Raw genomic sequence first — 72,089 nt, 5'->3', positions numbered from 1 at the left:
AGTCAGTTCATAATACATTTTGAATTATATGTCTATTTCTTTTAGATATGTTTTGATTTTGATTTTACCAAAATAATTAAGTCAATACAATTTTTTTCTGTTCTCTCTTTATTATTTTAAGAATGTATCCTCTTCAGTGTATAAAACCGAATAAGAACTTTGATAAATATTCTAGAACCAAAATAGATTTGGAAAGGACAAATTCAGATATGACTGGTACTGACACTGAGCTATGCTGATATTTTTAAATTTATTTGTACTAAAGTAATCAAGTCATTTTTATTTTATTCTGTTTTCTCTCTATCCCCATTTCAGGAATATGTATCTTCAGTGTATACAAAATATAAAGAAATTTGTAAAATACCGTAAATCTCTGTGTATAAGGGGGTGCACCTTATACACAGGATATTTTGACTCCTCAAAATGCTACTTTTTAGTGGTTTTCGATAAGCCTGAGTCATTACGTTTTTTGTGCTAAACGTTTAACCGTTAAATGTATACCGTAAATCTCCGTGTATAAGGCGCACTTTTTTGCCGCCGAAAAAATGTGAAAGTCGGGGGTGCGCCTTATACACAGGTACAGAAAAAAAAAGTTTTTTTTTTTTTTTTTTTTTTTTTTTTAGTTTCGATTTATGGCGCTATGCCTGGCAATGTCACCCAGCTCATTAATCAGTGTGTTGACTCACCACTCGGAAACTACAACAACACTCAAATTTGTCTGTCATCTTGGTTTGAAAGTAATCTTTCTAATAGATCTCAATATGTAGTTTATAATAATAATTCCTCAAATATTTTTTTCTATAACAAATGGTGTACCACAAGGTGCACCACTGGTACCATATGTACTCTTTTGTTTTTAATTTACATTAATGATATTACACATTCTTCTAAAAACGACATTGTTACTATTATTTGTGACAAGTTCACAAGCACAAATCAGCGCCTTCAACTGCACCTCGATGTAAAATGAAGGTCCTTCCCCGCGTGGGTTTTCGGCAACAAAACAACAACAACAACAAAAAACGATTTTTTTTTTTTTTTTTTTTTTTTTTTTTTTTTTTTTTTTTTTTTCCTTCCCCAAAATAGGGGTGCGCCTTATACACAGGTGCGCCTTATACACGGAGATTTACGGTAACCTTATAATTATTGTTTTTAGATCTCCGTAGGGGTAACAAAACCTTGCCGATTATTATTGTTTTAGATCTCCGTAGGGGCAACAAAACCTTGCCGATAATTATTGTTTTTAGGTCTCCGTAGGGGCAACAAAACCTTGCCGATTATTATTGTTTTTAGAGCTCTGTAGGGGCAACAAAACCTTGCCGATAATTATTGTTTTTAGATCTCTGTAGGGGCAACAAAACCTTGCCGATTATTATTGTTTTTAGAGCTCTGTAGGGGCAACAAAACCTTGCCGATAATTATTGTTTTTAGATCTCCGTAGGGGCAACAAAACCTTGCCGATAATTATTGTTTTTAGGTCTCCGTAGGGGCAACAAAACCTTGCCGATAATTATTGTTTTTAGATCTCTGTAGGGGCAACAAAACCTTGCCGATTATTATTGTTTTTAGAGCTCTGTAGGGGCAACAAAACCTTGCCGATTATTATTGTTTTTAGAGCTCTGTAGGGGCAACACAACCTTGCCGATTATTATTGTTTTTAGAGCTCTGTAGGGGCAACAAAACCTTGCCGATAATTATTGTTTTTAGAGCTCTGTAGGGGCAACAAAACCTTGCCGATTATCATTGTTTTTAGAGCTCTGTAGGGGCAACAAAACCTTGCTTGTTTGTTGTTCCAAAGTGATAAACGTCAATTTGATATTCCTGTTCTCTCTCTATTCCCATTTTATTCCCATTTCAGGAATATGTTATCTTCAGTGTATACCAAGGAAAGAGAAACTTTGGAACTACCCTAGAGCCAAATAAGGTTTGGAAAGGACATACTATAGTGATGTGTTTGGGACTGTCATGCTGCTATGAAAGAGATGTTTTACGAAGTAGCGATAGACAGAACATGAATTAGATTTCCCCTCATGGATACAGCACACAGAATATGTAGAAACCTGCTTTCATCAACTTGATCACCGCAAGAGGATACAGAGAGGAATTTCTGCGCGAAAAAAATAAATTTATACCAGTTAATACCAACTAGAGTAGGTATCGAGCCTTACAAGGTATGAAACCAATGAGAGGACAGATCAAAATGAATAGAGGTGTGAATAGTACCAGCTCAGAAATGAGACTTCACAAGGCGGCAGTTTGGCGACTTAGCATATTTTCTTATGTTTTGAATTTCCGGATGTTTTTCTTTTTCATAGAAAGGGAAAGGAAGAGTAACTGAGAGCCCTTTGACTTCTCGGGAGTACATTTTTGTTGTGTCCATCTCCAATTTAGTCCTGTAAATACGATGATGGATGATTTTGAGAAAGAGAAAACGTCTGCCCCCACATCTGCAATATGTTGTCCGAGGCGAATGCCTTGGACTTGTAGTATATATGTATTTGATTCTTGAATACTTCATTGTAAATGAATTGTAGTGAATGTTGTGTATGCTGCAGGCATGCCAGACCTCTGGAAAATGGAATGTTTTTTGGGGGTCTTTGCCAGAACCGTCCATGTAGTTCAAGCCAAGCCAGGGAAATCACAAGGTTAACTACCCCCCCCCCCCCCCCCCTCCCTCTCATGTTTTTTTTTTAAATATCTGTTATTATTGAGAGACATTTTAATGCATACAAAAAGTGCACTCTTTCTATCTCTGACTAACGATTAATCCTAAATAAAGTTTTTCTTGTAGATTCGTTACGGCCATTATAGCTTTATTAGAACCCTGAAAACTCTACTAACAGCTCTTCTGACAGCATGTTGAAGGTACTATTCAATATTTGTTGATTTACTGATTTGTTTGTACATTGATGTAATTTGAAATGCAGAAAATGTTTCAAGTAAAATGGTGGCCAATTAATGCGTTCAGAGAAAAAGAAATTTGTCTTTTTTTTTTTTTTTTTCTGTTTGCCCAAACAGCATAGAAAACAGGGCATGCAGAAAATTTGCCCTTTGAACGAAACAAAAATCTCATTTCTTGTTAAAAGTGATTTTCACTATACTCTTGTGTTGTGTTTAGTTTACAATCCTTCAAACTTTAGGCTTATTTTGTGTCATGATATTTCTTAATATTGAATAATACCTTTAAATATTGCAAGGAAAAGCAAATGTAAGCATTGAATGGTGGAGGTATATTGTTGTGTCATGAATCGTTCAAGGTTTGGCAGTTACTTACTTAAAGTAAGTAGCCATTCCCCCATCCCAATCTCTCACTCTTTAATAGCTCTCAAGTCTCAAGTGATCCTGTAATTGATGTGTATTTAGAATTTGTGTTTCTTTCACGTTCAGAGGTCAGCGGTCATCAGAGACTCGTGTATAATAAGACATACTCAGCCGAATTGTTTCACATGAAATGTAAAGACTTGTACAAAGTAAATCCTTTTCTATCAAACACTTCCATTTGAGGTACATGTGTCTGTATTACACTTTTAAGCTGTAGAGTGGTCCCGTGTATACTGTTTTGGTGATATTTGATCTATAAAGCCTTTATCACAACTTATGATGCTACTCCAACCCATGTTTGGAATAAATAGCATTTAGGGATTTATATGACATTTAAAGATATTTCAATACCTAATTTTCAATTTCTACTTTCTCCAAATTTCATAGTATCGGTAGTCAGATTTGTATCATGTGCTAGGGTTGTAGTGTTGTCGTGTAATTCCTATCGCGTGCATTACATCGTCACAATATGTAGCCTCATTTTCATCTCATTTCTATTAGCGTTGCTGTCTCAGGGACAGAGAAGAAATTGAAAACATTGCACATGCTTTTTACACAGATATCCATGCAGAGTTACTTGGTAATCAAAGTCCAGATAGACGAGTTCATTTCATTTCTTTTTCATCAGGCACTTCTAAACAATATTTAACAAAAGAGGTATTAAAAGTAAAATTAATTTGTGTACACACGTGTAAACATGTGTATTCTTAGGTAGAATCTTGTGTAGCAGGTCGTCCTATTTGCGAGTGCAAATACTGTACAAGTACACTGCATGCTTTTTGAAGCCCATGTACAGTAATGGCAATCTTTAATAACTGGATAATTCTCCAGATTTGTTCCACGTATATTTTTGAATATAGCTAGATAGCAAGTAACCTACCGGTATATTGGTTTCAAAGTAATTTATTTTTATTCTTTTGTTAAATAGAATAAATATCATTGTTGAAAATAATGATTCATGTTAGCCTATAAAACATACTTTTTTCATATAATTCAGTGACTAATGTCAAATCCTTTTAATTGCCAATTTCTTGGAAATCAAGTTTGATGATTGTTTTTTTGAGCCCCCAATCACTCACTCTCGGAATCACTCTATACCCCCCCCCCCCATTGTTCACACGTGCTGTAAATCGCCTCCGAGAAAGAAAAAAACGCTGGGTCAAAAATCAAAACTGGAATTGCATTTGTCTCGTTAAACTTCACATTTCTGTATCGTATTACACAGAGGGAAGTGAGTGCGTGCGACCAGGCCTTCGTTGCTTGCAGCTACCCTTTTCCAACCCCTCTCGCGACTTTATTTTCATGTAAAATGATATCCATTTTCCTTGCCATTGCTGTACATGACCTTTTATTAGGGTTTGCGAAACTCTGCGACTATACTTCTATGTCTTCCACCGACTAGGAATGAATGCAGTCCTCCAACTTCATGACTCGACTTCAGGAAAGCCAACTGTCTCTCCGAACGTACTACCGTAGATAAGATAGTGATTGTTGCGTGTGAATTGGCGGTGTGAACTCTGTCTTTTAAACCCTGATCGATGTCTTGAGGCCGATGTTGAATTGCGTAGCAGTGTCGAAATGGAGCTAAACCAATGCATTAAAGGCCCACTGTACTACTTGTAGCTACGTGCTCCCTCTATATACAATGTAGAAAGCAATGCCTAATCGGTGACCATTGGTCCCCCATGATCCTCTTTTTCTTATGCTAATTGAGAGCTGAGTTGATGAGATAGCCACCTGTCAGTGACCTCCCTTCTAGCCAAACTAGTACAGATGGGCTTTTAAAGCTTGTTTACATGTGCCCCGCTAAGCAGTTCACCGCAGGTTTTTATAAACCTTCTTAAGCTCGTCTCATTTCTGTATCTCTTAACACACAGATAATCCTCACTTGCTATTCATTTAGTACACAAATAAATGTCCCGTGGCATAGGAGGTTTCTTATGCTTGTTTGAGGTATTTCAACATATGTAGCATTTTCCATTTATTTTATAGCATACACGTGCCAAAGATCAAAAGAGGGTGTTGGTACTCTAAACCTGTACACACTGCATTTAAATGATTACATGGAAAGAAATGCTTTTTCTGTTTACATACAGTGAAATGCAGTAGGATTGTTCTTTGTGAAACACGGATTTCTGACAGCCTCAGATTTGTTGTCAGACTTCGTTGTTGAATAATAATCAACTAACAGAAGGGAGAAAAGTAGATACAATGAATCCATAATTTCCAATAATTGAGCACGGTATGTAGCTCTGTTTATATCGTAGATGTGCCAATGTAAGAGAGGTATTATTCTTCTGATCTAGACCCAATTGCTATAAAATGTCCAAACTATTTGCCATTGAGATAATTATTTGTTGTAGATAAGATAATTAGTGGTTAGAGGGTACATGTAGTTGTCAACATTTTTGTATTGTTTCGGCATGAATGCAAATTCACGCCTGCCACGGTTAAGGATAACCACTACATGAAAGATACCCAAAATGTGATCATCTTTGATATTTAGTGCGAAGTTGGTAGCCTACATGCAGTGATCATAAAGAAGTGATTATCACACAAAGAAATTTCAAATAAACAAAGATTCCTCTATATTTATGTAGAAGTAATATAAGAAAGTAATTTATTCCTATTTTTGAAGTATTTATGAGATATTTCAGGTTTATAATGTAGACCTTTTCCATTTGTTATGCATGGTATCAAGATAATTTGGCATTTAATAAGGGTAGGAAGAGGAACTGTGTCCAAGAATTCATCATTTCTATTCTTTACTATATATGCCATTGAATTTTCTCTCATTCTTTATTTTGTTTTGCATAAACTTAGTGTTGAAATGAAAGTTTTGAGACCTTGCACATTTCTTGTTCGTGTAGTGTGATGTTATCTACCAGTAAATGGCAATTTTTGTAATGTAATCAAATTTAATGTATACATCTCTGACGTATCAAGTTTGATTACATTGTGCAAATTTCCTGTTGCCATGCAAGGCCCTTAACTGTTTTAGTAAAAGAAAGATGCTGCTCTTTCAGACCTGTATGAGAAACGCAAGTGTGCATTTAAATACTTTAATTGCTTTTCTCTGTTCTAACGCACAGATCAGCGAACATGCATAGCGGACGTTGTTGTCGGCAGCTATTTTTGTCCACCTGAACAGTTGCCGCTTCTCTAATTTGCGATTGTCATGTCATTGTTTTTTTCCGTGGTGTACTACTTCTTGTCTGAATGGAAATTGAATATCGCGGAGACTATTGATATATCTGAGCAGTTATTAGCTAGTTTACTTGTAGTTTGTTATGAACTGTACGCTCTTTTATTGCACAACTGTTTGGGCTAGTCCAAATTACAAACATGTACCGTACCTACATGCATGTGGTCGTTTGCTGTCCCATATTTAACCAAGAATAATAGAAACTTAACAACTTTGAGTGTCATTTTGCTTTTGAATTTGGTCTGATCCAACCTTTCTTTTGTTCAAAATTCAATGTTTGGGTTTAAAAAACAAAAACATTTGGGGCTACATGTATGAAACGCTTGTGTGTGATACCATTAAGGAGTTTTGTCATGTGCAAGCAAGCAAATGCATTTTCCCAAATTGAACCAATTTTTGTCAACTTTCTTTATTTGTGGGATGACCAGAAAAGTGAATAAGCTTTCTGTTTTTTCTTTTAAAAAGCTTTCACAAAAAATGAAAGGAAAAATCATTCATTTGACAGTTGAAGAATTTTGCTTATGAATATGTGTGAATTGTTCTTTTCCGATTTATGTCGCTTATCAATGTTCATGTTAATGGTCCTCATTTCAGTGTAGCAATTTTTGAAGTGTTTTTCCTGATTTTCATAGATATTCTTGATATTATTCTTTTCTTCGCGTACAGTTTGATCGACTTGCTTCTGTTTTATTAGCATTAAGTTGAATCTAACTCTCAGATTGCCTGCAAAATATCCTGTGTCTGCATTTGATGCTTTTTTTTTTCATTTTCATTTTTTTGGTCTCTTTGTTACCCAAAATTGATTGATAAACATTCTTTTCCATTGAATTGTTGAATATTTTTTATTTAGATCACAATGCATGTCAGGACATTTTGTAATTTTGTAGTCATGTATAGATGTTAGTCTGTTGTACATGTATGTTGGATTTCATTTCTCAGAGATACGACGACATGGAATGATATTGTGATGCCATGTTTGTAGGTCGAACAGAGAGAAAGGCAATTACTATGAAAAACAAAAATACTGACTCTGATACGATTGTACATTTGTAATAAACCATATTGACTGTCAGAAGTTCAAATACAATGCCAACGTGCTGTGCCTTCTGTGTTTGTTTTACATGTACTGTACAATGTAGTCTCATACTGGGTTCATACCATGTTCACATTGCCAAATAAGCCAGTTCATAGATGCAGTCTGAGCATGAGCAGATAAAGGTCATTTCAGACCAAATTGTGAAATACACAGAGACAAAGTACTGGATATGTGCTCATGAAAGTAATGTAATCATTCATTTATGCACTACACAGGCAGTGCACTCCATTATACGGTACATACCGTTAGGTGGAAGTATTCTTTAAAAAGGGGAAACAAAGGCTATTTATGTAGCACCTCCATCGCTGTACTAGTGTAGGAGTGATTATTGAAAGATGTACAAAGTGGGACCTCTCCATGTTTTGAAGATCTGTGGATATGCAGGGTCATTTGGGACATGTGCTAATCGTGAACTGGTCTTTTGACTCCACAAATCAAATCCAAACCGACAGATCCTTGATCGTTTGGGGTAATGTAATTGATTGTTTGGTCTCGTTTCGATATGGTGTCTTGACTAATTGTTGTGACTGGGGTATCAGCATGAAAAAGAGTGGATTGTCGTACAACAAAATAAATAAATAAATAAATAAATAAATAAAATAAATGTCCTAAAATGCTCTGGTGACAATTTTTCCCTTTTCAATCATTAAATCAAATTCATGAATTCATTAGAATTCCCTTTTTAATAATTAAATCAAATTCATAAATTCATTAAAATTCCCTTTTCAATAATTAATCAAATTCATAACTTTATGAGAGGGAGGGGGCCGAAAATGACTAAGATTTTAATTCAATTTTGTTTTGTATTCCTTTATATATGTATTCTGCGTTCATTCAGCTTTCCATTGATATGAAGTTGTATTTTCATTGGACAGGGTCTTTGTACAGATTTCTCTGAAGTGTCCTACTAGCCATACATGTACTGTGTTTCAATCAAGATCGAATCAAGGCATTACCGGTAAAAAAAAAAGCACACACCTACAAACATCCCTATACAAAAACACAAACACCTTGTACAATTAAATACATGTACCCAACTTCCAAAAATCAGACAAACGACATCAGATTATTCATAGCAAAAGATGTTTATACTTTCATTTCTTACATCGCCGGCTCATGCCATATATCACAATTACATGTCAAAGATCATACTTTACAACTGAGTTACTTTCCAATAACAAGTTTTGTTAATATCCATACTCCATGAATAACCTCATATAATATAATGGGTAATTCCTTTTCACAGATTACAAAAAATTATTAACTTTCAAATACATGCATAACAGTTGAGAACAATTAAAAAGATCATGTTAAGTTAACCTCTCCCTATGGTGCGTGTATCACATGATAAGATATTTATAAGGCTATGGGCTGTATTGCAGGGTTTCAATTCATCACTGTTATGTAATCTAATAAAAACAGAGCATCAAGGATTCTATGTTAGATAAATTAACGATGCACTGTAGTTATATTTTCATGAAATCATCGATCCTTGCAATTTCGCGCTAGTCGGAACTCGACTGAATTGTCAAACAAGGGCAGACGGGTCATATACATGGCCACATGATAAGAATGCTCAGTCTCAATCAAATTATTAAACCTATCAGCTGACAAATTACATACCGGGTAACCAACAAATAGATCACAAGTAAATCGATAGCATCATCACACCTTGAAATAAACTAAAAAGAAATTGGAAATATAGATTGTATTCAAACAAATGCCATCGTGCAGCATTTCAATGACCGGTATATCAAAGTTTCATGCATCATGATTCTCGCCACATTAGCCGAGCACATACATGCAACAGGTCAAAAATAAATACATACTAGCATGCAAAGCACATAAAGGATAAGACGGAATTCATGATAAGTAGGAAGGCAAGAACCTGTCCACTGACATTGTATTTTTAAAGAAACGAGAGTTGAGCACAGGGAGGCGCGATGGCTAAGTGGTATGTAGTGGTCTTGTAACCGGGAGGTCCCAGGTTCGAGACCAAGTTGATGCGCTAGTGCCCTTTGATATTAAAGGCATTAATCTTCATTACTAAGTCCCTTGGAGAGGACTAAAAGCCATTGGTCCCCTGGTTGCTTAATTACAAGCCTACACATGCTTTCTTTGATAGCATTCAGGTACAACAGAACAAAACAAAACAAACAGACATTAAAAGCCCCATTCCCATATAGCTTGGTGAATTCACCATGGCAAACTTAAAACGATTTACACTGTATTAAAGCATAGGACGCCTCGCATTAGTGAATCTTCAAACACAGAGATAAAGCAAAATAAAATTAATGCCTTGTTTCTCATCCCCTCCTCATTCCCCTTTTCTGCTCGTCTCAAGTTATTTATTCTATATTTTAGTTCCTGAAAGGAAAATAAGAAAACTATGAATTTGATGACATCCTGCTCTTTTTTTCCAAAAATCTGGATGAGAAATTAGGAATAAATTTCACTTGGGGAGTGAGTGCGCAATGTGATTTTTAATAGACAGGTAATTTTTTCTCACCCTTAATTTCAAATCATTAACTCGTAAAACTGTTTACATTTTGTTGTGGTGGTTTGCCCCATCAAATGGGAACGGACCTCAATAGTGAAAATTCATAGAAAGGCTGCAATCCATTCTCATATGAAATGAATGACTGAACACTCAATATTTAGGATGGATTAGGGATCCATACAAAGATTAAGGAAACAATTTTAGACTAAAGACCATTGCATATATGCTATTTGAATATTGTTACTATACATCACTATCATCTATAAGAATATACTTTTTTCTACAGATTCACGCATCTACAGGGAACACATACGGTAGTCTACAAATAAAATTGCACACAGAAAAGAAACAAGGACATACATTGCACTATTACAAAGGAAATTCAAAACAGATTAAAGAAAAGGTACTGGAAAAGGTAGAGTTCTTGTAAAGAGGAAAAACAATATCTAACTTTTTCTCATTCTCTTCATCAATACAATGGTATGTGGAAGGATATCATGAAAGCAATATCACAAGAAAACGATTGGTCTTGACACGCCATCACATTCTGATAATAGCATAAAGGTTTGGACCAAATTTCAACAGGAACCGAAGACCTTCTCCCTTTAAAATCAACATACCGGTACATGTACAATGCAAGCTTACAGTCCATGTAGCATCAGAAAGTACCCTTAAAGTGGATGTAGTGATCGAGTAACACGACACTATCAAGCCACTTCCCTTCCTAACATCTATTGTATATCATCAATCATTTCTTCTGTTAATACAAGTAGTGGGGAATATGTAAAGTACATATTATTCATGGAATATGACATACATGTATATTCAACTGTTCCATGCATAGGAACGAATTCAGTTTATTATACTCCCTAATTTCACTATTTAATGATCTGAAGTTTTTTTGTCTTTTTGTTGACCATTAAATATTGTTAGAATACCTTTCATGTAGAAGCCAAACTAGACAAAGGTATCAACATTTCAGAATACAAAATTAAGTACATCTTGCCCTGGAAATTAAAATTATTTGGCATGTCTTCATACAAATGTGTTACTGGCTAAATAATGAGATACACTGTATTCAGATTCTTTCTAAACAGGAGAATTATTATGTAGGAAATTTAAAAATGTAATAGCGTAGTTTGCTACATGTGTAATGTATTTCCCCCTATCTCTCTACAAAACAAACCTATTCTTAATTATTGACATGTTCAAATTCATTAAGTAATGCTCTCCTATCTATCAATACAATATGTGCTCAATAAAGCACTGAGCAGGCATTATTGATGCATTTTCCTTTGCTTAAAATATGTAATATATTAATAGTTATTGCACTGAAGAGAATAAATAACATAATTTAACACATCAACATATAATGGTACCATTGGAGTACAATATTACCAACATCGATTCTCCTATTTAAAGCTCTTAGAACTATCATTGAACGTGAGGGGGTGGGGGCAAATTCGTACCCCAAGCTAATCGGTGCCAACTGACCTGATAATATGCACTCAGCCTCCATGAGCCAGCTCATTGCATATTAAGTACAAAATATATTGTTTTAAAAATTTAAAATTAAATTTTAAAATATTTAACCATTTTGGTCTCCCATCTCAAAATCTCACAAGCTAATCGGGTGTTCATACGAACTTGCAAAAATAATGCTTGTAACCTGGATTCTAACTCAAGAACTATACAAATAATGATACCACTTTTGCAGTTCCAGATGAGCAACACTCTTTGCAATACATGTATGTCATCATCTAGGGGCAAGTTGCATGAAACCTACCATCGATGGTAACTTTGCCATAAATGGTAACTACCATGGCAACATCACTCAACAGCCAATCAAATCAAGGTTTCCATGGAAGTTACTATTGATGGCAAAGTTACCATCAATGACAAGTTTTATGCAATGGGCCCCTGGTGACTGGATTCATTTGCGAATCTGTACTTAATGTGCACCCTCTCCACTCCATATGGCAAGCATTCCACCCCATCCCTATTATTTCACAGGCATTCACTTTGCTAATATCCATTTAAAATGGCATTCGCATGCAACCGGGCATCAATTTATACACCTGGATGGAGGGAAGCGATGTATATTAAATGCCTTGCTTAAGGACAGGTTTCATGCGGGGGCTTGAACCGCTGACCTTGGCATCCTCGGATGATACCTTCATGATAATGCAAAGCTGGTGAAAGCAACAAGCTTTTTGCTACTAATACATGTACAGGGAGAACAAATCATCTAATGCATTACTAACATGGACTAGTATCAGCTTATGCTCACTTTACATTGCACAGTATTTGCAAATGTCATTTGATTATTAATACAGCAATAATTCTAAAGCGTTTGTCACCGCAGATCATAACAAAAACTTACAAGTGTTCATGAAGGATAATCATGATTTAAAATGACTGAGTAAAAGGTAATTAGAAAAATTAAGTACATGTAGACATATTTAAAATCATAATGCTCAGGTTGACCGCAACCCATTTGAAACTGCAAATCTAAGATTCTCTGAATTTTCATCGCAATAATTTCATGCAACATAAACCCCTGAGAATGGACAATTGTGTGACCTTTCAGAAAAAGGACGTTAATGAAACAGCAACTGAAGACAAAATGAATGAAGAAATTGATATTAAAATCATCATCGAATGTGCATTTGAAACTCACGACTATACAATCTTGCAATTTGACTTGCACACATTATTTTAACACAAAAAATAAGGTTCAAAACATCTAAAAAATGTTTACCAGTAATTATTAAGTACATGTTGAATTTGATGCTTGTTTCCCTTGAGGATGACGGTCTTTACATTAATGGATAGTGTCACACTTTAAAAAAAAAATCTCAACCTCCATCAAAGCAAAATTAGACAAGTAAAGAGTCATGCAGATAAACAGACCTATTAAACCTTGTTCTTTTTTTAAGTGAGCATAATTTAAAGGAGGGGGGGGGGGGATTATTAAAATACAAAAAAACATCCTGCTCAGAGAAAAAGGCATTGGATCATGGAAAATGCTTGGGTGCACTGCTAAGAGAAGCCTTGACACACACAAAAAAAATCCATTTCAATCATTTTAAAGCACAAGTAAGGGCATGATATTAATGGTTTTCTTTAAATCATGTCACAACTAACATTACAAAGTACAAACCTTAATTTAAAAACAGCACCATGTTGTTGACCTCAATCATTAGATTAAAATTACATCATTCACTCACATAAAAATTGGTGGTCTAATCTCTTTGACAAACTTTGGACAACAATATACTCTTCATGGTCATAATTGGTATCAGACATACATGTGTACTTGCAATGTTCATAGACATTACAAATCTAGAATGAATATACTACAATAAACTTGGAGTTGAACAACCCATATTCATACAAAATTGCACATATTTTGTTTTATCTGTACATGAGAATCGACCCTTGTCAACAATTTTGTTGGTTTCATCAACTCTCCTGATCTTCACCAGAGTTTTGCTTCCTTTTCCTACATTCATCACATGCAGTCTTTTCTCAGCTTTAAGACTTCCATCTAAATATCCATGTTTTTCCCCTCCCGTGATAACAACCAAAAATGAATCGTCGCCTGGCTGGCAGAAGGGCGTTAGCTCGAATTTCAGGTAAAAAATGAAGCGCTAAGCAGAAGGGCATTAGCACTAAATCACCTCAAACTTTTTATAAAACTGACTTATTACCTTTTAAAAATTGTGGCCTTGTACTAATATAACATTTCTATTAGTCTTTTATAATTTAAACCAATTTTCGGGACAGAAAGCAGTTTAAATATAAAACAAATCTTTAAATGTGAATAATTCGAAAAGTAGTTTTCGAGTCGCTTGCGCTAACCGTTACGCCCTTCTGCCAGCCGGCCGACGAAATGAACAAACAAACAGCAACAAAAAATCTGAAAATAACCAGGAGCAATATTAAACTGAGCGAACATTTAAATAATCTCTTAATATCAAAGTAACTCTAAAACGAAAACCCTGCATCAATCCACTTTGTGCCTCACAGCAAATGCAGTGTATATTTTTCCTGAAAACTGAAAACTCAATATGTTCATCACACCTCAATATAAAAATAGAATATGAACCTTATTGGTTCTCTTTCATGAAGAAAGCTGTCTGGAATCGCTTATGGTCTGCAATTTCAAAGTAAATCTTTTTGAAAAGTTGTAAACCAATAAAATAAAATCAAAACAAGTGTAAGTACCGTAGACAAAACTATAAAAGCGATTCGCTTGAAATTGGAAAACACTTGTAATTGATGTAAATGTTCATCGTGAATGGCAATCATGGCAATGACCAGAACTTTTTTTTGGAGTTCGCCAATCACAGAAGTTGAGTTTGCAAAATAACAATTAAAATTTCCTAAAACTAGCAAAGCTAGAGCAATGTTAAAGAGTCGTGATCACGATAATCACTTCCATGACATGTGGACATTTGATATTTGGACATATGTAATATATATTGAGATTGGGAGTGTAGTTATAGCAGTGCTCAATATTGACGGAGGTCCAGTGCTCTTGGCTCCAACTTTTAACTCCAGGGTCCTGTTTCATGAAACTTGTTATCAATAACAAGGTACAATAATTGTTATAAGCTACTGAAATCCTTACGCTTGATTGGCTATGAGCCATTTTGTCAGAGATCTGTGACACTTGTTATTGATAACATGTTTCGTGAAACAGGGTCTAGATTCTGAACATTTTGAAGAAGAAAAAAAGGTTTAATAGATACAGACCTAACATATTTCAATCTAGACCCAGGGAAAAAAATTATATTTATTTTCCGGGGGCTACTTTTCAAGCTTGCCTGCATGAAAATAACATTCTAAAATTTGTTTTGCATTGAACTCTATGCAAATTTACAGGGGCTCTTTTCTGATTTTCGGGGGCTATTTTGGGCATTTCGGGGGCCAATTCGCCCCGAGCCCCCATGTATTTTTTTCGCTGTCTAGACCCCTTAAGTGAAGTTTGTAGCATAGAGTTCTTTTCATTGAGAGAAAAGGAAGGAAATGATTACAAAGGATGAGGATATTAAACAAAGAGAGAGGAAGAAGATGAAAAAGACAGAGAAAATTCAAGAAATGGTCTTTATACTGAAGGTATGAAGGTAAAATGTAAGAGGGTATCCTACAAAAATATAACAGACTCCATGTATGTCTCAGATGGCAATGGATAGAAGAGCGGAAGGAGGAATAGGAAAGTCTGCTCAGTTCTGCACCTCTTTGGGTCATCATTAATATCATAATGAACATGAAACATACAACATACATCTTACTTAAAACAAAGTTTCTTGCACATTCCCTCTTCTCAGTACACATTTATCAGCTCACTTTGCAAAAGTGGAGTTTAAAAACAAAAACAAAAATTCACCTCAAAATGTCACACAAGTGAGACGGATCCTTGGCTTGAAAATAAATAAATAGAATGAACGAGATACAAACATGATTCATTGCAAAAGACATCACGTTTCACATTCATTTTCAAATAATATGAATACAAATGATTAAATGCTAACACATCCTCCGAAAGTCTTTTTATCCCTGCAATGGCCGTTTCAAGCCTACATGTACGCTTCCCAACAGGTCCTGCAAATAATAAAAGCTTGTAATCCTTGCATCCATTTTCGGATAAAATGTAAATACCAATGACGAAAATGCAACATGTTTTCCCAAAGTCTTTTTTATCTCTGTGATGGGAATATTTCATGCCGTAATTTCTCAAGCCCTGCAATTCATAAATGCTCCGATCCGTTCCAAATGCAGCACGATCGACGATTCAAAATTCTTCCTGAACGATGGTTGGTGCGTTTCCACTATGCCGTTTCTTACATGCGTTTCACACCAAGGTCCTGTCTAGGGCAACCACATGCGGACTTCACCCCAGACTAAAATTGGACATGAAGGATGACCTGGCTGGAGTACTCCAGTACGCAGGGTAGTAGTGAGCCAGGGTTCAAATCTACCCAAGACAGGCTAAGGGTAGGGCAAGTAACGCCCAAGTTGCCAGCCACCATGTTGCACACTTTTTCCTCCGTCGATTCAAGAGAGGGATGCTGTCCCTCGAAGATCTCAGTCTTATTCGTCCCTTGTAAGCCAGGGTAGGCCTACATGTAGGTAAGATCTACACGTACCCTTAACCATCCACTGTACGCTAGAATGATGCCTTAGATGCTATCCTCCATCTCACCTTTTCTCAGCTCATCCTATGTATGCCTGGGTAAAATTGACCAAAGACCGTTGAGGAACGCTAGGGTAACGCCTTGAACACCAACCTCCATCTCATACTTGCTCCTTCCATCAATTCACGAGAAGAATGCCATCTTTCGCTCAGATCAGTCCCATCCATCCGTTATCATGCGGAGTCTATAATCTCACCAAACCAAACCAACAACCTTCACATCTTAGTTGCAGGTTAACCTTGTATGCCAGCACACACATTGATAATGTTTATATATAATATAAGGCAAGATTGGTGTCAGAGCGTCTCTGAAAACGTCCTCTCTAATCTGTCCGCGATCGCAGGCCGCTTTAGAACCGTCCGAACGTGAGAGACCAACGCTTTCTCCTTCACACCCATGGATAGAAGCTATAAAAGAAACAAAGACAAGTAAGATTAGCCGTCATTTCCATGTGTTTATATCTGTAATCCAATCCAGAGTTTTAATTCCTCAGCATTACATCATGATTTAAGTATGTTGCAGATTATATCTGTGAAGTAGAAACATAAAAAAAATAATTTGGAAGTACAAAATAATGTACAAATTGTTTCTTTTGCGGTTTTTGAACACCCACGTTAGTCTGGGCCCATCTCATAAAACTTGTTATCAATAACAAATTCAAAAATTCTATGAGAAATTTGCTCTCGGCCAATCAAATGCCACGATTTCAGTAGCTTATAACAGTTATTGAAACTTGTCATTGATAACAAGTTTTATGGAACAGGGCCCTGATCTTGAATTTGTTGTACAGTACATGTATAAGAATTTGTTTCTTTATGACCCTAGCTTCTATAAGATAACCCTAACCCTAAAAGTAACCCTCTACCTAACCCTACTACCAGTACATACAAACCAACCTACCCTGCCACAGCGACTGACTCCCAAGATTCTCCTCCTATCTGTGTCTGGCATACAGGTGAAGACAGTAAGATTTGATGCTCTACAGCTAACCCTAAACCTAACTTTGACCTTACCCCTCCCGCTAACCCTAACCCTACTACCAGTACATACAAACCAACTTACCCTGCCACAGCGACTCATTCCCCAAGATTCTCCTCCCATTGGTGACTAGCATACAGGTGAAGACAGTGAGATTTGATGCTCTACAGATAACCCTACCCTAAACCTAACCCACCCTTACCCTAATCCTAACCCTAACCCTACTACCAGCTCATTATAAACCAACCTACCCTGCCACAGCGACTCACTCCCAGGATTCTCCTCCCATCGGTGTCTGGCATACAGGTGAAGACGGTGAGATGAGATGCTATGCAGCTACTGAGGAATGTCCCCGTTTCTAGGTCACACAGCTTGACTCTGCCCATCTTTGTCAGGATGTACACCAAACCGTGTGACGAGCTCACCTAGAATAAAAAATAAAATAAAATAAATAAAACAAATTGGGATAAAGCTTTTACACTTTAAAGGCATCATTTAACAAAGGTAAATCTGAGATGCATGGCCCCACATGCTATCAGTGTCTGTGATATGGTGTAATATTGAAGCCCTAACAAAATTGCGCTTCAAAATGATCATGAAGCGCCTCAAAAAAGTAAAAAATCTTTGAGTGACCGTTTTTACCATACTCTAACTCATTTCTCCCAATAGACTGTAGTGTTATGAAAACCATTAGGAAAACATAGAATTTGATTTCGATCTCCAATAATAATAATAATATTTAATTTTTATAAAGCGCTTAATACAAATGTCTCTAAGCGCTTTACAAATATCTTGATAATCAGCCTGGCGATCGGCTTTTAAAAGTCATGGGGTTCCTGACTGACCTAGAGGTTTAGAATTATCATTGTAGCATGAGCTAAATCCAGGATTTTGTTTCAGAATCTGAGGCAAAGTTACCCAATCCCTTTAATACAACATGCATACTTTCAATGGAATATAGAGCCATGAAAAGGGCTGGTGAGCACCACAATGAACTCTAAGGGTGGTATTCTCGAAAGCGGCCTAAGTTAAACCTGGCCTAAGTTAAACCGTGGTTTAGTTAGGCCAGGCTTAACTTAGGCCGCTGACCTAAGTCATTTTCGTTTCTCGAAAGGTGGCCTAACTGATCCATGGTTTAAACCTGGCCTAACTTAGTCCATGGATTATTCACCATGGTTACAGTTTCTGCACATGCTCAGTATAAGCTGCGACGTCACAATGCACTAAGACAATGGGCTAAGACAATGGATGCGCGCAGTGTGGAGAGGATGCATCACCTCGACAACTTGAGCAATATGACGTCCAGGGGCGGCGGAGCGACTTCAAAAGCAGGGGGCAGCATCAACAAAAAGGGCACTTGCTGGAATTGTATCATTGTTAAAAGGGAAATTATCAGAGGTTAAAAGGGTCACATATCGCACCTGAAAAGGGGCATTGAACATATTTTAAAAGGGGCACTTATGAGAATGAAAAAGAGGCACTTAAAAAAAAGGAAATGTGCATTTGTTGAAAGAAAAGGGGCACCGATAATTTTGTTAATAGGGGCACCTCTCAAATTTAAATAGGGCAATTATCAGAGGTGAAGGGGCACTTCTCGTACCTGAAAAGGAGCACTTACTAGAGATTTAAAAGGGCACTGAAAACAATGGAAAATTGACACTTATTGCCAAGGAAAATGGAAACTTGTCAAAGGAAAAGGGGCGCATTTCAAAATTAAAGGGGCACTTATCAGAGGTGAAAAGGGGGAGGGGCACTTCTTACAAAGTTAAAAGGGCACTTACCTATATAAAAAGGGGCATTTGAAAAAGGGGGCACTGTACCCCCCCCCCAACTCTTTCTCCCTATCTCCATCTCTCTCTCTCTCTCTCTCTCTCACACACACACACTATCTCACATCATTGTTTATTTCTCATTTTCATGACATCTCTCACCATTAAATTGTTCTTTCTCATTTGGTTCCCTTTCTCTTTTACTCTATCTCTCTCTCTCGCTGGCTCTCTGTTCTCTCACTGTTCTATTTCCAGACTTTTTCCATGTATAATTCAATGAACCCAACAGTATGCACACTTAAAATCAAAAGATATGAAAGGAATATTGTATATAACATATCAACAATTATGTTCAATTTATTTATTTTTCTTAAAACAGAAAAGATTGTAATTCACGATGAATACGATTATAAAATTGAAGGTCAAATATTAAGCTCCAATAGCCTCATAATCTGCTACTTGAAATTATTAGAATTCAAAGTTATGTATTTGTTACATTACTTTTTCCCATTTTTTAAAAACAAAGCATAGTCTACTTTTGAGCCGTCTTTCTTTTGCAGGGAATCTGTTATATCATGACTTGCACTATATTATAAAACACATTATAAAACATGATTTCTTAAATGACTCAAAAATCACAATTTTTCCAGTGAAACAATAATAATAATAATAATTACAGTGCTTATATAGCTCCTAACACTTACTTTGTCAGAAGTCTCTAAGCGCTCTACAATAATGCAGCATAATTACCCTGGCTTTAGCAGTGCAGCTGTTACAATGAACATCTGATGTACATAAAAACATCCTTATGAGTGATGGTTGCTTTGGGGTTCACACACACAACAAGGACATATCAGGCTTTTTATCAATGGTTGCTTGTTTGTTACCATAGCTTCATGTTATGAGGATCATAATACAAAGGTTTTGATCCCCATGCAGTCACAGTTACAGCAGATAGAGTCTGGTTCATTGAAGAGGCTAAGTAGAACTTCATAGTCCTTGCAAGTATGGCTGTTGAATAAAAAGAGGAAAAAAATGAAAGGAAGCACATTGAAACCTATTTCTGTTAAACATTAAAAAGGTCTTGCATGTACATTGTGACCAAAGTAGACTTACATGCACATTGTGGTAAAAGTGGAGTGCATAATCAATTACTTGAAAGTATTGATGGGAAAATGTGAATGAACAAATGCCCTCCTTGAAGTACCTGGGCATACAAACAACAACTTATTCGTACAGCCTACCTGTCTGAAACTCAGCAGCTCAGTAGTTCTCCTTCCTCTCTCTGAATTTGTCTCAATTATCAGGGAATTTGCCTTCATTTATTTTACTGAAGAAGAACATCATCCTGAAACAAAAATAAAAATGTTTAGACCTCATTAAAATATCAAAGATCTACTCCATTGATAATTGGTCTTAGTTATAGTGTCAATCATATTCTAACTTTAAAAAAAAAATTAAGGCGCCTTTCATGTAGGCAGTGACTAGGCACCCCCTCCCCACTCAGTTACTAATAATCATTGATTTACAGAATGACTACCGGTATCTCTTTTAAAGTCAAGAACAAACATACACATTCTTGCAGTACTATCTCATAAATGTGCTTGCACCAAGTTGTACTTGCCATGTCATGGCCTAAGAAAGCCCTAAGTAGTTAAAGTCTATAGCCAAGTTAGTCCCTTTCCTAAAATCAAGTCTAGAGGATTTTCTTTCGAAAACTTTTCATTAAAAGAATGGTGTTTTTTAGTGACATCCTCACAGAACGGGGCAATTTAAAGCAACAAGGTGACATGAAAAGGTTATTTGAACTAGATGCAAATGATTACTTTAGGATACAGGGAGTGTACTCTTCGTTATCAAAGATAAATATTCCTAAAATAGTTTATACAAATCCATTCAAAAATGATATTACTTCCAATATTATTTTACCCCCCGAGTTGATATGCTTGAACAGAATAAAAAGCAAACAATTTTATGATCTGTTGATCGCAGAGAAATATGAATGCCCAGTCAGTACGTTTAGACTAAAGAATAGATATGATGTTTCAGATACAGAATTGTTATTGGCTCGTTCAGGTATCATTTCAACTACAATTGATGTAATTTACAGAGAATTTCAGTTTAAGGTATTAAATAATATTCTGAATTTGAATTATAAACTGTATAAAATGAAAGTCATTAGTTCCCCATTATGTTCTTTTTGTGACATGGAAAATGAAACGATTGAACATTTTTTTGGAAATGTACAATAGTACAAGATTTTTGGAATCAGCTCGGAAAAGAGCTGACTATGTTTGATTTCTCGATTTTAACCGAAAAAACGGTAATTCTTGGTATATTGTCGAAGAATTATATTCTTTTTAATCATATATTAATAATTGCAAAGAAAACAATTTACCTAAATAGATGTAAATTAGTTAAACCAAATATTTCTAACTTCATGTCCTTATTGATTAAATCATATAAAATGGAGAAATACATTGCTATACGCAATGACAAAGAAGCTGCCCATGACAGCAGGTGGCAGGGCATGGCCCAATGGATATCTACTGTCAGATAAGAAAGATTTTTTGTTGTTGTTGATAGGTTAATAAGCTGTAACGTTCAATGTATTATGTAATCAAATGTTCATTTTCACTGGTGTGTGAATAATTTGTCAAATCAATGTGCTGTGAAGTGACCACAAAATAAAAAAGACAATTTCAATACAAAAAAAAAAAAAAGTCTAGAGGTCTACATCTTACTTAGATAACCAACCGACAGTTGGCCTAACCTAGATGTAAACGCAGCCTGGGTTGTAGATTTTACAAGGCCCTAATCGTTAGAGCCCAACTTTTCCATTTTAGTTCAATCTAACATTAGACCAAAGATTGTCTTATTGTTTATGTTATCTCCCAAAATGAGCTTCGTGAAAGGGAAAAAAGTAAAATGAAAATTTACTGCACTGTACTTTACTGCAGTCTGTAGGTCGTTAAGTCTTATATGGTCTAGAATTGTTAGCGGTAGGTTTGAATTTTCTTCTGACCCAAATTTTAAAGTAGTTAATCAACTGTTGATTATTTGTGTCGTATTTTCAGAGATAGTTCCTCCCAAAAGTCTAGACCAAGCTGTCACTGTCAGGAGTGACTGGTAGCCATGGCAATCGAGCTGAAAATATTAGCTCGTGCCTATGTAAAATGAATAAAAGTTTGAGTGTAGTTTGCACCTACATTCATCAGACAAAACAATTTTAAATCACTTCATAATGTACCTGTAGACACATCTGCAGATTCATGAAATCAGCAGATCTTTTTTAATAAAAATTGTATAAACATGATTTAGTTTACAAAATTTAGGAGTAATTACAGCTTTACTCACCAGCAGACTTTCCAAGAAAAATGGAGTATCTATTTTTCCTGTTCAGGAAATAACTGGTGTTGGGCCAACTGGCTTAAAGACGCCTATGTGGGTGCAATCAATAGCACCGACCATATTAATGCCAGGGAAATGGCAGTAATTATAAAAATTCATGTTGGGTCTGCACTCTGCAGGACTGCCTCTCTTGTTGAAGGAATTGAGATGTATTGGTCCGATCTCCTGGCAATGGCTATTGAGATGGACTTCACAAGGCGGGACACCGTAGCTTGGGAGAGGCCTTCTTTTTTCATCCCCATGCATCAATTGAAAAGAACCTGAAATAGCAGAAAATCAAGATGAAAAATATGTTGATATTTGATAAGAAATTACAATTTCTCTTTCTCTGTAGTTTACTAACTAATAGGGCAATTCCACGGTAACGGAAGGACACTCAGACAAGATTTTTGAACTTCAGGTTCATACTAAAAGAACTGTTTTATTAGTATAAGATGTGAAACAGTATAGATATAATACCTATATAAGTGCCTTTAATTTTCACACAAAAAATTGTCATTATAGCTAAGTAGTTTAAGAATGTGCATATTAATTATCTCGGTAACGGAAGGACATAAAAATGGACATGGTTTTTCCAGTTAATTAGTGTTTATCCAAACTTTGTGAAGTTGATGAAGCTTCCCACTTGACTGAAACACATTTTGTTCCCCATAGTTTAATACATACTAATAAAACATTTCTTTTAGTATGAACCTGAAGTTCAAAAATCTTGTCTGAGTGTCCTTCCGTTACCGTGGAATTGCCCAATAGTATTATTAGACTAAACTACTGTAACATTATCAGCAAATGTATATCCAAAAAAAGGAAGCTTCTGTCCATTTCCTTTCAATTTCTATTAGACCTGTCTAGACTAGACTCTTATTGATGAAATTTACATCTAGGTCTATTAATATTGTTTTAAAAAAAATGTTTTCTTGGGGGGGGGGGTGGTTATGAAAATCATCATCATCCTGTATAAAATTATCGCACCAACAGCCACAACTAGCACTGCAGCTCAGGCAGAGGTGATACCAGACCGAAATTTCTGTCTCTTTCGTTTGTTAGCCTCTGATTTGGGTAGGGTCGGCTCCTGAAAGAGAGGAGCCGATGTTATGTTTAGAAACAGGTTCATTGAAACTAACATGCAATTGAAATTAACATGCCACTTAGAAATGCACTGCAGCTGTTAAGGCACAGTTCATTGTTATTCATATTAGATGCATACACACAATGCAAGTGTATGCAAGGGTCTTCTGTTCACTACATTATACATGTAAAAGCACATGGATATTGAGTCTGGATTAAACTACCAAAGCAACCACACGTGTTTCTGCAGGCTCCATTTTGTTTGTCTCTATACTTACATTTATTTAGCTTAATAGACCTAGTTATTACTTTCCAACCCACATTACAACAGCCGACACTACACAAATCAGAGGCTAACGAACGAAAGAGTCTGCTAGTCCACTTTTAGGCAACAGCGTCTCGAAAATCCACTATAAAAGTAGATCTACGTCTAGCAATGATAGTTTTAAGGTGGTATATGCGTACGAAAGGACAATAGTGCCAAGAAAAAGAATTACCCGGTAAGAAATTGCTCAATCTCAGGAAACGAAAATGTTAACCGACAATTATTTGCACGTATGGGACTGGTCTGCGAACAATGTGAACATTTACCAAGTTTCCTCCAAATTTATTCAGTTAAAAGCATTTTAGATTATCACCAGTACAGCAACATGAAAGTTACAAAAATACTTTAATAGCTGGTGTAACTTTCATGAGCGCTTATCCATACAAAAGAGTGCAAATTGTTATCAAATATAGAAATTCAAATGCAAAACTTACCGTTCACTCTCCGCGGACACTCGATTTAACTAAAACGTGACGTCACGCGAAGTTAGGCCGAACTATGACGTATTTAAACCTGCCCTCTGAGCGGCCTAAAGTTAGGCCGAACTATGACGTATTTAAGCCTGGCTTATCTTTAGGCGGCCTTCGAGAATAGCAAAAAAGATAGTCCATGGTTTAAACCAGGTTTAGGCCACTGATTTAACTTAGGCCGCTTTCGAGAATACCACCCAAAGAGCTTTTTAAGTTCTCAATGTTTTGATCATTATGCTCTGTTAATCTTTTCTCAATGAAAATAACTGAAACATTACCCAATGGAGTCTACTTTATTGCCAATGAAAGGATATAATGTGCCGACCACCCATTTCTGTCTGGTACCCAATAGAAATGCCTGAAATGTTTAACAACAGTTATTGCATGCAAGGTGTTCACAAGGAATTAATGCTTTTAAAAAGTGAGGGGGGATACATCTGGAATGTTATTTTAATTTGTCCTTAAAGCTGTCTACCATCTCTGAAGTTTTTGCCGACTTAGTCAGACCAGCAATACATGCAATTACTGCATGCTTTATTGCCAGGAGCGCTTTTGCTTTAGAGATTAGAGGAGTACACCTAAATCTTTATTTTTTAGTATGGGTCATAATTATTTTTGCTCTCTGTTTTGCTTGGTCTCTTTAGCTCTGGTCTGTTTCCTAATATGCAATTAGGACACATCTTTCACCTTAAGTATCGTACATAATTCTTTTCATATATTCCGCCTGACCCCTCTCCTTAATAATAGTTCAAATCATATTAATGCGGGACTGCACTTCTTGTAGCCACTAGCGCTCTCTTTACAGCCAACAATGCCTAAGCAGTACCTGTTGATCCCCCATGATCCCCTTTTTCTTATTTTAATCGAGAGCTGATTTGATGAGATAACCGCCCGTCAGTGACCATGCAGGGAGGTCTAATCCCTCCTGGCCAAACTTGTACAGTTAGGCTTTAAAACATTGATCTTCCTAGTTCTCATGACCTGGCTCTGTGTTGCACAAATTGTAATAGAAAACAGATGCAAAAGTTCTCTAAAAAAAATTGCTCACAATTATATACCGTATTTAAGGCCGCACCCCCGATTTTGACATTTAAAAAAAAAATTTAAAAAAAAGTTGTTGGTGGTTGTATTTGAACCCTCCCCTACAATTGTTGATGTGACCAAAATCACCGCCTTAGACCGCTCGGCCATCCCGCACTGATGCTATAAGTTGCAGTTTTCTCTCATGTATATATTGCGCCTCTCTCTTGTGTATTGCGCCATAGTGTTGCTCATGTGATCGAGAGGCTTTAGCTACGGCAAAACTTAAATCTAGATCTACCAGTAGAGTTTGGTTGGTAAATAATGAATTTTATTTACGAGATTAGCAAAACTTTGCCCTTCATTTAAAAAATATAACACATAATTGTCGGCAAGACATGTGTTATTCTGGACAGTTATTCTAGAAATGTCCATCACCTTTCATTGTTGTCCCATATGTACAAATTTGTGATGTGTTTCATGGTTTTGACTTGCAAGTTTTTTTTTTTTTTACTCTTTCGCCGCATAGGCCGCACCCCGACTTTTTGATATTTTCTCTTCCAAAAATACTGTGGCCTCTATGTCGGCAAATATGGTACTTGTTATGACACGGGGCCCTATTATTTATACGATGCATTACCTGGACCGAGACTGGAAAGTCGTATCTCTCATCATCATCAAAGTTGACTTGTTCTGAATGGTTGGTCAAGCAACAGTTACCATCTAAGTAAGGACCCAGCTCAATGATGTGTAGCTAAGAAGTAAAACAATAAGATAGAGTGAGGACCACGTTCAATGAAGTGTATACAAAGTGAGGACCCAGTTCAATGATGTGTACTTATGAGTCAAAAGGATAATACAAAGTGAGGACCACGTTCAATGAAGTGTATACCAAGTGAGGACCCAATTCAATGATGTGTATCTATGGGTCAAAAGAATCATACAAAGTGAGGACCCAATTGAATGATGTGTATCTATGGGTCAAAAGAATCATACAAAGTGAGGACCCAATTGAATGATGTGTATCTATGGGTCAAACGAATCATACAAGGTGAGGACCCAATTGAATGATGTGTATCTATGGGTCAAACGAATCATACAAAGTGAGGACCCAATTCAATGATGTGTATCTAGGGGTCAAACGAATCATACAAAGTGAGGACTCAGTTCAATGATGTGTATCTTTGGGTCAAGAGAGTCAAACAAAGTGAGGACCCAATTCAATGATGTGTATCTATGGGTCAAGAGAGTCATACGAAGTGAGGACACAAATCAATGATGTGTATATATGGGTCAAAAGAATCATACAAAGTGAGAACCCAATTCAATGATGTGTATCTATGGGTCAAGAGAGTCATACAAAGTGAGGACCCAATTCAATGATGTGTATCTATGGGTGGAACCTCATTATAAAGAGCGCTGAAATAACGAGGTATCTGTTATAACAAGGTGATCAATGCAGATCCAACCTCTCTATATTCTTTAATTCGGTTTATTTTACTCTGATCTAACAAGGACATCGCTATACGGAGGCTCCACTGTAGAATACAGATTTTAGAGTGCGAACGTCTGATTTTTACTGACACAGGGAATTTACCTATAACTAGAAGAAGAAAAAAAAGAGAAGAAATCATGGTATATATAAGAGAGTAATTTTCTCTAAATATAATTTACCTTTCCCTGCAGGCTTGCTTGCCTGTTGACAATGATAAGGACGGAATTGCTATTTTTGTTGTCGCTGCGACGGTAGGTGGCAAAGCTCATGGCTTGAGCATCGATGCACTGGCTTCTATCCGCTGTGGCCGAGTAGATCTGGACTACACCTGAGACAGAGTTTGAGTCACCATCCTGAATGATGAAGAAGAAAAACAAAAACAGATGGATGGTGTTAAGTTTGGTGTTAGATCTGGACTACACCTGAGACAGAGTTTGAGTCACCATCCTGTAGGATGGAGGAAGGAAACAAAACAGATGGATGGTGTTAAGTTTGGTGTTAGATCTAGACTACACCTGAGACAGAGTTTGAGTCACCATCCTGTAGGGTGGAAAAAAACACAGATGGATGGTGTTACGTTTGGTGTTAGATCAGGACTACATTTAATGAAGCACTGCTTGACACAACATTCGGAAGAAACAATTTAACATGAATGGATGTTGTTGAAATTACAATGTAGTGTTAGATCTAGACTTAATCTGATACAGAGTTTGAGTCACCATCCTGTAGGATGGAGAAGAAAAAAAACATATGGATGGTGTTAAGTTTGGTGTTAGATCAGGACTACACTTGATGAATAAACAGCTTGACACAACATTGTAAAGGCATCGTAAAGGAACAATTGAACATGAATGGATGTTGTTGAAGTTACAGTGTAGTGTTAGATCTAGACTACATCTGATACAGAGACTGAGTCACTATTGAGTAGATTACTAAAACACAAGTACCGGTAGGAGGTTGCATGTATGCTTGTTGTCAGTTTCTTATGTTGGATCTGGCTATACAAAATAGATGGGTGCTTTTATATTTTGGTGTTAGATTGGCCTACACCTGACAGAGAGTTTGACCCACTATCTATGTGGTGTTATGTGTGGTGTCAATTACTGGTGGAGGATCTGCACCAAGTGTTTGAGACATCATCCAAACCCACAAATGTAGATGAGTGGTTTTATGTATGGTGTTTAAGTTTATGGCATTAAATCTGAGGGTATGAAACATAGGGATGGTGTAATATATGGTGTATAAGTAATGTATAATTTTCTGGTGTTCTACACCTGATACAGAGTTAGAGCAACCATCATGTGGGGGATAATAAAACACTGATGGGTGAAGTTAAGTGTAGTGTAAGTTTCTGGTGTTAAATCTTGACTAACCTTGATTTAAGTCTGGGTCACCGTCTAATAGGGACAATTAAAACAGATGGGTGGTGTTACATGTTAAGTGTTAGTCTTTTATGTTAAATATGGATTCCATCTGATATATACTTTTTGCAACATCCATCAATGAGTGGGGGAGGGACAAAAAATGCCCCCACCCCCTTAAAACAAAAACTGGTAACCCAAAAGTATACAAAAGAAAAGAGCCTCCCTTTTTTTTTCTTGTGGTGCTTCATAGTTTCAAACCCAAACAGGCACCTGAAAAAGATCATTTTTTTCTTGTCAAAAATGTTTGGCATGGTAGTGCCCCCCTCCCCCCCCCCTCTCCCCCTCCCCCTAAAAGAATTGGATCCAGGATATCTGCCTCTGATACTGACCTCATAATCTCTGTAGAGACCCAGCACAGCAAACCATCTAAAGGAAGGGTCTGCCTTGTATCCTACGATCTGACAGAAATTCAGCCTTCCATGGCGTGGGAAGGCCTTCATTGGACACGAAAAACCTGCAAAGAGAATGAAATAGTTAAAATGTTAGAAAATGTCAAGCTAAAAAAACTGCATGAGGAAATGAGAGTATTGGTTCCCATATTCATGTAATCTAGCTATCCATAACCTTTCAGATTATTCAATTTCAACATAAATTATAGAAACTCAAAAAGAACTAAACTTAATGTTTGTTTCCCTTTTGGAACTACTACCATTATTGGTAGTATAAACTGACACACACATTACACTATTAGGCTGTGCTTATACTGTGATGTCTTTCAAAGAAAATGGATGTGGGATTATTGTCATTTTGGTCAGGTTTGTGGATTATTTCTCGACTTTATATTAATGTTGTTGACCTATTTTATACAACAAATAATACACATTTTGAGCTCATGCATTTATGCACAATGAGCCAGATAATGAACTTGACGGGTCTCGTTCATTATCTAATTGTGGCTTAACCAGCGTGAAGTGCATATTTACTAATGCACTGGCAAACATGAATCAATTGTATAATAATAACATGTAAATGTACAAGTTTATATATATATATATATATATATATATATATATATATATATATATATATATATACTTGTAGGCCTACATGTTCATATACATGTACCTACATGTACATGTATCCTTATTCCATATCAGATTTCAAAGGCATGTCATGACGTTGCAGGGTGATTAGTTTCATATTATCAGTAATTGATATTAGTCAGCCAGTATCACTTTCATTTGATCTTCAATCAGTATACATTCATAGTTCCAAGTATTTCATGATAAGCAAATTCTCTTATTTTTCCCTGACTTTTGTCTCAGTCTCAAATTACCAGGATCATTATCTCCACCTACAGTGTACATACATACAGGGTGTACATGTACAGGGTGTATGTATTTCCAGATATCTTTAGATATGTCTCCAATGACATTATTGCCAGATATCTTTAGATTTAAATGTCTCCAATGACATGTACATGTACGGTTCAGGGGATATCCTGTTTGGACACCAAAGAAACTGAGATCTTTCATTCTGGGTTGATGAAATTCTGATTTTCCCTATTTTCTTTTTAAATTTGTTTTTCATTTAAAATAATTGCTGTCCCCCCCCCCCCTCCCCCCAGATTTTTCTCTAATTTGAGTCGTTTATATCAAATTCTCTTGTTCTTTCCCCGCCTTGCAGGAAAGAAAACTTATCCGCTAGGTTTTCCCCATTTGCTAAGGAGGTTGGGAGCCCTGCGATAACACTAAAATATGACTACAATATGTACATGCATGTACAGTCAAACCTGCTTTAGCGACCACCTGCATAAGAAAGGCCACCTGTCTAGAAAGACCACATTTCTTGTTTCCCTTGAATATGGTTTCTCATTGAAACATGTACTATTCGAAAGGAACCTGTACATAAAGACAACCTGCCTATGAAGACCACTTTCTTGTCTCCCTAGGGTGGTCTATATAGACAGGTTACACTGTAGTGCCATCTAAAGGAAGGGGGGAGGGGGCAAGTATGACATTTCCATGTTTATAATTTTTTTTCTATGTGCAAGAAATACTCATGTGTAATGTTTTTGTACATTTGGGTAGCAGTCAATAATTTCAGCCTTTCCAGTATGAATATCCGTCTTTTCACTATCTATGAAGTGGATACTGGTACGGTATACCTTGCGGTTTATTTATTCCTTCCTCATAATTTATTTTATGAATAGCACTTTCAATTGGCTATAACTGATCCATACTACAATTAGCTAAATGAACATTATGAAAGATGACAATTTCATTCATGAAATTGCTAAATGACAGAAACTACTAGAGTACTTGTACAAGTACATGAACATTAAAGCTCAATCAGCTTTTGTGCAAATCTTGAAAGGATGCATGCACATTCATAGCAAAACATTGATACTTTGAATGAACTGTCATCAATGATGTCAATGTTATAAATTCTTCAGATTCCTTGATGCAGATATCCTTGTTTGTCACTACATGTAAAACATTCCTGTGTTTAACCATGACCTTAAAATCAAGGTATTCTGTGGCTTATAAACACAGGCTAATTAACCCCGCCCCCACACACACAAAATATATATATATATTTTTTTAAAATGTGTTCAGGCTTAAATATGATACACTCAATTGGTCATGAATACATTCAACACAGCCCTGCTACATCCATGTAAAGTGTAAGATACGTAAGTACCGGTATGCACTTTTGTTTGAAACATCAAATGGATTGTACAAGGCAGGCAATGGTGACAACTGCTCCCAGTCAATTGCTAAATTTTAATTACAAACTAAGTAATCATATCCTTAATTTCAACCTTGGACCTAACACCCTAGTAGTGGTTAACCATAAACGTAACCATAAACCTTTCACCTACACCCTACGCACTGCCAAAGCCCTAACCCTCTTTTCGAAGAAAAACAAAAACTTAATCAAATTATTACTGTCATCCCTTCGAAGCCACCTACACGTACACCCTGTACATCTAAATTCCCATATGCACGTGCACGTAAGCAGATCGTGGTTATGATTTTTTCCTGTTTATGGAAATGAAACAGCAATTTCAATGTTGACATGACTAACACTCATGAGCCTTAAGAATCACGGCCAATAGTATTTTTGGCTCACATTCAAAATCTATTTTCAAGACCGATTTAGAAAGTTGATGTCATATATTTCACATTTCTCAAGTGCTTTTGCCAAACTGTGATTGAATTATAATAACCTAATATACTGGTACTTGATTAGTAAACGTATTTTCTTATATTATAATGCAGGAATAGAGTAATTTGCAATCATGTCTTTGAAGTTGCCTTGGAACTTATAATCCAAATTCAAATAAAAAGGCAGAGTTATTTAATTTTTCTCTTCAGGAGTCTCGCTCTAAAAGCCATGTGACAGATTTCCTAAATTTCCTAAATTTCCTAAATTTCTCAAGGAATTTTCTGAACGTATTTTATTTATCAAACATTTTGCATACCCTTGGAGAGTACTAAAGAGATAGCAAAAGATGTATTGTAAGCTTGACATATATATACTATACAAGTAAATTTGCTCCTGTTGAAATTAGTTTCACATTTAAATGGTTTCGCATCAATTGTTTACTTCCTGTCAAGTGAAAAGATAGTGTAAACAGTCAAACTTTGTAGGTTAAATTAGGTTTCATTGTAATAGCATTTGTTAAGAATTGTTGATGGCATACCGGTATCTCTTTCAGTACACAAAAAGAAGCCATACAACATAATGTCATATCTTAGATATCCTGTAGAAAACATAAGAACACAATGCTTTTCTTTCTTTCTTCAAATCTTAACAAAAACTATCCTAATTATGATGGACTGCCTTTTTGACAGGAACTGAGGAAATAGATTCAAGAAATGTTTACTTGTTTATTATCATACAGAAGGTCGCTTGTTAATAAATTAAAGAACAAAAGACCAAACTTGCTGGAATCGATCATTTTCACTGAAATCCTGTGTTCTGTTGGCAAAACATGTGATTGGGAGGACAATGGAACTTGAAATTTTTCACTCCCTCTCCTTATTAATCAGCTACTGGACATTTCTACATTTGTATGTTTTCTTGATTTTCATAATCAACATCATATATTTCTAGCATTCAACATTTACTGTCAGTTTGGTTGTAATCTGTGAAATACAATTTTTGTCACTTGTTACAAGAATTCTATATATTTTTTTCCCCAACAAAGTCCTTAAAAAAAAAAAATTAGTTTTAAAACTGCAATAAAGGACCACAGATATGACTTAGCCCATGTTCAAGCTGTATGGACACAAATAACATAAAGTACTGGTATGCTGTAAAATATGTTGGATACAAAAGAGTCAAACATTGGGATAGTTATCCCTTCAACTTAAGGGCAATCATGTGCCTTTTTTTGGGGGGGGGGGGGGGGGAGGGGTTAACTTTTTATTGGATACAAATCAAAGAAAATGGCAACAAAAACAACAACAATTTGAAAATATTGCCAAGAGCATTTTAGACACAACTGCTCTCCTCATGGACAATTTCTTTAAGCCCTATATTTTAAGAGTGCAATGTTCCGACCTACCTAAGGGAGAGAGGTCCCAGTGATAGATGAACTTTGACCCCACGATGCCGATGACGTCGTCGTTGAGCCAGCTCCAATATTGCACTTCGTCTTTCATGGTACAGCGATACAGCTGCTTCTCCGCTACGATGTTGAAGATTTGAAAATGTTTACCAGCTGTTGAGGGATAGACAAACAGCAAAGGAGGGCCATTAGTGAATATTTGCTTGATAAATAAACCCTAGACTATGCATACTATTCAAAGGATTCAGAAAATTTACAAATAAACAGCTCGTAAAGTGAAGTTCTTGGGGCTTGGGCTTGGGCTTGGGCTTGGGCTTGGGCTTGGGCTTGGGCTTGGGCTTGTGGAGGGGGGTTAAGCTACTGTGCTTTACACTTTTGTATGAATGAGTATGCATTGTAAGTGTTGTAGTCCAGTGGTTTATTAAGCACTCAACTTGAAATTCAAAGGTCTTGGTTCGATCCCCGATACGGCACTAATGACCTTTGGCAAGGCATTAATCTTCATTTGCCACACTCGACCCAGGTGAGGTAAATGGGTACCTGGCATTAATTCCTTGGATTGCTAGAGCACTGTAATGGTAGCTAGGCTGAAATTACTGTGCCTCGGAATAGAATTTCTAGATAGATGCATGGCGCTATAGAAAAATTATTATTATTATTATAATTGCTATGCACACCTACTTTTAGTTTTTAGTATCCCCACTTGCTATTTGATACACATACACACAAAATAACATAGTAAAACACTTTTAGATTTTCTAATGCTTTCATGTCAAGCTTTTGTACATTTTCTTGTTTAATATTTCTTTCAAGAGCTCATAAATTCTTTCTAGTATAATAATGATAATAACAATAATAATAATTATAACGATAATAATAATGATTAATAATAATAATTACAGTGCTTATATAGCGCCTAACACTTACTTTGTCAGAAGTCTCTAAGCGCTCTACAATAGTGCAGCATAATTACCCTGGCTTTAGCAGTGCAGCTGTTACGCGCGCTGCGTTTCAAAGAATAAATTCCTTCCAGGTACCCATTTACTTCACCTGGGTGGAGTGTGGCAAATGTAGATTACAACGATAATAATGATAACAATCATGATGATAATAATAGTTTTCAATATCATTATTCTGGATTCTGTTTGTATCCATCATGTCTCTATGAGCATGTACGTAGTCATAATTGTGTTAAGGGATGAGACATACATGTACCTGTAAAGAGGAAGAGAGAAAGAAAGTGTGGGGGGGGGGGGAGTGGCTGTAAGCATGAGAGTGAGAGTGAATAGAGAGAGCAAGGTCAGAGTCAAGTTCTTGCTGAGAATGTCTTTAAACTCGGATTCTCACAGGATAACTCTATTCATTCTTATCAGGCCTGTAGATGTGTCTTACAAACACTTTTTACAACTAAACCTTCATTATTTCTCTCTTCAAATGCTGAGAATGCTCAGTCTTTAAATGGGCATGTTTACAATGATCTCATACATGAAGTACTTGGATTGTATCAATTCATCTATGACTCTGTATAAAAACATTAATTGTAATTAAAATAACCTATGGATACACTGTACACATCTTTTTCCACATATGTATAAAACAACTAAATTATTCATACCCGTACCAAGTTTTGTAATTTGTTAAATATGTGAAAAATTGATTCGAAACAAATTTTCTTGAGAATGTGACATGTTTTCAAGCTTACATCTGAAAGTAAATAACAACTGCCCTTATTCAGCCAGTCCACCTTTCATTCTCGAGTTACAAAAAATACAAAAATCATCAAATTTACAAGGAGTATGAATAATTAAGTTGTTAATTGTATACAGATATGGTTGTCAAAGGTGTTATATTTGTATCTCATGTATTCATTCATAATTTGAATCCCATTCATGTGTGCATGGACCTTGATAATTCTACTGAAGTATCTTCGGTCAAAATACACCAAAATGATTGCCAACAACATCATAAAGAGTCTGTGAAGGTAGACCAAAGAGAAAGTGCTGTTGGCTAGCAACAACAATGAAATTAATCAGTTTGCTCTGACTTTCACAAAAGAAAAAGAGGGGAATATACTCCTGGGAAAGTACCATAAACCTTTCAGTGTTATAGTGGAACAAGGAAATTCCAGAACCATAGAATACATTGAAAAATGGCAATACTTTTTTACAATGTAAAAAAAAATTGTACAAAAAAGAGAAGAATTCATACTCTTAGGAAAGTACCATAAACCTTCTGCTCCTTCCAGAGTTATGTGGAACAAGAAAATCAAAAACCATACAATACACTGAAAAATGGCAATACTTTTTAGAATGCACTATTATTCATCAGCTTCGTACCGGTAATTGGAATTGAATTAGAAAATGCATAACAAAACGTGGCCATGACATTTCTTTATTCTGATAGTAAACAAGTGCTGGTCTTCTCTAGTACCAGTATGTAAGATTTTGCAGAAATAATTCATCATGATTTGACAAGTGAATATAGGGCTATTTTTGTTTACATCTTCATGCATGTGAAGTAAATTATAAATTAATCTCAAGCAGATTCTTTCTAGATTTAATAGTAATATAAAACATTGTAGCCTGATCCAAAACCAGCATTGTCATTTTGCTTTAATACTTTTTGTCTGTTGAGACTTGAGAGTCAAAATGACATTAACTGCATCAAAGTATACAAGTTATTAAATGCCTTTCATGCTTTCAACAGATGATCTATAAAATAGACATCTTATAAGCAATCCTCTCTCTCTTTAACCAATGGCTCAAATCGATTCCGTTTGCCAAGATTGTTTCAAATTTTTTTTCGACCATGGAGGGACCTTTCCACAACAGACAGACGCATGGAATTTTTTGATTTAGCACAAACCACTTACACTCTCTCTCTCTCTCTCTAATGGGGCACTTACATAGAATTGCCCTGAGAGACTCTTTGGCATGTAAACAGCCACCCACTTCAATTTATCTTATTATGTTTACGCTCCCTGTGTATAATGCCTGCCTGTGACGACGGTGAGCTTGCCGTTTGGTAGGTCAGGGTAGAAGAAAAAATCAGTGCTATGCTAGTAGTAGTAGTAGGCTGCAGCACTCATGGTCGTGAACATTCCAGAAGATAACTGGTAATCGCATGAATGCAAAACGAAGGCCAATTTACGATCTTCACATCTCATCTTCGTCCCTCTCTTTCTCTCTCCTCCCTTCTCCAACTCTCACCCTCTTTTTCCTCTCTTTCTCCTCCTCTCTCTCCCTCTCTGCCTTCCTCTATCCCACTCCACTCCCCTCCCCTCCTACTTACTCTCTATCCCTCTCTCTCCCTCGTTCTCATTCAATATTCATCTGTTAAGTCTGTTGTTATCTGCTTCTGAGCTCCTTGTACATTTGTATAATGTGCCTTTCTCCATCTCATTTTATTTTTGCGTCTCTTTTAACATCTCTTCTACTCTCCATCCTTACTCTGTATGTCTCTATCTCTCTTCATGTTTACTCACTCCCCCTTTCTCTTCTATTTCCATCTTTTTTCTCTCCTCTCTCTTTCCCGTCCTTAAGATTTCCATCCTCGTTCTTTTCCTCTTTTTCACCTTCTTGGCCCACCCTTTGTCTTCTCCCTCTCCCTCTCCCTCTCCCCCTCTCTCTCGCTCTTTCTCTCTCTCTCTCTCTCTCTTTCTCTCTCTCTCTGTCTCTCTCTCTCTCTCTCTATCTCATCTTTTTTTTCCCCCTCTCTCACTCCAACTTTATTTTTCTAATTTAGTTTTGTATCATTTGCCCCACCATATTCTTTCTCTCCTGTTCTACATTGAATATAGCTCTCTACAGAATGAGAGATATCCACATCTTGTAAGTTAATAACATTGTGGTTTTCCCCAACCTTGCACATCTTCTTTCCACCGGCTTCTTCATAAATGTCAATAATGTACGTTTATGTATGCAGACAATGTTTTCAATCTTGTCTCCTCTCTCCTCACCGACCTTCAGAGTTCCCTTGCCTTTCAACAGCCTACAATGTGAATGCGATGAACGACAAATGCACAAATACCACAACTGCAATTTCATTATTTCAATACCCTCTTGTACATGTATCTCTTATAGAAATCATGTTTACATTACATAAGAGATCATTCTAAATTTCTAATGTTCTAAAGGCACCTATAATTACATTACATGTTTTTTTTAGAGTAGGTAGGTTAATTATTTTTTCTACAAAATGTCTTTTTGATCAAGTTACATGTACATCATCATGTAAATGCTACATGTAATACCACAGTGAAATTCTAACACCAATCAAATTCCTAAATTCCAACTTCAACCCTTGATCCAGCATCTAGCCCTTGACCTAAGTTACTAAACCAAACCCTACATGTACATGTAATTGGAAGTAAACCAAGCACTGAGCCTACCAGTAATTCTTTTACAACAAAAAGTCCAGAGTTAATGTGCAAGCAAACGTTGAATCCTTGTATTTTTACTTGTGTGATGCTTCTTATATTATTTGTAACCCTGAATATTTTTGTTTACCATTGTTGTTGATGGTAAAAACAGACATTATAAAAAGGAGAATATCTTAACTAGATCATTGTGCCGGTAAAAGTTTATTCATCCATAGCTTTTGTTACAGGCATTCAGGAGTCAGGACTTGCCTAATGATTCTTGTGTTCGACATCTACATATTTTATACAGTACATGCAGCTTCTATCCTTCTCTCGTTTTCCAATTTCTCTGCATTTTTACAATTTCACTCGTTCCCTACATCTCCTTTGTCTTGTTCCCACAATGTTTTTCTCCTTACCAACCATATCTGATATACAGTACATGGAGCTTCTATCCTTCTCTCTTGTTTTCCAATTTCTCTGCATTTTTACAATTTCACTCGTTCCCTACATCTCCTTTGTCTTATTCCCCGGATGTTTTTCTCCTTACCAACCATATCCGATATACATGTACAGTACATGGAGCTTCTATCCTTCTATCTTGTTTTCCAATTTCTCTGCATTTTTACAATTTCACTCGTTCCCTACATCTCCTTTGTCTTGTTCACGGGATGTTTTTCTCCTTACCAACCGTATCCGATTTCCCCCAGGGTCCTCACCACAGCACGCACAAATCTCACATACATGTTCATGTATGCCGATAATAATGAGCCATGCTCCAACAAAACAGATGTATTCACTGTCTATGTACATCTACTGTCTTCCTCTGTTTTGAGGCTCAGTTTTTTCTTCCTTATTTTTTCAAAAACCTAGGAGCAAGAGCATAGTCTCAGCTCACACACCTATAATATTGAGAAATGCTATAAAAAAAACCAACATGTATCCATCTTCAATCTATCCTTTTCAGTTTTGTTTAGTCTGCTCTATTTTCATTTCTCTCCAATAAGGCCTAAAAAAAAAAATTGATGACTTGGCGTAACCCGCCCGACCCTATTTTTATCGCCGACCCTATGCTTTTTTTATTTTATTTTTTATTTTTAAAATTTTTTTTTTTAATTTTTATTTATTTATTTATTTATTTATTTTGTTTTTTTGATAAAGGATTCTGAAATACTGGAGACATTTTTTAACTGTTTGTTATTACAGAGCCATTCACAATTGTAAATATTTTCACAAGTTGTAATTGGCTACTCTTTTCAACCCTCATTCTTCAAGATTTTGGATACATGTTAACATGTTAACATGTTAACCTCTAGACAAGTTATAAAAATGCTAGTCAATACATTGTGAAAATACTAATATTTGTGAACAGCCCCTTCTAAACCTACATATTCACCTGTTTATCCTGTTGAAGACAGTGTCTGAGATATCTCAGGCTGGGGTCTGTTGGAAACCTATTAATGCGTTCGTATGTTTGCATTTTATGTGCATGAGGGTGTATGTACATGTACGTGTATGTATGCAGGGGGGGGGGGGGGCAGGTGTATGTATGCATCCCCCAGATTTCAACAATTTCTTGCTCACTTTGCTCACACAGTGTGTGTGTCCATATATGTGTGTGTGTGTGTGCGTGGAGTTATTTGAACATATTGTGGTCTACCCCTCTCATCAGATCATCCCCAAGGTCTGAGGACCTATCTACGCCACTGTATGTATGTATGTGTATGAATGGCTAATTTCATGTATGCAAATATAAGCAACAACAACAACAACAAAAAAACAAAAAAAAAAAATCGCCCTACCTACCCTAATTTTCAGTGACCCGTTACGCCAAGTCATCAATTTTTTTTTTTAGGCCTAATGTACCGAAAGCAAGAACATGCACATAATTCATCCTTGTTTTCACGAAGTGACGGTAGTGAGGAAAATCGTAACGCAAAGTGAATGCAATTTTTTTTCACTACCGTCACTTCGTGAAAACAGCGATGAATTATATCTCACAAATGCCTAAAATAAAAGGGTATGCCACTAAACAAAACAACAACACAAATCTTTCTTTAATGTCTACAACGCTCTACAGTATACTTTCTCTCTCAGTTTTTGCTTTTCTTTTCCCCATAATGAAATTGTACTGTATACAAACAGTAAGGGAATACAGATTTCAACTTGATGGTTATAATGCATGTTCTCATCTTCATAAGATATTAAAACACTTTTTTTTGTATACATGTACATGTACATACATGTAAGTACATCTTCTGAAAGTAGTACTCCAATTATTTGTGTTACTTGACATGTACTGTAAGTCAATGATAATCACACAGATCTTTATTTATAAAAATGTAAATGTACTGTACACTTTAATGTACATGAACATGTACTGTACATACATGTACATGTTTATGTTTGTATTTCCGAGTTGGAGGTCAAGGCTTTATTGAACAAATACATAATACATGTACAGTACATCTCCAATGAAATCCTTCATATTCTGTCATTTATAAATTTCTTTGGTAAAACTATTTCTAAGATAATGCAAATTATTTGTTCTTCTTCTGGGGTTCAACTAAAACTCATAGCTCTTTTACATGCTCAACTTTTAGACATCTTTGCATGAAAAATAAAAAATCTAGTTTTGCATACGGTTCTACAGCAGTACAAGTGCATAATTCAATGTGGGCCTCAATCGACCAGATGCCAGAACATGTACTATGGGACCGAATGATGGATTATAAATCGCTTTGTATGGTGCACACTGCTGCTGCTACCGCTACCGAGCCTCAGGCAGTCGAGCACTGTCTTGCACTTTCGTAAGATAAGATCGTGTGTAAGAGATTATATTTCACTATCTTAACAAGATCACATCAATGGCATTGCTCAAGGCTCCTTTAAAGGCATCGTTAAACAATGTTTCCAGTTTTACAAATCTGAGATGCATGGCCTACGTGTTATCAGTGTCTGTGATATGGTGAAGTGTAATATTGAAACCCTAAAATTGCGCTTCAAAGTTACATGACACTGTATTATTTGATTTCGAATTCCAATCATAAATATCTTGATTTATAATCAGACAGGCGATCGACTTGTACATGCACTGTACGTACTGTACATAACTACAAATCGATCCTGTTTTCACGAAGTGACGGTAGTGAGGAAAATCCGCACGCAAATTGTATGGGATTATCATTCATTACCGTCACTTCGTGAAAATAGGGACAAAATGTATGTAACTTGAATTAAATAAAGGCACATTTTAAAACCTATAGTTTCACAGAAGGAATTTTTTAATCTTTCATAAAAACGAGGGTATCTTTCGTTTTGTTGTGTTCTCTCAGTTTCTTGTTTTGTTTTGTACTACAGTAACAGCTCTCCTAATAAGTCAAGTCGTCATGTTTATATATAAATATGATCACACCCTACACCCTATTGAGATCAGATTGAGAATATCCTGTACCCTTGCCTTGTAGAAGGAAAACCTAAAGAGAGGGGGATAAATATAGAACAGGATATGACAGATAGTGAGGAGATTTAAATTAGTCTGTCATCTCCTCCACACATCAGCCGAACCTCTCAACAGGCCAACAAACCCTTCCCCCGCCCTTGAATGCCAAGATGAGAAACTTTGTGATAACTTGACTTGTTTGTGCGGTGGTTGTAACGTGACACTGTATAGTACATTTACACAAAATAGAGCTCACCATTTAGAGACATAAAACCAGGGTTTTCTTATTCATCAAATTTAATTTATCAAATATAATTAGTGAGGAAAACCCATAATTATTTAGACTCTACAGTGTGTAAGAGCCACCAAAATTCAAAAAAAGAAAAAAACCTTTTTGTAATTTATGTTTAAACTTGCACATGAACCCGTAGACACTGCCCAGTATGATGTACAGTACATGCAAGAGTAAGCAGATTGTTAAATACTACATGTAGTTGAATTTTCTCAATGCATATTCAGAAATCTACATGTTTTGGTTTAAAAATAAAAATAAAAGTATGTTTCCAATGATTAAAAGCATATATATAGATACAGTGTACATGTAGATTTACAAGCCAAGCATTCAGGATTAATTGCTTTCTTAGAATCCATGAAGCTAAAACTTATTTCAGTTAAAAATTGTGCCGATATTTAATCATTCTCATATTTTCAAAAATGCATCATACGAGTCAAAATATTCATTGTCCAGCAGGTCCCCAGGCCATTAAACCAAAAACAAGTTGTGAAAAGAAAACTTCCCTGTTTTTTAAATGGTGTTGCATGCAGTTACGCCTGAGTGTCATCTCATCTGTGACAAGCGTAATCTATTTTTTCTCATTCAGGTCTGCTCTATAAATTGGCCAGCCTTCGATTCATACCAGGTACCCTTGCACAAAGTTCTGCTCATACGTGCAGTTAACAGCCCTTATAACTTTTAAACTGGAACAGCAAAATGAAATCACATTAATTACGGTAGACCATAGTATGCACCGCAAAATGGTAGGCCTACTGTAGTTGTACATATTCACAGACTACCAAGTAGGCATACAATACAATGTACAACGAACAATAAACAACTAAAATATGCATACCCATTGTAAATTTGGTGATTTTTTTGTTCATCATCATCATCATTATATTATATTATAGCAGAAGTAGAATTAGTAGAACTGTGGCATACATGTAGTTAGCAGTAGTAGTAGTACTGTGGCATTATCAGCAGTAGTAGAAGTTGAAGTTGTAGTAGGAGTAGGAGTAGTAGTAGTAGTAGTAATATGTGTAGTAGTAGTATGTGTAGTAGTAGTAGTAGTAGTAGTAGTAGTAGTAGTAGTAGTAGTAGTAGTAGTAGTAATAGAAGTAGTAGTAGTAGTAGTAGTAGTAGTAGTAGTAGTAGTAGTAGTAGTAGTAGCAGCAGCAGCAGTAGTACAGTAGGGCAATTCCACGGTAACGGAAGGACACTCAGACAAGATTTTTGAACTTCAGGTTCATACTAAAAGAACTGTTTTATTAGTATAAGATGTGAAACAGTACAGATATAATACCTATATAAGTGCCTTTAATTCTCCCCAAAAAAATTGTCATTATAGTTAAGTAGTTTAAGAATGTGCATATTAATTATCTCGGTAACGGAAGGACATAAAAATGGACATGGTTTTTCCAGTTAATTAGTGTTTATCCAAACTTTGTGAAGTTGATGAAGCTTTCCACTTGACTGAAACACATTTTGTTCCCCATAGTTTAATACATACTAATAAAACATTTCTTTTAGTATGAACCTGAAGTTCAAAAATCTTGTCTGAGTGTCCTTCCGTTACCGTGGAATTGCCCAGTAGTAATGTGGCATTAGCATTAGCATTAGGAAAAAATGTAGTAGTAGTAGTACATGTGGTAGTAGTAGTGGTAGTAGTAGTAGTAGTAGTAGTAGTAGTAGTAGTAGTAGTAGTAGTAGTAGTAGCAGCAGCAGCAGTAGTACTGTGGCATTATTATTAACATTAGTAGTAGGAGTAGTAGTAGTAGTACATGTAGTAGTAGTAGTAGTAGTAGTGGTAGTAGTAGTAGTACTACTAGTAGTAGTAGTAGTATTAGTAGTACAGTAGTAGTAAAGTAGTTGTAGCAATAGTAGTAGTAGTTGAAGTAGTAGTAGGAGTAGGAGTAGTAGTAGTAGTAGTAGTAGAAGTACGTATAGTAGTAGTAGTAGTAGTAGTAGTAGTAGCAGCAGCAGTAGTAGTAGTAAACATTTAATTTGCTGTGGCGGTTTTTCGGGAGAGGTTTACTGCGTTAGGTCTGAACGAGGCTCAATACTCATTACTGACCAATTGAAGAAGCACATTACTCCATGCAATCTAGCTTGACTAATGAACGCTTATGGCAAGCTGCTACCCATGGCTACAATGTACATGTACTGCATGCTACTTGTAATGCATGGGCCATGGGGTGAATATGCACTTTTTGTTGACAATAAGGTTTAATTCTAGAAGGAAACTAAGGCCAAATAACAAAAGGAATATGTTTCTCGTCCCGACTTAAAAAAAAATGATGAGGCAGGGTATTGCAATACTATTTTGCTATTTTTTCTCCCAACATGCCTGCCATGCTAATTATAGCTTGCCAAGCCTATTTATTAACAAATATTGTGCTATGTACATGTAAGTACTGAGTATACTGTTGCAATGTATGACTTTAACAAATGATTTGTATCAATTTAGAAGCTACATGTATGTGTATATCACAGGCTTTTTGTGTGTGCTTTTTTTTTGGGGGGGGGGGTTACTTTTTTTCTTCTGAATAGTAAATACTGTAGTGAAAAATAGATAATTTATATTATAAATATAAACAAAAAATGATTTGTGGATAGTGAGGCAATGATGTCACAGACTCATGAGTGAGTTGCCAATTTGTCAAATGATTTTCAAAGTTTTTCAGTTCATTACAAATTCATAACTTTGTTATTAGTTATCCGATTTTGCTCAAACTTTTTTGATTGGTTAGTCTGATTTTTATGCTTCTATTGAAAGTAAGTTATATTCGGAGTGGACTTGCTCTTTAATTGTGTTACAGGTCTACCCCTTTGATGTAGGCGTAATCGTGTATGTTTATGTTTGTTCATCTTATACTGTATTGTATTAAAGGTAAAGACCAGTAATGGTCATGCGATTGCATTGTGAAAGAAACGTTGTGGAATCGATCAGAAAAGGTTGAGCATCTAGCATAAAGGTACTGCAAGGTTCTGGAATCATCAAAATGATAAGAAATTTGGCCCAGTCTTCGTAAGGTTACAAGCACTGGACACAGAAAGAAGTATATGGGACTACACACACGTGCGCGACACATGCGTTTATCTCTCACAGACCATGTAGCTAAACTAATTTACCAAGTATATCAATTAGTAGGCGGTTTCCCGGCAAATTTTTTATCATCATGTATTAGTCAAAACATATTCTTTCACATGATTGGTAATAAGAGCTTCCATTTCATTATTTGAAATTGGGGCGTTTCCAATACTGGTCTTTACCTTTAACAGAAACAGTGAACCAGCTAATTGTTCCATCAAAGCTCTCCATGAGAGCCTGCTTGATTCAGTACATTTAACAAATTATAAAGATATCTGAAATGTCTGACAATATACAAAAGAAAAGAAGAAATGGCCTTGATTTACATGACCGATTTTACCTTCAAAATGGGATTGAAAAGTTTACAGTCTAATTGAGAAAATAAGCCCTTTGTGATCACTCCAAGGTCATTCAAAATAGGGGCATTCACACTGCAACCAAAAACCCAAATTAAAAAAAAAAAAAATTGACTGAAATTTCTGTTTTTTGCAGCATGCTTGATCTAAAGACACTGATGACTTTCAGTTGTTGCTCATGCGACTCTCCTCGCTTCCATGGTATTGCATGCAACAAGTTGCGCAAGCACCTTGATGTCAGTCTAAATTTTAATCAACTCAAATCTTTCAATGGTGAACAAACACTGCTGATTAAATCTTTTTTTTTCAGTAGTGTACAAGTAGTCACGTACACTGTACATGTACAATAGGCTTTTCCAAAAAAGTGTAAATGATCCTAATGCAACTTATCTCAAAACTAGTTTTTATTAATATCTAATGCACCATGAAGGCCCTCTTGGTTGCCACTGAAGTGTATCAAACTGGAAAGGAGATGTACCCCTACAGTGTATGCTTGCATGAAATTTTTTTTTTTATAGATACCGTAGAGGTCTTCAGAACTGTTTGCAAAATATGCTGAATGGTCTTAAGATAAACACCATTACGACGAGAAAAAAAAACCCAGTTGAACAAAATTGTCTGATTGTACTATGCATGAAGACAATATTCAGAAAAGGAAAATGAAACAAAGTCTACAATGTACATGTAGTAGTCTACATGTACCAGTAGATAGAAAGCAATTTCAAGATATAATTCTGAACAAGGTCAAATCAAGTATGCCTGCCTATAAAGGAACAATGGGAAACAACAGGGAGACTAAACTTACACAGATCAAGACAATTGTTGGTCTATAGATGGTCAAAAACAAAAGAATTTTAATTGTATCTCCAATGCCATCTCATCACACATGTTGGTTACATGTACACTGTGCATGAAGCTGAGCATCATATGGTTCATGAGTTATTGAGAACAGAAGTGGTATTGCCTATGGTGTGTGCTTGGGTGAGCGCAGTCAAAGGGATTGTTTTCACCAGCCAAAGAATTATTTAAAAGAAAAGAAGAAGAAAAAAAAAAAAAATTCTTCCTGGAAAAAATTAGCTGATGGCACTGTAAATTAATGCCTAATGCCAATTCACCGAAGATACACCTGGGAAATTACTACTACTAGCTATATACATGTACTGTACAAAATGTACAAGATCGTGAAATAACATATTATTTACCAAGTTCAAGGCTACACTACGAAAGAATATTTGAGGTATTTTGGATCTCGGCATGCAGCGCGAGAGCCGACTGAAATACCGTAAACAAAGCATGCATGCACTGCGCTGCATTTTTATAATTTCAATATCAAGTCTGTATGTACAGTATATACTGTATAAAAGCACTTGGTTTAATCATCTACATCAATCAAAAGTAGGCTAGTATGAACACAACTGGAGAGATGATTAAGTGTGAACACATCTGGAGAGATGATTAAGTGTGAGCACACATTGAAATAACAGCCTGTATTGTACTAAATTTTAAACTTGGGCCTGTTTCATAAAATGTGTTATCAGTACCAAATGCTAAAATTCTATGACAAATAAGCATTCAGCCAATCAGATGCCACAATTTCAGTAGCTTATAAATAACAGTCATTGCAACTTGTTATGGATATCAATTTTTATGAAACAGGGCCTTGATATGCTACATGTTTAGGCTTCTGTTCAAAATCAGGTTTAGAAAGTACAGTTTGAGATCTGAGGTATTCCTTGTGGAAATTTGATTTTTTAGCAAGGGTTGGGTGCAAACTGAAAGATGGACCAGGGACTTGTTATGGACCCAAGTCTTTAGATTAATATGGGTTAATATTGACAGCACAGTCATATTTAAATCATATTGAAATTATGTTGAAACTCTGATTTCCTTGGTTTATATACATACTGTACATCATCTCATGCGAGCAACCAGTTCAGGCTAGTGGGCATGCATCTCAGAGACAGACGGAGTGACAAACATCATCCTCCCATTTCAGGCTACTGTACTACAGGTTGTATGTCCGGCAGATAGTTGATACTATAGGGAGCTAGTGTTCTGTGGCATCGTGCACTATTTATAAAGGGGTCATCGTCACAGTTGTGTGCACAGTAGTAAACCTTGGCCAAGGCCTGTCATAGGGTACACACTACACAGGGAGTGATAATGATGAAGGCTGTCATGTTTGTGAGAAAATGTGACCTATTTTGGCAAAGCAATTTATTTACATGAAATACACATCAGTTGTAGGGCACGTGGGCTAACAAAAAGTCGGCAATTTCACAACTTCCACTGAAAATGCAAAAATATAAACAACTTGTGACAGTGAGTCAGTGACCAATTATTTTTTTTCCACGAAAATTCGCTTAGGGCTTTAAAACTTCCATCATAGAAGTATGGTTAAGGTGAGGGTTGCTATTGAGAATTGCATAGGATTACTGGTTAGGGTCAAGTCCAATGCATTGCGTTTGTTTGTTCCTCAGTTAGAATTTGGAAATTTGTTTATTGTACATGAAATATGCCGAGCATGGAGCGATTGTCACCAGAGCTGAGAGCTTGCCATATTAAGCCAATGTAACATTACACTTTCACTGACAACAAGAACTACGATCATGTGTTCCAACTTCCAATTGATGCCATTTACATACATGTACTGTTGCCTACAGTGTCTATGCATTGTTAAAATGTTTTATAAACAAAATAATACTGTTACATGTACTGTGTTCAATATTTATGCATGATTCATTCATCATAATACCTCAATCCTACATGTATAGACAGATACATTTGTAGAAGGTTCAATTTGTTGATTTACTGGTATACATGGAGTACAGTATACTGTTACGTTTTAATGTGATCAATATTCATTCATACTGTACATGACTCATCATATTAAACACCTCCATCCTATAGAAGGTTCAATTTGTATAATGTGATGTTTGTTAATATTGGATTACCGGTAGGTATAATACTGTTTATCATGTGCGTTCATGCGCAGAGGAGAAATATGAATCATACATGTACATTATGTATCACCAATCAATAGCATTGCTGAATATTGCTCGGTCATATTGACTGACTATGGCAAGAGCTAATTAATGATTGTAGAATCATCCGGCAGCAGCGCTTTAATTGGGAGCTTTCCTGTATGGTATTCATAGGAAAACCAGTACGCAGAGAGTCGCGTAATGAGCAAAGCTATTACAAATCAAAGATGACTAACTGATTAATACCATATAATGTCATTAGAATGAAGTTGCAATATATCAGTTTTAGTAAAAATCTATTTTGTATTTTTGTTTAAATACGTACATGTATGTAGCAGCCAGGGTAAAAAAATACACAGGGGCCCGGGGCGAATTAGCCCCCAAAATTCCCCAAAGAGCCCCAAATTTTGCATAGAGTTCAATGCAAAACAAATTAAAGAGTGTTATTTTCATGCAAGGAAGCTTGAAAAGTAGCCCCCCAAAATTTTTAAAGTAATTTTTCCCTGATAGCAGCAGACATACACTGTACATGTACATGTATGTTTGTTTGTATAAAGTTATAAACAGGTACTATTGTACTTTAAAAATAGAAAATGCACAGGTTTAAATTTAGAAGGCTACATGTTGTACAGTGTATAGACCCTACATGAATGGTAACAGGTCTTTTATTGGTATTCTATTATTTAGAACTGGTGATTTCCAAAGTCAAGCTGATAAAAAAGTAGTTACAATATTAACAATAGTGCTTATTTATGTACATCACTTTTTTAAAAACAAATTTAGGATATAAACTTATAAAGTTGAATTTTCAGTTTGTTTGTTGTTGTTTAAAAGTAAAAGTATTAATTGTTGGGTTTAGTATTAAACTACTAACATTGCACGGTAAACAAATATATGATTGGATTTCAATGCATTGTGGAAGTAGCATGTATCTCATACAGTACATGTATTATTATTTTAATGTTCTTTCGAAATCTTTATTGTAATTCATGTTCATTTCAGTTTTTAACTGCCAGACATGCTTGCAAGGGATCATGATGTTTGACCGATATTTGACAAGCGAGAACTTTGTATCAATTCCAATTTGAGTACGTACCTTTGAGAGCGAGCCAGGGTTTCCGAGGGTTCATCATGGCCGAGTCTGCCGAACACGGCCATGTGAGGGCGCGTGGCGTCCGACGCGTCAAGTTGATGGCCGTCACGCAGTTGTCCCTCTTCTTCTTCTTGCTGGTGTGACGGCAGCAGATCCAGCGATGGGACGATGCCGTCACCCGGGGGAATGTTACCTGCTCTGATTTAACTCCATAAGATGAGAGCTGCAAAGAAATGTTAATTTATTAAAGGGATTGTGTATCTTTGTCTCAGATTCTGAAACAAAATCCTGGATTTAGCTTATGATGCTGTCATAATTACATGTACAAACCTTTAGGGCAGTCAGGAATCCCATGAATTTTACAAGCCGATCGCCTGATTGGAAATCAAAATTTCATTTTTCATTTTCCTAAAGGTTTTCATAACACTACAATCTATTGTGGAAGATGAGTAAAATGATTTAAACTTTTTTGAGGCACTGCATGATAATTTTGAAGCACAATTTTTCTAGAGGTTCAATATTTAACTAACACCATAGGGCCATGCATCTCAGATTTAACATTGTTAAACGATGCCTTTAAAAAAAATATTGCCCTCCATATAAGATGAGAGCTGAATAGTGTGCAGAATTTAAAGTAAATTGACTTGTGAGGTTGATCAAATTTTAATTAATAGATCTACGGGATCATGCTGTCACAAAGGGAAATTTGCCTATTTGACCCCTGTGGATACCCCAGTTCTCATCTTTTAAGAAAAGACCAATTCTTGGCCATAATTAAAGGGACTTGGGTAACATTGTTCAGATAAGATAAAAAAGATAATATGAAAGTTTGAGTAAAAACGGACCATTATTAATGATAAAATTGGGGAAAACTGATCTGATCAATTCCTTAATTCTCCCAAATTACATGTACATGTACTGTATATCATTACAATTCAATTACATTTAAGGTGAATGTAAATCGTCAATAACGTATTGGCTCTATATGGCATTCCAGACATTTAAGTGTTGGAAGATTTTTTAAAGCCTGTCTAATGTCTTATTTTCAAGGAAAAACAGTCGAGGAATATTCAAAAATGTTTGTGAGAATTTATTGTTGAACAGTGTTGCACAGTGACGCCTTCAAAGCAAACCATAAATATCTTTGTGGTTTAAGAATTTTCTCAGGATTTTTTGCCTGTTAGAGAGTACATGTAAGTACAGTAGAAGGAATATACATGTAGGAAGTATTACATTTCATACACAAATTACAGTTTTTTTCATCAACCTTCAACAATGATACCGAGTCACTTTAAAATCAATACATATAGATGCACACATCAGAAAAGTTTAGTGGAAATATTTACTTCAAGTTTCAAGTACATGTACTGTACGTGTACACATGAACTTTACTGTTAAATATCACCTTCATGATAACGTAACCTGTTTGAGACTTGGATTCTTATCTCAGAATGCGTGCTTCTTAGCCTTCATGAATCCCCGACCAAGTTTGTTCCGATTGGAAAATGTAAACAGCACAATATTTGCCTAACAATACATCACTCCACAGTACAAACAAAGCATTGTACCGGAATTCAAACTGTTGCCAAATGTCTTTATGCAATAAATTTTGGTATAATATTTAAATGCGAAAGTTCACTCTGTACAACGAGAGGCCAAGAGCTCATTTCCGACTGAAGTTTTACCACCAGGACAACGGCATGCTAATGAGGCTTTGTACAAACGGCTTCAAATATTAAAGTAGACTGAACATAAATACACTGTACATACATGTTTCAACAAAGAAGTTAAAGGAAACCAAAACCTTCATACTAAGTTACTTTTATTGTAAAGTTTAAGATATTTGAAAAATATCAGTGAAAATTTGAACAAAATCAGGCAAGGAATAAGGAAGTTAGAGCTTTTTGAAATGACCAGTCACTAGAGGGCGGTATTCAATTTGATGACATCATCTGTGGACAACTTTCCATGCCTTTTGTACATCAAATTTCATGTTTTTCCTTCTTTCTTGTGATTGAGATAATACTCCCCCGAAAGCAAGATATAGAATGCAAAAAGATATTCTACTTCACATGTTATGAAGTCGGATCAAGAACACAAATAAATACGAAGAAAACAAAAAAATTGTGAAATTTTATGTACAAAAGGCATGGAGAGTTGTTCACAGATGATGTCATCAAATTGAATACCGCCCTCTAGTGACTAGTCATTTCAAAAAGCTCTTACTTCCTTATTCTTTGCCCGATTTTATTCAATTTTTCACTGATTACATTCAAATCTTTTAAACTTTACAATAAAAGTAACTTACATGTAGTATGAAGGTTTTGGTTTCCTTTAACTTGCCTTCTGCCCTACATGTACATGTACAGTGTACTTGCACTTCGTACTGTACATGAGTTAGCACTAGCATATCCAGGATTTTGTTAATCGCAGAAGGGAGGAAACATTGTCGAGAAAAAAATAATTAAAAATAGAAATAAACAATGAAGGGGGAATAGTATTGATGAATAGTGTACAAGGGTATGGCATCACCTTGTGGGGGGGGGGGGGGGGGGGAGAGAGAGCAATGACATGTAGAAACATAAATTTGACAATTTTTTGAAAAATGAGAAAACCTGGACACCCGGACAATTCATAGCTCTTCAGAAGTTCAGAATATCAGAAAATATTTAAGATCTAGTCAAAATTATTACCCGGTAATCATCTTAATCTTAATAAAATACAAAATAATTCATGAACATTTTCAACATAAATCTCTAAATTAAAAAAGACATGTAAAATGATGTTGTATGAAGGGGTGACCAAAGTTCGCAGATATTTTTCTTTTCTTGCACACCCAGATCAACATACATACATGTATATCGTGTTTCACACGTCATAAGAATAGTAATTTATCATATAATCAAATTATATAACATTCCAAGGCTATACATGTATTTACTTCAAACCAATGATAAGACGAGAATTTCGGAAGGCTCACCACTATCGACGTCTGTCAAAAAGTGTGACTTAAATTCGCGCTTAATATATTTACTGCCCTCTTGTGATGGGCTTTTTATATATGTAAACATTCCAAAAAGGGACATACATGTACCTGTAGTTTTAATCAGAAGCCAAACTTATTATATTGAAACTTTGAAAAAGATAATAATTTCCCTCTATCATTGAAATTTTGCCCGAACAAAATACCTTTGTTAAATTTTGTAAATAAAAGACAATTTATTTCATTTTTATGTGCTAAGGACAATGTAGTCCTATATCTCCATGTCATTTGTTATTTTGTTTGTTTAAAAAGTTTATCATGTATCTCCTTTTTATATGTCAGCCATATGTGTACACAAGTTCTCGCTCTTTTCTCTCTTTGTCTCTCCACTTTCCCCTTTTAAATTTGTATTCTTACGAAACCCGGCATAGATTCATTTACATTCATAAATACAGATACGGTGGAAGCAGGCACGCAGGTTCCGTTTTTTTTGCGTAAGAAATTGGAATTTTATCATTATTTTTCGGAGTGAATCCCTCAAATAAACTGATTTTCATATAAAAAAAACACATTTTGATATGATTAAAAGCGTGAAAAAGCTAGCTTATTCACATTTTTATGTCACATTTTGACCTCTGGAGTTGTCGACGGTGCTCAAAGATTTTGTTGTCTCAGTCCCACACAGGCATCGCGTATTGTTCTCCCACTATAATAAGCGCTTTTAGTGCCTACACATGTAGTACGCAAACTTTGGTCACACCACCATAGATCATGAAAAAATTATGAGAGATCCAAGTAAGATCTAGTACCGCCGCAATCCCCATTCCCCGTCCATTAATTTTTCATTGACAGATGGAGATAGCAATATACATGTAGCATGCATCTAACAGTAACAGTAACAATGTAACAACATGTCTAACATTTTGTAACAAAGTTAGACTTAGTCTTAGACTAGACTCTACAAATTGTCAACAAATGCTCAGTGAGAAACCAGGCCAGATTCGATCGATGAATAACTAGAGTGAACAAGCATAAGATGTTCTAACATTAGTATTGTAACGATCCGCTCCGCGGTCGTGACGTAACAAAGAGGCCTTACTTAAATGATTGTTGTTTACAAGCGCGTCATCATACACCGACGCACAATGTTTACGTTAATAATTTGCATACGAGTGATTGACATTCGGATATTTTATTGAGATGCTTAAAGAAGTTAAACTGTAATTGTTTATAAGTATATCACATGAATTTGGATGGAAAGTTGTTTAGGCAATGTAATTTGTTAATATTTACTGCAACTGATATGTCATTCAGAGTGCTGTATTTAATTAATGGTAAAATAAGAGACTTACTTAGTTATTTTGCTCTGAACTAGCACAGTCTTTATGTTAAGTCCATTTTCGCTGCGCGTGTGCTTTCCAAGATCGCTTAGCGCATCGATTTCCCCCACGTCCGCATTATGCCTTTATAACCCGCGTAACATTTCTGAAACGAGGGGAGTTGGAATTGGACGCTCGTCGGAATCAGAACTATTAGTCTCTCCCTGGAAATCCCCCCCACCTAAGGACTTAATTGTCTTGGAATTGGGCGCTCGTCGGAACTGGTACCACACATAAGATCTCTCTCCCTCCCTGGAATATAAAGGTACACAAGGAAGTCTACGCTGGAATTAAGATGCTGGAATTAATGAACCACTATTATTAAGATGCAGGAATATTCTAAGTCCACCTCTCCCCCTATGATGCTATGGAATTAAACTAAGAGGAAAACTCCCAAGTCCCATAAATCCCAATGAATCATTGCCTTCACTTTATTACATGTATTCGAATATAATAACGACAATCGTATAAATTCATTAAGTATAACTATGAGCACAAGGTATTTGTGACAGTGGTGATATAAAGATGTTGTAAATATTTGAAGTACATGCATTAATAAAAATTGACCATTTTCTTTTGTCTTAAAACTGAAATTATGAGTCTATAAACACTTTGTCTTTCTTCTTGACTGGTACTCCGTCATAAGTCGTAGACCTATATTTCGACGAAACGAACATAAATAAGTATTGTAGCTTCCCCCGTCTTTCCTCAAATAAAAGATAAGATCTAATTACTCTAACCGCTCGGACATACATTATAAATAATGTCGGCTGACGAATATCCTGACAGATATAAAGAATCAGTTTCCCCAGCTGGGAATGAGAATAATCCCGACGTAGAGGTCGAGGTTGGAGACGGAGGCGGGGGCGGCCGCCACAGTATTATCCACTATATTTCTAATTGTATCCCTAATTCTCACATTAAATGACCAGGTGCAGGCAAGCGCCAGGACAGTCAAAGACAATTTGTTATTGTTGTTGGCCCGTGCCACATAGGCTTGTTCGTACAACAGACCTCCCCGACCTTAGCCGCAAGACGTCCTTCAGCTCTCCGACAAAGCTTTTCCGAGGGGTCTACACAAAGGAGATGTGTTTCGACAACAAAAACAATTGTTACATTTATTAATGAATTTTCTAAATACCTGGAAAACTTGCTGAATACTCATAAGAGGTCCGTCTCCAGCTCTGTCCATCTTTTCTTGTTATTTCCTAAGTTATCATCATCCAGAAAGAGACATTAAATGACCGGTTGCACCTGAAGTTAGTAGCGAGAGATTGAGAGAGCAGAAGAAGGAAATTTACTACGTGCACACAATATGCGCTATGCACACGTACACCGCACTACACAGGCATGGATATCTAGCCTAGCGCTTTTAGATGAAAAGCGAAAGATGAAAAGCCCTCTATTGTTTGAGGCTTTATAGCGGCCCTATATGCTAATCATAAATATAGAGAGGATCATAACTTTAACTACTCTTAAATCGATTGACTAATTCGCATACATACAACAATATAACAAATTAAGTCAGCTTGAACAGGACAACACACGAAAGCTCGAGAACTTATTTACAGTGGGGTCCCCGACATTTATTCATAATCATGTACAAAATGAATAAGTTAAAATGGTATTATTTACAGACAGATAATAATAATAATAACAATAGATAAAAAAATATTTAGTACAAGAATAATAAGAAGAAAAACAAAGAAAAAGAAGAAGGAGAAGAAGAAAAAGAGGAGGAGGTGGAGAATGAAAAGGAGGAAGAAGAGGAAAATAATGATGAATATGTTGAAGTTCTATAACGTACAAAAAACATAAGTATATACAATATTAAAATGTATGAACCAGCAGAAGAAAAAAAGACAAAGGAAATCTGTATTCAGGCTATTTCAATCATATAACATGTCATTTGCTTTTCTCCTCAGACTCTCAAGTCTCAGGTGTTCCTTTTCCTTCATCATTAGGAAGTGAATTCCAATTTTTTTATGGCAATGTTAAACGAACTTCCAATACAACCCAACCCAACCCAACTCAATTCAACCCAACCAGATCAGGGTAAATCAAAATGAATAAAAAAAATAGTGAATAGTTCATGTTGATTTGTGGATATCTACCCCCGCCCCCTTGTTATTCATGGTACGCGTATATGCTTGTTTCCTCCCTTTGAAAGCACCCCCTATCAATTCTCAGGACTGCCCCCCCCCTTTCGCGGGCTTTTCGCGGGCTTTTCCTGCCTTGGAGACCCCCCCCCCCCCCCCCCTCTTACTCCGGAACACAGATATATATGATATCTTGAATATCATATATGATATTCAAGATATTCTATATCCCCCTTTCCCAAGAGTCCAAAGAGAGACATAGAGAGAGAGAGAGAGAGAGAGAGAGAAAGCACCCCTCTTAATATTTTATAACCTCATTTTTACATTTTTCAGCAATCCAAAGAGAGAGAAGGAGAAAAACACCCCTTTTCAAAGAAATCTGCAAGTGAAAAGTCAAATACACCCCCTTTTTTAAACAATCCTCGGGCCGGACTTTGTCGCGCGAAAAATGCCCCTTTACCGGAGATTTTGGGAACACGGAGTTGGGGGGGGGGGGGGATAGGCAGGATCTATCCATGCGTTTCATGAATTTTATTTATCTATAAGAAGAGGTTATGATGTGAAAGAGTTTTATGGGGGAAAAAGGAAATGTTGTTGCCTTTATTAGCATCATGCAACCTAAACTTAAACTAGTAACATTGTTTTATCTCTCCGGTTTTTAATTTTTTTTTCTCTCGCTTATTTTTTACGATATACATGTACGTGCATAGTCAATTTTTGTAATGGGGTACATGTCACATAGTTTTTACTTTAGAATAGCGCCATCTCCTTCTAAAAATCTTTTAATCCTAGTCCGTTTCTTATACTAAAAGAAAGGGGAAAAAGATGTGTATACTATTATTAGTATTATGTGGCCTGTGTGGATTCTAATTTTAACCACTTCAAGACATGAAGCATTATAACGATACAAATGTCCCATATTTGATTTGAAACATCTAATGAGAAAGAGAGAGCGAGAGAGAGCGAGAGAGAGAGAGAGAGAGAAGGGGAAATGAGAGAGAGAGAGAGAGAGAGAGAGAGAGAGAGAGAGAGCTGGGGGGGGGGGGGGAGGGGGGGGGGGGGGGGTTAGAGGGGTTGGTTGGAAATTGGGTGAGGAAATGGGAAAGACGAGACAGCAAAGAAAAAATGAAGCCAGGATCGAAGGTGTTGAAGACAGGATTGATAAGCTAGAGCAGAGAGAGAAGGGCAAGGAAAGGTAAAGAGTGCGAGAGAGAGGGATTTTTTAAATATAATAATTGTATTTTTATTTATGAATGTATTATTATCTCTTTTTACGGGGGGGGGGGGGGGTAGGGAAGCCCAGAAAAGGGACAGAGATAGAGAAGGAGATACCCGGGCTATATGAGAGTTAAGTTGCCCCCCGGCCCCCCTCTCCTGTATCTCTCTTCTTCCCCCTCCCCCTCTTTCTCAGGCTCTCTCTCCCTCACTCTTTCTCTTTCACACTCCCTCTTTGTCTGTCTCTCTCTCCCTCTCTCTTTGTCTCTCTCTCTCTCTCTCTCTCTCTCTCCCTCCCCTCCTTCTCTCTCTGGCACCCCTTTGCCTCCCCCTCTTCTCTTTTTCCTTGATCATAGAATAAATCAAATAATTGAAGAGACAATATAGTTCATTGCCATGTGAGCGAAATGATCTAGTTTCAAATAAAACCTATATAATTATTACTTAGCTCAGAGCCGTGCATGATTGGCAGCTCTAAAACACAGGATATATACAGGTTCTAAAGATCAAGATTATAGTAAACACGGGTCAAGGTAGACTAACAACTGAAGCCTTTGAAATGTAAACAGAATATGAAAAAATTATGCCACAGTATCGTGACCTATATAACTGTGTTATAATCAATCATTTTAGCAATTAACCTATATTTTCTTTTCTTTTGGTCAAAAGATATTAGTTGTAGGTAATGACATTGGAAATAAGAAATATTCTCTTCTGAATATTATTTTAAATTATGCGCAATATGCAATTTATAAAGGTTACGTTAAGAAGATTGTTAATGGTTCTGTTTATTACCCACATACTTTGTTTATTGAATTCAAGTCATTGCTAAGATTATTTTTAAGATATGAATGTTTTAGCAAAGAAAATAACACTAAGCTGGAAGAATTGTTGAATATACTTTAGATTTAGCCTTTGTTATGTTTCACTCAATCATTGAGTTATTAATGTAAATATGTATCGAAATTATGGAAATAAAAACCTCGCTTGAGGAAAAGAGAAAAAAAAATCAACCTATATTAACCAATATTCATCAATCAATCAATCAATCAATCAGCCAGTCTACCAGACTAATCAATTTAATCTATCTTTCTATCAATCAATCATCTACCAATACATTTATAAACAATAAATCATTCTAATAACCCCAAATTAACTGTCAATTAATCAGTTAATCATTCAACAAGTCAGTTTATATACCCTGTATTGGTGTCGTTTTTATTTTGGTTGCATTACCGGTAATACATAAACAGGGGGTGTTTCACAAAACTTAACTCTAAGTTGGACTTAAACATTATGGAATGCCATTTGTAGCCTTAAAATAAACATATTCAAAGACAAACATTCAATTATTTTAGACTTTTCATGAATTCCTTATTAATGATAATAATAATCATGAGATTTATTTAGCGCCATTTAATGCTCAAGGCGCTTCAAAATATTAGGGAACACATTACGTCATGACAATATTTTATGCCTTTTAAAATAACTTTTATAATTTGTTTTCAAAGATACCAACGGCTTTCCATAAGTGTTAAGTCCAACTTAGCAATAAGTTCAACTTAGGATCTTTGTGAAACACCCCCCCCCCCTCCAGGTAGTCACATGTTAACTAAAAGGCACAGGCAAAGAGCTGGGATTCGAATCTTCAATCCTTGGATCTAGGGTAAAGTAAATGAACCACTATAGCACGAGGCTTGCATTGAAACTGGCTTTACCATGATTAAACACAGACCGGCCTATTGAAAAGTTTGTTTGACATCATTCCTCAATTCAAATGCAAGTTGGTTAGACCTCCTTCTTAAGAAAAGGAAATTAACAAGTATATCTCACATCGCTGTAGACGATAATCATTGACAATACATTCCTCGCTATACCCAAACAAAAATACCATAACACATGGATGAATTACGATATAGTTACTTTAATAATGTATGTTAAGTACCAAAATATTATCATTATACAGCTTTTCAGTAAACTGTTACTAAACACCTATTTCAACTTAAAAACTGAAATGTATAATGACGCAAAATATATTGATTCTGATCATGCATTTGAACGAAAGAATTGTTATTATAAAAATATTTAATTTAATATAAAATATAAGAAAAATATGGATATTTATCTACTCTCGTGTAGGAAATAAAAGGAGAATGACGAAGGAAATATTCGTATGCAAACATTATTGGAAATGTTTGACATCATGTAGGAATATTATCACATACATGGGAAGGCCTAAGTTATCATACTGTTATGAAAATGTTTATCCAAAGTACAATAGACATAATAATAACTCAATATAATGTACTTGTATAATGTTTATGTACTAACCCCGTGTTTCTTGCATAGAACATTCATATTGAGTAACATGTAGAAAAATCATGTGCATAATCGCGTTATAGCCTTTTGTCAATCTCAGTAAATTTCTCTGGGATAGGTAATAAAATTAAAGGGTGCATTACGAAACTGCAAAAACTTACTTTGGCTTTACCCATATGTATTATGATCTATAGTTCACATTGTTTTAAACCGAACATGATATTTGATGATGATTATTGTTGTGATTCATAGATTGTTATACCTCACCAGTTTATTCTTATCATTTCTGTAAAGTCACATGGATTGGAAAAGAAGACCTTCGGGTTATAGTCATTAAGTTAATCTTTTTCTTTTCCCGGCATCCATGTGACTCTTTTCCAAATGCACTCTTGTTTTGTATTCACTGATTTTTCTTTGTCTTTGCCAAATAAATTATAATAATAGTTATAATAATATTTTGAGACTTACACAAAAATAACATAAAAAAATTAAGAGTCATATCCTTCAATTTCATATGACGTTCAAAAAGCATTTAGATATAATAATAATGATAAAAGGCACGTTATTTGTATCGTGCAAGAATATTGCTTCAGCCTAGCTACCCTTACAAAAAAAAAAAGAGTACAAAACTGCATTTTGAGGAGTCTCTTCCTAAACCGTGCGCCCGCCTGGGTCGAGAATGGAAAATGTTAATATTTTGCCAGATGAAGTTAGTACTAAGGCAGGGATTTGAACCCCGAACCCTGTGATCCACAGTCCCTGCGCTGATTTATCATTTACAAGCACATCCGAAAATTGTCAAAAGAATAAGTTATATTTTATATCGGCAAAAACGATGAAAATCATTTTATCGACTGAAAATCAATCTGTTTACCTGTACTATCAAACTGTATATTCATAACATATTTGTGAATGACTTGGCATGTTGAAATTACATGCACATCAAGATTATAAAAGTCTATCATTATTATGAACATCAGCAAGATCAACGTATTGCAGTATTTTCATTGCTTATAACATGTACAAAGTGACACTTCATTTTTAGGTATATTTTTTTCTTTCTTTTTCATTTTGCTAATACATTATTTTTCTGTAGCCGCTAATCATTTTATAAACAATTAGAGGGATACGGTAGACGCGCATTATACTACAGCGTCTTCATAATTATTATAAGCATTCCACATATTGTATAAAGATATAGACCGGTAGTGGTAAAATTGCGGTTCAAGGGTTTTGGGTGCAAAATATCCATTCAATATTGTTTAAATATTGCCTTCAGATGGCAATACTTCAACCTAAATTCGCAAAAAAGCAGAATATATGCCCAAATGCTCAATGTTGAAGTGCATTCGTGATATCTATCCAGGCCGGATCAATATGATAATTTACCAAATATATAGGCGGTTTCCGGCAAAATTTGTATCATCACGTTTTAGTCCAAACATATTTTCCACATGATTGGTAATAAGAGCTTCCATTTCATTTTTTGAGAGGGGGGGGGGGGTTCCAAAACTGGTCTATACCTTTAAGACCCGTTGCATACGAGGTCTCATTTTGCTGTCGTACTGCTGCGTCAGCAACTGGCGCGTTTTTTTGACGCGCCTTTGAGAGAGATATCTTACAAGCACTGAATGCAAAATGAAAAGTGTAATATTGCGTTGACTTATTGGCGCATGCTAGCGCTCTATTATTAGCGCATGTAATGACGCAATCGAAATTGACGCACCGTGTACAACAATAATCACTCGCTTGCATACAAACTGCAGCCTTTGAATGAGTATATAATATAAGGCACAATGGATTGTCATTTAGCTATAAGAGGTACGTGCACGTATGCCAGTTTACCCCGACAGTTAACTTTATATTTCAAAGACATTACAAAACAAAAACAAGTAATTCAGCCTAATTGCATTTTGTAGACACCAATGTAAAGAGAGAAAAAATACAGGAAGAAATATTCATGCCTTCTACGCTCTAGTTTCTATACGGAGGTATACAATTCTCCTTATGACAAGAATTATTACCATCAACGAAAAAGAACTAATATAAACATTATATATTAACAACAGTCTAGGGATCAGTTTTAAATTTCGTAGTATGTAACAGAGTAAGAAAATGATTCTTCGCAACGATATGGCTATACAATATAATTCAATAATTTTCATACCTTTGAACATTTCGAAATTATGCAAAAATTCGTATCAAAATACACTTTAAACAAAATATAAAGAAACAAGATGAAGACAAAATCTACATAATAAATTTTGATCATTTTGATGAAAAATATTAACAATACAATTTTATAGACAGCGATATAGGTTATTTCAATATTCACATTGACCATTATAATTATAATGGAAGCACTACTGTATAGACCTACATGTGCGGCTCACACGAGACCAAAAGACTACGACAAGACCAAAGGCCTGCGAGACTAATAATATTCTTGTGAGCCTTCTACGTATTCAGCGACTATCTATTCTTATTCTTTATTTTCTCGTTTATTTCTTTGATTTTCTATCTTTAAGTCTCATATACAATTTCTTATTTTAATTATATAGGCCTTTCTTTGTTTTCCTCTATCTACCCCCTTCTCTCTCTATATATATTTCCTTTCGTAATCCATTGGTTTTTCCGATTTTCATTAACACAATTTTATCTACCCTAAAATTTCTTGCACCGACCTCTCGGAACTTTTTGTCTCGTGTGCTATCGGTATCGTGTGCTATCGGTCTCGTAGGCTGACGTTCACGTAGCCTGCAGGCCTCTTATAGAATGCCGGTCTCGCGGGCTGTCAGTCTCGTAGCTTGTTCATTGAAGGAGATTACCATCCCCCTTCCTTCGTAAAACAAGAACAACACAAAATGTAAATGAATTCTTTGCGTTCTGCGTTTCTTTTCAAAGTGAGTTACTGTAGTTATACTCTAGTCTCACCAACGAGACCGATATCAGTCCGACCGTGAAATCCGTTACCCCTAATGGCCCAAAATTGGTCGCTTTGGAGCAAAGAGAAATAATAAAAATTGCATATATCTCAATGGTTTGGAGTCGGTTTGGCGATGTGTCCGAAGTATTACTCACACATACAAACTTCGGCAAATGGATGTTTAAGTAAACGCGATGACAGTTAATAAGATGATGACAGTTAATAAGATGATGATATTGAAGCTCACAAACACCAAAAATGGACATCAATAACATTGACGTAGGAATAGAATGTCGTGTCGATGACAACAACCACGACGAAAATGATGATGAAAGCGTTGTCGATGACGGCAATGATCACCACTCACTCTATCGTCAATGTACACTTATTCGCTGGCAAGAATAGTCAAGTCGATGTCGTCGTCCCGCTGCTGTTATACAATGCTGTCGTCGGGAGCAGCGACCGTCTTTGTCGATGTCGGCCCCTGGTCGTCTTCTGGGGTTTCCTTCCTTGTAACGACGCCATTTTGATCGATGGCCATCTTGTAGAGGATTTTTCTATTAAAAGAAAAAGAAATGGAGAACGTAAAAAGACAAAATTAGCAACGATCTTTGCATTGATATAAAATGGGTTCACATCAATATATCTGTCTATATAGCCACATTGCCCATGGGCCATATCACTTTTTTAGCACCATAGGGTTTTTTTTCATTAAAAAAAAAAAAATCTAACTTCGTATTGTCAAGGGAAAAAACCAACGTACGTTCATGCAAGGATAGTTTTAATTAAAGAAAAAAAAAGACTGAAACTTTATTTGTATTCTAAATATCCTGGAAAAATCCAGCCAATTTTTAATCTTTCGTATCCCTCTTTTCCACAACAAGTTTATTTTTGTGTTGTATTTGTAAGTATCCTTATGATGTATAATCAATGCTTTTGCTCTGGTTCGTACACTCTAAAAACTGAAATGTTAAATCAACATTTAAAAGGGCCGAGGAGTGACCACTCTTTCAAAATGGTAGATTAACACTTTGAACATGCTGGATCCAACACTATAAAGGTTGAATCTAGCAGGTTAAAAGAAACAATCTGACATTTTGAAAGAGTGGTCACTCCTCGACCCTTTTAAATTGACATTTAACATTTCAGTTTTTAGAGTGTAATGTTAAGAACCAGAGCAAAATAACACTGAGTTCCTATGAAATCTACTTATTCAGATGGTCATATCTCAGCCAAAACTTAACATATTCAATTGGTTTTCGACATTTGGACATTATTTTTGAAGCTCACTCGGAAAATGAAGGAAAACAAATTGAGAAATTCTAAAAACAGATTTTTGATGACGTCACACTTCACCACTCTATAACAGTCAATTGTATATCTTGGTGGAAGCTTTGTCATACAAAGCCATCACAGACTTGTTATAGTTCTCCTTTTTTTCTTCATTTTATATAAAATGTTTTTATTTCATATAAATTTTATAATTCGCACATTTCAATGTCTACAAATAATTTCGATACATAAGCCCCTTAGTCAAGTAAGTAAATCAATATAAATATTTGTAGTCAATTAACTAAAAGCTTAAATCTAAGAAGGGAAACTTAAAATTATTGTTACCAGCAAGCATTAAAGGCGAGTCTTACGTACGGCTTGGAAAATTTGAAGGTTATTGACTCTTTGAAAAAATAACTTATTCGACAGAGAGGGAACTGCTGATGCCACCTCCCCCCAGCTAATCACTAAATGAACGTACTAGAACGAAATGGACTTTCCTCCTACACACATTCATATGAATTACACGTTTTAACTAGGGTCTACTAAAAATCCCTACTAAAAGGGGCATTGTGATCACGAATTAGTGAGTGTAGCGTGGAAAACCATGACTAAAATCTGCCGAAATATCAAGAGCTAGATAAATACAACTGCCAAGCACTACAGAAGAGGGAGATATATTCATAGTACAGTTTAAACAAACCGAATGCTTCCCATTCTTAAGCAAATGGTACTTAAAGCAGGATTAAAGGGGCTCATATTGCGTTACAGCTTCCAAGTCATCCACATTCCTTAACCCACGATTTTTCCGATTGATTTTGAAATTCAATGAAATACATAAGTTAAAAAAAACAATGGAATACATAAGAAATTATCAAAACAAGGGATAACATAAGGAATAAGCTGGCTCTTCCAATTTTTTTTGTCGTATTATTATTCAGAAAGGTCTAATGAATATATGTAGTGAAAAAGAATGCTTATAAATATTAATAATATATGATTTATGGGTAAAAATGTGATTTGTATGACTTTATTTGCATAAATTACCATAAATATGCAAATGAGTGAATTTTTCAAAAAATTGTAATTATTATATTATTCTATACACTTCACTTGACATGCGTGCAAATTTTCGCGGCGATCGGGGGGGGGGGGGAGGGGGACATAATGGCCCCTTGCCGTACTAAGACCTCAAATAGCCAGGCCTTTTTAGGGTTAAAAGAAGAATTCTCCTGACAAGTGACAATTTGACGAAGAAGCTCAAAAGTGGCCAGTAGTGGTTCGAAGGAGGGGGAGACAAGGACATTGGGCCCATGGTTAAGAAGAAAAAGAAAATTAAATCCAACATATCTTATAAGCTCACAGAATTCAAGGCCCAATTTCTCGAATCTGTCATAATAAAATCTAAGTTCGAGGACTTATGGTATAGGCATCTCACTGTAAAACGTAGTAATTTAATTTTTTTTTTTTTTTTTTTTTGGGGGGGGGGGGGTGTCCAAGACTACTTTGGCTCATGAGGGTTTCAAAAAAACGGCCCTAGATGGAAATTTCTCATGTTGTTGTTAACGTTGGTCTACAGAAAGTAACTTCACTCCTTTCTTTTATAATTCCTATTACTTATTACGTATCGCTGTACGTAGCAATTCTACGTAGAACTTTAATCATATAACGATTTTTCCCATTTGGTTTCGAGTCGATACTGTCGGCACATGTAGTAAATAATACAAATGTGTTCCCCAATGTGCCCCTGATTCCTGGACTAGAAGCAGTTAAGCCCCCAAAAGGATACCTGAAATGATATATTTTTGTTTGGTCAAAGAAACTCATCTATGCCCCCATGTTTATCCCGGATCCGCTATTGCAGTTACTAAAACTGTACAATTTAAATATCATTTACAAGAATAGTCTATCAGATCCTGTTCTCAAACAAGTCTTTTATTTTTGTCCGAATAGATGATCTGTGACACCAGTCCGACCGCAAAAACCAACGGCAAACCGACCGATTTAAAAAAAAAAAATTCAGTGGGGGTCACGCCATTCTCTTTTTCGGTCTGTAGTCAGTCTGGTGTTGGTCTCGTGGGGGCGACTGTGGTATTTGCCTCGCATCCTGGTCGACCAGCTAGACAAAAATGATTCCAATAATAATACAAGTTCAGATATGATACAAGGCTACTGCGGTCGCTTATAGAGGGAGAGAATCCTAATGGCACAGTCTATTGTCCATAAAGTATGGACAAAGCTGTTATAGAGACAGCAACTAGACAGCGACTTTTACAGGTAAACTAAATGGGAAAAGAATCTTAATACGTCGAATAACGGGCAAGTGGAATTTAGACAAACATGATTCCAATAATAATTTAAGTTCAGATATGATACAAGGTTACTGTGGTTGTTTTGAGGGAGAGAATCATCGTTGCGCAGTATATTGTCCATAAGTAAAAGTAGAATGGGGAAAAAAATGTTATCAAGACAGCAACTAAGTCTTGATACGACTTTTATAATTAAATTAAATTAAATGGGGACAGAATCTCAATACGTCGAAAGAGGGGCAAGAGGACTTATATCATTGATTGTTAGATATCACAGTTCTATACATCACTAGTAAATGATAAAATCTCTTTTATCACAGAACGTAAGATATAAAGCAACTTGATGCCTATACTTTACTTTTTAAATTTCTAAATTTCTTTCATCAAAATCGGAAATTAGCATAATGTAATTGTACATGAATAAACTGAATACTAACTAATGGCCTATAGAGAATATTGTTCCCTCTCAGAAAGCTTTTATTTACATTCGACACTGAACTAATGATATATCCATTTGTTTGCTCGAATATTATATAGCGTGCGAAAAGGTAACACACTTCTTTCTCTTGTCCAGTTACACAAATAAGTCTTTCTTCTCATGACAAATGAACTGATATTTCAAGATTAATCCGGGGGGGGGGGGGGGGTTCACTTCTAACATGACTGGCTATATACGCACCCGCGTCTAAAAAAGCTTCGAAATGGTTTTCAGCTATATACGGCGTCGTCGACGTTTTCCTTAAAAAGGGGGTGTTTTTCAAGCACTAATCGCACACAAACCGAAAAAGGTACCTTTTCAGGTTCACAGGTTTTGACCCATGTGCGACACTTACGCCTTTAGGGTCACTTCAGAAAAGGTGCGATACGCCATTAGGGTCCATTTCAGAGGTTGATGGACACGGGTGGGTAGCACTTGTGTCTGAGAGGCCCCCCCCCCCCCCCGGAGATAAACCCTTTAACCATAGAACAAATACTTAATGCCACTCCTATATTTCCCCCCAATTCAATCTTTGTTACTTTTTTCTGCGCTACAAAAAATGTTGACAATGATATTTTCATCCAAGTGCATCTTTGCATAAAATCAGCTCCGTTGTAAAAGATTAAATTATGTTTGTAAAACGTGAATTGAATATGGATTTGCCGATTCGCTGCATGATTCTACAGTACATGATGGTTGTTTGCGTGAGAAAATGAGCTTGTTTGAACTGTGCATTATTATGCCCGGTCTATAAACCCCGCTGACTTCATATTGTATCTGTTTATATAGGCAGACGTGACTGAACAAATCATTTAAAACGCATTGGAATTTGGAAATGAAAAATACAGAGTAATGACGTCAAACATTTGCTAATACAAACATTCTTCTCCAAAAAAGGTGCGCGGCATGGAAATGTCACACACAAAAACAAGGTCATTTTGACTAAGTGAAAACCATTACTGAATTTCAGGAGACATTTGATTTTCTTCTGCATTCATGAAAGTTTACAGTTTCGATAACAATAATATGAAATACAATAAATATTTTACTGGCAATGAAACATAAATTAATTCTACCTTGAGTATTCTGATAATAATATCGTTTTAACTTTGGCCTTAAATGAGTAGAGGGAGCAACATGAATTAATAGATTCTGGGAGAGAGTTCCATAGGTCAGGACCATGGTGTCTTATATGGATCTATGGGCAATAAGTAATTTCGGGTTTATCAGATGAAAATTTGAGGAATTGCAGGTAGGGTAAGAGTGAATAGCTTTATTCATAGTGTAAACGTTTTGAAAGGTGGTTATGGCTATTTGGATAAAAGGAAATTATTTGTACTAGATGGATATTGTTGATGTTGTTGTCAATGTTGGTCTACAGAAGGTCATTTCTCTTATACCTTTCTTTTATAATTCCTATGCTTCTTGCGTATTGCTGTACGTAGCAATGCTACATAGAGTAAGAGTGAATATCTTTATTTATAGTGTAAAGTTTTGAAAGGTGGTTATGGCTAATTGTGGTTATGGCTATTGTTTTGTGCGCTTGTTATCTGATTTGTATGTGTTTGAGTGCTGCGTGTGCGGTTTGTGTCTTCTTCATTGGGGGGTGTGTTAGTGGGTCCTTTGAGTGTGTGTTTTTTGTTTGTTGGTGTTTTGCGAAGTTTACATAATCCCCTTTTTGTATAGCTTTCAGCAATCGGATCTAGTTATAGTTATAGGGGGGAGGGGGTCGTTTGATGAATTATTTTTTTGAAGGGGAAGGGGCCCACCTCCTGGACATGTGTGCCCATCACCACGAGAATGCCCACTGCCACTCATCACTTTTTAAACTTTTAACATTTACTATTGGTTTGTAACGTGCACTTTGCAATTTTGTTTGTATGTATCTATTTTCAATAATTTATTTTGTATATCTTTAAATGTAACAAATGTGCAATTCAGCCTTTGGCTGCTAATCATTTGATGAATAAACTCTTTTTTGGATTTTTTTTTTTTTTTTGGATAAAAGAAAATTATTAGACGTGATAAAAGGCAGTCATTCGGCCTCACGTTCATTAAACCACTGACAAAGGGTTAACACTGAAATAAAATGCCAAACAAAAACCAAAACCATTTCCGTTTCACCGTCTATTCTGAGCCACAGGGGCGTTAACTCTGTTGTAAAGCATAATTATGATTGTTTACATCGTTGTGGATCGAAACAGAATATACGAGCTTTCATTTACAATATAGGTAGGATGCGACCGTTAGGCTGCGTTCATGCTTAAATTTTGAAGGCAGAATGAGCGATCTGAAACGCTCATCGTAAACGCTCATCGTGATCGCAGTTCCACGATGTAGTGTTCATGCTTACTTCTCTGGCTCCCCAGGCAATTCTCCGTGTGTGGCCTTAATTGGTCTTCCAGCTGGATTCGCAAACCTTCACTGTGCATGCTACGTAGACCCACTAGAGGTCAGTGCGTTGACCCCATTTAAACGCGTTTACAAATTGTAAACGCATCTTTTTGTGAGTTTACGATCGGCGATCGTGATCGCCGTTTTTCGGTGATTCTACAAAAGTGAGCTAAGACGCAACCGTGTTTTAAACTAAACGCGTAACAGATGCCTGATTCTGGCCGTCAAAATCAAGCATGAACGCGCCCTTAAGTTGGTCAAACAGTCTTTGAGCGTCAAGTAATGACTGGCTGGAATGCTCCCCAGGGAGTGGAGATTGTGCACACAGTGTATGCGGACAAGTATTGAATCCAATGACCGGGGTAATAGTATATTTGTAAAGTGCTTAGAGACATTGTATCAAGCGCTATATAAAAGCTAAATATTGTTTAAATTATTTTATATAAAACGATATTGCCATTAAAATACGAGAATGACACACACAATGGTAAATTTAGATAATCAATATTCAAGACAAGGATATAGATTGTAATCATTGTAACGTAGGAACACAATCACTACAGTGAATAGCAATACAATACCTTTACTTGATATTAAGCAACACATAACGATATAGTTGAAATCAATTGGTCGATGGCCTGTAATAATAATAATACTCAGTTCTTTTATAGCGCATAACACATTACAGGATGTCATGTCCCTATGCACTTCAAATAGAAAGGAAAGAGTTACAAGAAAAAGTCATACCAATTAGAAAATCCACTTAGAAGCAAGGAAGTACATGTAGTGTTGGACGCTGAGTTCATGAGTGTACACTTTTAACATTGAATAAATACGTTTTATTACGTATTTATTGCGCCTGTAATATAATTATGATTTCGTCCTGTATATAGCTGGCAATAGATCGCAGAGACTTCATACAATCTGAGGCGGGGGGGGGGGGGGAATGTCAATATATATCCAATGCAAATTATGTTGGAATGACCTAATACGTCATTGTGATGTTAGCACAAACTAAAAGGTGACTGAAAAGGCTTTTGAAACTTCCTTGGGTAGATTTTTCGAAAGTCTTTGCTATCATTTTAATTATGGTCCCATTGTATGGGGTATGTTTTATTTGGGTACCGTCGACTCCCAATAAATATCAAGTCCCCATTGCATGTTACCAGTGTCGTAGTCGAGATCGAAGGGTCCCTAGACCAAGAACAGTCATGACAGTATGAAACTTTTGATTACTTTTGAACTTCAATGCCCAACAGTGTCAATTTTCAAAAAGAAGCTTAAGCATTATCTTGTAAATGAAAATGTGTAACTAGAATTATTTTTACATAAATGTCTTTTTTGTTTTGTTTGGATGGATTTGTCTGGTTTATTTCTATATGTTGATGTTTGCGTCACTTTAATCTTTGTATTTTTATCTTGTTTTTAGTATATTGAAGAAACTTTTTATGCAAATGTTATCATCTTTAGGAATAACCTTGATAGGCCATTAGCCTCTCTCATTTTAACATTTATTATTGTATATATGCATATAAATTGTACTTGTTTTCTTTTTTAATATCAGATGTGGAAATAAAAGAATTGAACTTGAACATTCAATCTGCATTATGTCTCGTAGTCAACACCAAACCCGAGACACCCAGATCCGAGGAATGTACTGGGCTCGCTGCTTTACATCGTCGGCAACATTGTGAGCCTGGGTCAAAGTTCAATACATTAAAACTCGAGATCTATGTAGACTGGTCTCGCTGCTATACAACATTGGTAACATTATGCTCCTATCGTTGGTGGAGCAAAGGTCGAGCCATTAAGGAGCAATGGCACCCCTCACCTTTTCCTCTCTACCCCCTCTACTTCCTTTCAGTCGTGAATGGGGGGGGGGGGGGGTACATTGAGCATTTTTCATGATCTAGGGGGGTCTCCAAGGCAGGAAAAGCCCGCGAAAGGGGGGTTTGGAAATGTTGGCAGTCCTCATATAGGGGGTGCTTTAAAAAAGAGGGAACAAGCATATGCGTACCCTAAATAACACTGAGTGGGGGGAGGGGGGCGGGGGACGTGCTCACTTGTTTACTTCGAAGATACACCCTGAGTGCCACGGTGCGTTTAATGTTCGAACATTCATGATAAAAGGTGTGGTGCCATGAGAGAGGACATAGGGTGTATAGGGTGTGGTGGGAAAGTGACGCAGAATGGTGCCAACTTACTGTTATAAGACAAAATTCTTTCTTTTTATCAATGGTAAATTTTCCTTTTCTCGTTTTAACAATCTGGAATATCAAACGTAGGCCCATTCAAGTTTGCAGACTTTATTGTATGCGAGACCAATCGGCATGCCAAAGAATACAATGTATGACGTCTTCGAGTATTTGCTTTCGAGCTCCGCCCGAATTCCTTTATATCAAAGATAAACTTGAGTTCTGGTAAAAAAAGATAATGAATTCTAACAGAATCAAACGAAACTTACACTGAATGTTCAAGATTACAAACAAATGTCATTTGCCAAACAATTTTGGTAGAAAATGTATACTGGCTGAGTAATGAGCATCAAAAGATAAGGAAATCAGTAGCCCCGACACCATTTGAGTAGTCCCATATACATCTTTCTGTGTACAGTGCTTGTTACTTTACCAAGACTGGGCCAAATTTATTATGATTTTGATGACTCCATGCAGAACCTTGCATTATACACCAATAGTTACAAGCTACATGATCAACTTTTTCTGATCCATTCCGCACCTTTTCTTTCACAATGCATGACCAGAACTCAACAATATCTTTAACCGGATATGGCATTATTATTGGGCGTTCCCATTCTATGATAGTTTCAGAAATTACATGTGGCTGTGGAATATAATATCGACGATCCTAATATGAGGAACAAAGAGAAAAGAGGGCAAGGTCGTTTTCATTTAGAAGTATCCGCACGTACATGTACGGTTTTAAGATTCATTCATAATCTTGTTATTGTGTGTAATTGGGTTTTACAGACGTATATATCAATCAGACTATTTCGACTATTCGACTATTTGCGAACGACCTTTGACGCCACCATCCGGAAAACGTGACTTAATTTCGAATCTGGGTTCAACCGACCTATAACGTCACCATCCGAAAGACGTGACTTAATTTCGAATCTGGGTTCGACCGACCATTAATAATGCCACCATCCGAAAGGTGTTACTTAATTTCGAACCTGGGTTCGATCAGAGCCAATTTGAAGGCAAAGACTATGAAGACAGAGAGAAACATCATATTGCAGACAGTTATCATAGACTACATTGTGTGTAACTCAAGTACGTGTTCTTGGTTGTTGATGAATAACTAGTAGATGTGTTGTGGTCTATAGTGGATAAGCCGCCGGACTGTAAACCACAGGGTACGGGGTTCGAATCCCTGCCAGCGCACTAAGCTCCTTTGACAAGACATTAATCTACATTTGCCACACTCGACCCAGGTTAGGTAAATGGGTACCTTGCAATTCCTTAAAATGCTAGAGTGCCAAATGGCAGCTACACGTTTGTGTCTGACAGACATGAGCGCTAGACCAGAACCATTTTTATTTTCAATTAAAAAAATGTACAGGCTTCATTAAACAAACTATCATACAGGGCCATCGTCAAGGCATGAGATAATAAGGTAACAAACAGAAGCATAAACTTATATCGAAAAAAAATTTATCAAGATTTGCCAACCATGTACCACTGCACTTAATCCAAACCAACCAACCGTTGCGTTTATTCTGAGTGAAATATGTAGCCAATTTGTTTACTTCTACTCGGAATCTACTAAATCAATTTAGTTCTGAAGGCCATTAAAAAGGTGGGTTATTGTTGAAGCAAGCTAAAGAACGATAAAGTTGCAGTAAGGTAAAGTGAAAAGGACATAGTAAGAGCATGCCAATGTAAATTGCAATGGTATTACAATTCAATTCATTTCCATAAAAATCACATTTCAAAAACACATACATTTTCAACAAGGTACTGTAAATAACATGCAAAATCTGTCACTAGAATTTACATAAGTACATTAACATATCAAACAATAATGGAAAAAGGGTAGTTATAAAAACTCAAATAAATGAGTTTGTCGAGTTAGCTCCCCCAAAATAATTAAACAAAATGTGATGAACATAATAAAGATTTAAAATTAAACTTGTTTTACCCCCAAGAAAACCCGTATAACAACCGAAACAAACAAAAAACATACAAGCCCTACACATACACCCATACTTACACACACACACACACACACACACACACATATATATATATATATATATATATATATATATATATAAAGTGGAAAAGTATT

The 72,089-nt window shown here is 36.0% G+C and overlaps 3 protein-coding genes and 1 long non-coding RNA gene across 5 annotated transcripts in view; 1 reads left to right on the top strand and 3 right to left on the bottom strand.

Moving 5' to 3' along the window:
* The window catches only part of LOC576843 (ubiquitin-conjugating enzyme E2 G1), a 19,345-nt gene extending 15,853 nt beyond the window's left edge, over positions 1-3,492 (top strand). Inside the window, exon 6 of the mRNA XM_030992192.1 lies at positions 1,859-3,492. The gene's annotated coding sequence lies outside the window, so the exon portion shown is untranslated. The remainder of the gene's footprint in view (positions 1-1,858) is intronic.
* Positions 3,493-16,263: 12,771 nt separating this feature from the next.
* On the bottom strand, positions 16,264-54,079 carry LOC587325 (clathrin heavy chain). The gene is made up of 8 exons (XM_030992189.1): positions 53,908-54,079; positions 48,408-48,627; positions 32,799-32,954; positions 28,612-28,736; positions 27,038-27,211; positions 26,004-26,117; positions 17,555-17,728; positions 16,264-16,732 (listed from the first exon to the last, which is right to left on the bottom strand). The coding sequence occupies exons 1-8, from the start codon at positions 53,956-53,958 to the stop codon at positions 16,622-16,624; spliced, it is 1,125 nt and encodes a 374-aa protein (XP_030848049.1). The 5' UTR covers positions 53,959-54,079; the 3' UTR covers positions 16,264-16,621.
* On the bottom strand, positions 19,771-24,533 carry LOC115926806. 2 transcript variants are annotated; one of them, XR_004065274.1, is made up of 4 exons: positions 24,308-24,533; positions 22,430-22,743; positions 20,317-20,420; positions 19,771-20,083 (listed from the first exon to the last, which is right to left on the bottom strand). It is a non-coding gene; the product is annotated as an uncharacterized LOC115926806 (long non-coding RNA). The 2 variants fall into 2 exon arrangements; XR_004065273.1 differs by lacking the exon at positions 24,308-24,533 and having other exon boundaries at positions 22,430-22,826.
* Positions 54,080-60,200: 6,121 nt separating the features above from the next.
* Positions 60,201-72,089, bottom strand: part of LOC100892344 — a 14,995-nt gene continuing 3,106 nt past the window's right edge. Inside the window, exon 2 of the mRNA XM_030992188.1 lies at positions 60,201-61,882. Within this exon, the coding sequence (XP_030848048.1) occupies positions 61,759-61,882 (124 nt within the window). The 3' untranslated portion in view covers positions 60,201-61,758. The remainder of the gene's footprint in view (positions 61,883-72,089) is intronic.

Source organism: Strongylocentrotus purpuratus, unplaced genomic scaffold (assembly GCF_000002235.5).
Source record: "Strongylocentrotus purpuratus isolate Spur 01 unplaced genomic scaffold, Spur_5.0 spur5_scaffold_2, whole genome shotgun sequence".
In the NCBI taxonomy this organism is placed as follows: Eukaryota; Metazoa; Echinodermata; class Echinoidea; order Camarodonta; family Strongylocentrotidae; genus Strongylocentrotus; species Strongylocentrotus purpuratus.
This window is presented reverse-complemented; position numbering and strand designations above follow the sequence as displayed.

Excerpts from the sequence above, each read along its gene's own strand:
- LOC587325 (XM_030992189.1), bottom strand. The coding sequence starts at position 53,958 with ATGGACAGAGCTGGAGACGGACCTCTTATGAGTATTCAGCAAGTTTTC. Across the intron at positions 28,737-32,798 it reads CTGGGACCTCTCTCCCTTAG|GTTTTTCGTGTCCAATGAAG; the intron begins GTAGGTCGGAAC and ends TTCTCTTTGCAG. Across the intron at positions 27,212-28,611 it reads GTCTCTACAGAGATTATGAG|GATGGTGACTCAAACTCTGT; the intron begins GTCAGTATCAGA and ends TTCATCATTCAG.